At 41.0% G+C, this 72,089-nt stretch overlaps 1 protein-coding gene across 4 annotated transcripts; it reads left to right on the top strand.

The window, feature by feature from the left end:
* Window positions 1-39,838: 39,838 nt before the first annotated feature.
* On the top strand, window positions 39,839-68,780 carry MYB (MYB proto-oncogene, transcription factor). Of its 4 annotated transcripts, none has more exons than XM_082049715.1 (16): window positions 39,839-40,077; window positions 43,943-44,060; window positions 45,645-45,716; window positions 46,380-46,472; window positions 46,870-47,090; window positions 48,623-48,857; window positions 49,681-49,761; window positions 50,160-50,264; window positions 51,574-51,831; window positions 52,883-53,248; window positions 54,844-54,986; window positions 55,387-55,501; window positions 55,588-55,713; window positions 56,393-56,503; window positions 57,138-57,245; window positions 67,318-68,780. In XM_082049715.1, the coding sequence occupies exons 1-16, from the start codon at window positions 40,055-40,057 to the stop codon at window positions 67,432-67,434; spliced, it is 2,292 nt and encodes a 763-aa protein (XP_081905841.1). In that variant the 5' UTR covers window positions 39,839-40,054; the 3' UTR covers window positions 67,435-68,780. The 4 variants fall into 4 exon arrangements, with proteins under 4 accessions (XP_081905841.1, XP_081905843.1, XP_081905840.1 ...); XM_082049714.1 differs by lacking the exon at window positions 39,839-40,077 and adding an exon at window positions 40,093-40,507; XM_082049717.1 differs by lacking the exon at window positions 52,883-53,248 and having other exon boundaries at window positions 39,848-40,077.
* Window positions 68,781-72,089: the final 3,309 nt, after the last annotated feature.

The raw sequence follows: 72,089 nt of genomic DNA, 5'->3' as shown, positions 1-72,089 counted from the left end.
TACCTCATGGGTGATGGCTGGATTTCAGTTTAACTGGAGATATGTTACTTATCTCCCCAGTTTTCATATCCACACTGTTTATAAACACATAGTTTAAGCTTTATGTATCAATTTTAATAGTGGTGTCAAAATCATAACTGATGTAGGTGTTCTGTTTAAACATTGTGCTCCCACCAAAGTATTTCCTTCTGAGAAGATTATTATCTCTACTTGTTAAGCTATCTCTGAGGAAAGGTTAACTATATAAAGTTTCGCTTAATAAGCTTAAAATTGTAATTGCTTTCTGTGATTTTGCTGCTGATTGGAGATGAGGTCAACTTTCATCTTTGCATTGCAGTCCTTGTATTTTTTATGTTTGTATCCATGCAATGAATTCCCTGAAAGATACAAAAATGTTTCAGTATAAGCCAAATTCAGTTAGCATTAAATTAATTTTTCTTAAATCATGCATTGACACAGTGGAAAGAAATGGCTCTTTCTGTCCTTCTGCTATGCATAAAATAATTTCCCACAATAATTCATGCTGAATCAAGTGTACCTTGCACCAGTTGTTCCACAGAAAACCTCTAACACATCTGGCTTACAATAACAGCTACATCATCTTTGAATGGATTGGATTCCTAAAGCAACAAAGTCTCTCTTTGCTCAACACTCATGGAAGCACAGAATTACGTTCATTTTCCTTTAATGTCAGTAATCTGGGTGGGGTTTTCACACACTTATAGAGAAGCAAGGCTTATAGAAAAAGTTTTCATATATTCCTTCAATCTTCATATATTCAGTGGTGAGATACAACAGAGGAGCTCAAATTAGTGCTCCCTCAGACAGAAAAAACTTTTAAAATTGAACTGTTACATGTTCCGTGTGTACGCAGAATTTCACATTAGCCATAGGCCTGATGGTGTCACAAAGTGTCACAGCTCTGCTTACTGCTGTGAAAGGTAGTCGAGGGACAACAGATACAGTGCAGAATAATCCAGGTTTCACCCCTTTGCTCTTTGTGGAACAGCTTCTATTTGGCAGAAACTATTCCTGGAGTCTGAAGTATTTAATAGAAATAGTCACAGTCTGTCCACATTACTTAGGTTGATAGTAGGATATTCAAGACTAAATGAAATTACTTCTATTCGGTGTTTAATAATTGATACTCAGTAGTATTAAGAGTGGATGAACTAAATCAGTATAATTTCTTTGGCAAGGCACGTAAAGTGACTTCAATGAAATTTAAGCAGGAATGAATTTAACCCCATAGCAATAAATTTTAGCATCTACTTGCCATTCAGAAACCTTATTCTGGGAGAACAGTGCTTTGCTGAATTTCATAAATTTGAGATCAGAATTTACTGCTATGATGCAATGCCAGCACTCTGTATTGTTCACTTTGTTAAAAGTTTTGAATGATTGGAAGTGCGGCATCAGTAAGAGCATTATTAGCAATAGAAACAAAATTCTTCAATTATTCCTACTTGGTTTTCATTCAGCTGTGCTCATACGGAAATCCACATTTCGTTCTCAAGAAATGCCACAGCAGAATTCTACTGATACTCTCCATCTAAATAATTCTGGTCATTTTTTTATAGAAATTAGTTTGGGGCCTGGTCCAAACCTCATGAAAGTTAATAGAGATAATTGCATTGGCTTTCATCAATTTGACATTAACCAGACCAACAAAACATATAAAGGAGAGGATTTTGTTAGAACAAAACTGCAAAATTGTACATCAAGTTCCAGTGGAGTAAATTGTTTTAGAGAGACACCCTATTACTGCTAGAGGAACCATGATCTAAGCAACAAAAGATAATAATAGGTATAGGAAATTTCTTATCTATGTTCTCAGGCAGTGAGAAAATGTCTATGGATGTTATCTGTGAAAACACAAGATTGAGTAAAAAAAAAAGTGAAACATAGAGTAGAGGAAGCAAATAATGGAAGCTGCCCCTTTGAGCCTGAGGAGGTGGGAGAGGAGCACTGGAACCGGCCCATCCTGAGCCATTATCTGAGCAAAAGGGAAGGCATCAAGTGAGTCCTGCTGAAGACCAAGACACTCAACTGCATTTGTTGGCTCCTGGTTGCAGGGGCCCTTGGGGGCAGCTTTAGTCAGGGGAAATAACCTTGTGCTGTGCTGCTTGGTAAAGTTTGCATTTCAAACAATGAACTGTGCCTGAGGAAAGGGCCTTAAAGAGGCTTGGGTGCGGTATCGGCCTTTTTTTCCCTGGCTGCTGAGGGAGCCTGCCAGTATACAAAAATACAGAGGCTTAGCAAATACTGTGTGCTTGTACAAGACTTCTTTCACCTTGGAATAAAGACATGACATTTTCCAGTATTTTGAAACAGACTTGACACATTATCTTTGAGTGCATATAAAAAAAATTGTCACCTATCAAAAAGAAGAGGAAAGACTCATTGTGATCCATTGATTTGAATTTTTTTAAAAAAACTTCTTGCATGTTGAAAGGTAGCTACTCCTCAAACAGAAAAAAAAAATGCTTGTCTCAGGTTATAAGTTCTTTGGAAAAAGCATCATCTTTGTTTTTTCTGTATTTGTACTCTACTGAGTACTGCACTGTTCTTCTCCCAGACTATCACACAACAGCAATAGTGGTAAAACAGTGGAATCTCAAATATGAATATAAACACATGTATATTTGTGACCAACTAAAAGATTGTCAATGTATTGAAAGTCCAGTTTTAACCTTACAGCAGTTTTGCATTTTTCTGAGTTATATGACTTCTGTAGGTTCATTAAATAAATTAACTTACTTTGTTTGAAAGAGAAATAATTTCCTGAATCTGCAGACACTTTTAATTTAGCTGCACATTAAATTAGCAGGATTTAAAACTTCCAATTCATAAACTGGATTCAGGTAGTATATTTTTTTAAAGTAAATTCTGTCCAGATATAGACTCAGAGGAATAGATTTTCCTGTTTTTTTACATCAAAACGATTTTCCTGTCTTTTACATTATGAACACATTCTGAGAAGAATCCAAGACTATGTGTGAAATAGTAGAAAACTGTGTTACTCACCAATGTAAGTTAGAAGCCTTAATTAGTCACATGGTTATGAAGTATTCAAAGACACAAAATGAGCTCTTGAAATCATTTTTGGATGTTTTTATGTGGAAATAGCCAGAGGAAAATCAAACAAATGAGAATGGAGGTCAAAATTGTAGCCATGAAAAAGATACATACAGGAAGAAAGGAAAATAATAATAGAAGGAAGTCAAAATGCTTGCATATATTTCTGTCAGAAAGGGCAAAATCTCTAAAACTAGGTCTACATTGAATTTTACCCATACATATTGCTAGTCTTTATGCTGTCCTGTCTCTGACTGAAAGCTAAACTTGTCTCTTACAGCCCTTTATATCAGTAGTAAAAGGTAAAACAGACAGATTTTCAATATAGTTTAAATAGTTTTGTCTGGTGAATGAATGAATCTGTTGCCTCAGTGTAACAAATTTTATTCCATGAAAATGCTCAAACAATCTGTTCAAGGTATAAGCAGTGTGATTATTTTTAGTGTGAGCCTAATACAGACTGAACACTCTAAACTGTGTGAACAGAAAATACTTTGTGAGGGTAAGAAAGTGAAAAAAGTGCTGTTTGCAAGCACTGCCACATTGTGTAAAACGTTTGCTGCGAATGATAATGCAACATCTCCTCCAGATCCCCACAGGATATGTATTCTTGTTATCTCAGGGTCTCTTCCCAATTTATTTGATGTTATTCTAAGGCTCACATAAAATTCAATGGATTTTGGTCCTTAGCTTGTCATGTAAAATACTCGCTCAATATACAGTTTATATTCAGAAAGGTGAAATAAAACCTTCCTATTTCCACACCCTGAATAAGCACTTTCACCCTGTTTAAGATCATTCCAAAACTAACAGGAAGCAGGTAGATAATAGGTACTATCTGGTCTAACATTATAATTGCAGCCCCAGGGAAGGAGGGAATAATGGGTTCTTCTATACTCATTTCCCCCATGACTGAATCTTCAAGGAAAAGGGACATTTGTAATAATAAGATTCCGAATCTCTAAATAATCACCTTTTAAAAGCCAATTGATTTAATAATTCCTTAAAAATCAATCATTTCTGCAAGTTCTATGCAGTATATGCATAGTTATTTACGATTTCCCTTCTTGACTTGAGGGATAAATGTCTAATTAAAAACAAAGTCCAGAGACTTGTATAAGCACAGCTCAGCAGTCGAGTGCACAAAAGTGAGCAGGTGCTTCAAAATGTAGATCTCAGTTGTCAGAGTGTGCAGATATTAGCTTATTAGGCTTTCTGCTGGTAGGAGTTCAGGGTCCTCTGCAGGTGGTGGGAAGGCAGGAGCAGCAATGGAACCTGGACTGCCATGCTCATTCTGGGGAACACATTGTACATCCATCCATCCATCCATCCATCCATCCATCCATCCATCCATCCATCCATCTTCTGTGAGTATAAACAGCTACAGGTACATTTCCAAATATTGCAGAGCTCTTACATTAACAGAGTTTGTGCCTTCGGCTGGTGATTTCCTGCTGTTTGTCAGTGACCCCGGCTTCACTCATAGCAACTGCGGTGAGCACCAGCTCCATCTTACCTGTTTGTAGTACAGCAGCCTCTCGCATACTAAACTTAGCCAGGAAGACCAGGAAGTGAAGCCAGCACCAGGCTTTCAAGTGGTGAGGTGGTTGGAGGTAGAAAGACAATGTTGCTGTCACTCACTGGCATGTGAGTCAGACAGGATCACAGGAAGAAGCAAGGGTCAGACACTGGCCTTCAACTGCCTGGCTGGCTGTGAGGTGGGCGAAAGACATGGGTGGTCTGCAGGCAGCTGTGTAAGACCATCGGCTTAACAGTGCAATCATGACATATGACAGTCCCATCTGATAAAGGAGTGTAGCTAAGCCACCATCAATCAAAAAAAATTAGCTATATACAAGCCACTTTTTTTTTTCACTGTTTGATTCATGTACGTGAGAATTCACATAACATTTCTTAAGGAGTGTCCCCATTCACTAGTGCAATTTTGTTCTACTGAACATCAAGTGGTTGGTTATGCAATTTTAGTGTGACAGTTTCTGGGGGATTTGTACACCATCAACAATAAGGGCTCTATGCTCATCAAATACATGGCCTGCAGATGATCAGAGAATATGTTTCAGCCCTCACCTCACATTATCTTGCTAAACTTGTCTGGACTGAGGAAACTTGTTTTTGCTCTTCCCTGTGGGCCTCCCACTAAGAAACAAAAATGAGGTGATTTCAGTATTTCCAGCTCTGCTCTCACAACCCACCTGATTCTGAAAAATGAAAATGGCTCCCTTCAAAAAATAGCAAAATGAAACAGTGATCTCCACAAAAGCAAGAAAAAAAATACAAAAAGATGAACAAAAACTCTGGTCTGTGTGCAAAAGACAAAAAGTAATCTATCAAGAATAATATGTGTGATTTGTTTCACTAGAAATATTGCACTTCTTTATGTTTCATTCAACATCCAGTGAAGACTGCAAGACTTTGCCTGGTAACACCAGTGAGAGCTGGAAGACAGTATTTCACATTCATTTATGACCCACACACAGGTTCCTTCTGATTTTCTACTTAGCTCCCATATTCAGTAATAATGGAACTACCGGTAACCTTGAGGCAGCCATTATCTTCTCGCTAGTTAAACTTACCTGTGCATGGTTTCTCTGCAAGTTTATGATTCCTTTCTGACAAACTTTCTTTTCTGTCTTGTCCAGGAATACTGATCATATTACAGATTATAAATGAAGACTAATGTTACCACATAATCTGACCTTCTACATAAACCATCCAAATCAGTTCTTGTTTGAATTGGTGCATAACTTTCACATGTATTGTTTTATCCTGATCTCACAAGTAAATGCTTCAAAGCCAGAAAAAAAAAAAAAAAGGTTGAGGCTTAGATCCAAAACCTCTGACCACTCTGTTCTGTCTCCCTTTCTACAACAGGTATTCTGGGCTACGTCTGTACTACCAAGTAAAACAGACTGGAGACTCTGCTTTGGCCCAGAAGACAAAAGACATGACCTAAATCCAGGTCCAAAAACTCCCACCACCCCATCCCAAAGAGGTTCAATTTATCCATACCTCCTAATGGGAAAGGTTCATGAGACATGCTGTCTACTGAGCAATGCCCACATGTTTTCCATGGAGGTAGCGCTAGCTGGCAGGGGCCAGAGCCGTGCTGGGAAGAATGCTAAAACTGTAAAAGTATCAGCAACTGCAGGAGGGTGCACGAGTAGAGGCTCTGACCCTGTTTTATTTGCAAGTGTAAGAAAAGCTCAATGACCTTTATCTAAGCTTGCAGTCATTCTCTTAGGTTTTTCCATCTGCAGTTTGCTTCTCTTTCACTTATGCCATGCTCCCTGTGTACATACTCCCCTCACTTCTCCCTTCTATTTGTCTTGACTACCGGGTGTCAAATGGACTTATCTAGTATACCCTACCACAGCCTGGGGGCCTCAGGATTTCTGAGACCTGTGGTCTAACAATTTCAACCTGCATCCCAGTTCTTCTATACTCTCTTTCCTGTTTGTGCCACCAAGTAAATATGTGATGTGGTAGCTATCCTTAAAAGCAGGCTGAGCTGACTGCCCATGCTGAGAAAATGGATAAATGGTGGCCATCCTGACTGCCAGTGGGTTGGCTTTACTCCAAATAAAGACAGTTTGGGAGAGGACAGTAATGGCATTGGTGCACATGATTGTGAGATCATGGTAAATGTAATAACATGACAAAGTAACAATTTGAGAATTGGGAATCCTGAGCATTTGCAGGAAGATGACTGATTCTGATGGAGACAAACTAGTTGCAACTCTATGCAGCTGTCTCCTGAAGCTGTCTTAAAATCTACATTATTTCTGGACTGTGAGGGTGCAAAATCAAGATTTCTTATGTAGGTGACCTTTCAGTATGAAATCGAGCATATTGTTAATTTTTATGGCATTGAATTTTCTCCACAGATTCAAGTGGTCAGAGGGGACCATCCATTGTTCCCATTCATTTGAGGGTGATAGAAAGTATTCAAAATCTGTATTTAATCATCTGAGCACCTTTTGGGTTTTGTCAGTGTTTCTCATGGTCTGGGAGTCTTTTTGGCAATACCTTTCTTTCAAAAAGCATCATATCTAGTAAAAAAGTAATCATGTAAAAAGTAATCATGTGAGAAGACCCAGCTGTTCAAGGTGCAGGATTACACTTGAACATTGAGAGACACCTGCTGATACCATCCTATTTTTATCTGACTGGCTGAGGGGAAAGGAGGGAGTTTTTGACTGTTGCTGCCCAATCATAATTCTGTCATGATGGTGGTGAGTTTTCTTCTCAGGTAGGCAGGAGATGTCACTTTCTTCTTCACTCAATATGTCTGAAGGCAGGGAATAAGGCCCTAGGAAAGAAGGTGTTCACAGTACTCGAAGGAGGGGAAGGTTCAAACAATAAGACCTTCTGTGGACACAGCTTCTACTTGGATCCCAAGGCAGGATGGGAATGTGGTAGGTACACAGTTTGGGGCTGTAGTTTTTGGGAAAGAGTTAAGGAATAGGGGTCACAGCATATGAGGATATGGCTAGGGCCTCAAATTTCCTTAGTGAAGGTAGTTGACTTCAGTGGTTAAAATGTGTTCCTTTTGCTAGCTAGTACGTAACTGCTTGAAAGCCTACTAATTTTCTTCTCAAGATCCTACACTGGACCTCTGACACTTATACAAAGTCAGACATGATTCACGTTACTTTTGAGACTACTACAAACATAGGTGCAGGTGGCATCATGATAGTGTTGGATGTCACCCTCTGCAAGATGTGCCTTTCTCAAAACCACAGTCTGCCTTTGTGGTTGTTGTTTTAGAAGAAGCTCTTCAGCTGGTATTATCACATGATAACACAAAGTGTGGGAAATGAGACAGTCAACAGGTGCTAAGAGACATTGAATACTAGAAGCAAAAAAAAAAATAAAAAGAAAAAAAAAGAGAAAGAAAGAAACAAGACTAAAGTTAGGCCAAGGAGATACAAAAGCACCAAAAGTTTTGAAAATTGTTTTCAGGGTAAAAAGAACCCACGCCAAGAGAATTATAGGTCATTCAGGCTAGGCCAGAGGAAACACTATGTGAGAACAATGTATTTATAACCCATGTCTTCATGTGGTTGTAAGATTTCCCTACTCTATTACATCAGACTTTCTCTAGGACTAAGTAGAAAAAAAAAAACTTCATTTACTGCTCTGCATTTGGAAGGTTTTGCTTGCAACAGTAGGGCCATGCAATACTTCATCTTTGTTGTTTTAGTTGTTGCTTTTTCACTGAAAACTTGTTTTCAGGTCATAGGTTCCAGGGCAACTATAGGGTCTGTGGCAAACTCAGTCCTAGAGTTGTTGAAAAGTTGGAATAGATACTGTAAATCAAATGTAAATTTTCTCTTTATTTCTTAGCTTGATTTCCTAAGGAAATGATTTGATTGTGCTATGATCTGTCCAGAGGTCTGTCTATCTCTTCCTTTTTATGTCTCCTGCCCCATACCTTCTCATTTCACTGGCCAGTTCATAGAAATTTCAAAGTGTGGAAAGCATCTCAATGGTAATTACGATCCCAAGTGTTTCTTGGAATTCAACTCCTAGGTGGAATACTGGTGACGTTAATATCACATTCGAGCAAAAGGAAGGAGAACTCAGCAGTTACAAAAAGTATTTGCCTTGTTGGTCAATGAACCCGCACATGTTGGCTGGCCACCAAGCACATCAACATCTCCAGGTCAGCCACGATATCAACATGTCCTTTGCATTGGAGGTGTTGAGGGAATTATTGATGAGCAGGGGCAATTGTGGTGGAAATGGTTAAGGGGCAAGGGATTCAAATGTGTAGGAAGCCAGCAATTCTTCTGCTTAAGTAACCACCTATTAATTACACCTACAAAACCTCTCTGCAATCAGAAATATTCAGCATTCAGTAGGTTATTCAATAAGCATATGCATGAAGAAGTACCCCAAATGCATCTTTAAATGCAATTAAATATGTGCACGAAATAGCTAAAGAATATGTTGATATGTTTATGCATCAATTCCAAACATTCAAATGTTTACTTGCATACACAAATACAATGTACAATTACAGCACTTGTAATGTAGGCTCCCAGAAAATTTGATTACTATTTCATTTTGATTAGTGTTAACAATTTTCTCAAGACTACTGACAAAAACCTCAAGTCCAATTTAAAAAGAATAACTGTCCCACAAGTATTTTAATATATTGTATATATATATATTTACCAAAGTAACACTCCCAAAATTAGTATAAGACCAAAACTGAAAATAATTAATTGTAAGAATATATGTTTCTTAGCAAAGACTGATAATGAAAGGTATCTTCTGAAACAAAGGCTGAAACAACCTTTCAGTCCAAGACATTGTTTTTTCATTGCTATCACCAGTGAGGCACACAGTCCATCGTGGCTTCTCTGCCAGTTCTTTTTTTTATGAGTCAGCAGGGGATCAGAAGTCTGTCAAACAACAGAAAAGAGATAACACATCCGTAGACCACACAGTTTCGTACATGCCTCCACAGCTTCATTCTAATATGCCAGAAGAGGAGAATCAAAATGACTGCTCCCTCAAATCCAGCCATTTGCCACTCTGTGCAAACCTTGTTGAGCCTGGCAAAAGGGCAAAACAGTCTGTAAATGAGACTGGGATTGACAGGGGCAGTGGGGAGCCAGTTTGGTCGCTGTTGTAGATCAGCCCCTGCTCCCAGCAGAGACGCTGTGGTGCCACAGGAGCTGTTCTTCAAGACGTGCTTGATCCATCTCCAGCAAACCCTTGGATTTCACTCCAAAAACAGAAGAAGGAAGTGTGGAGGCAGCTAGTGGAAAAACTGCGTTACAGCCTTAGTCTTACTGATTTTAAATTGAATCTGCATGAAGGATCAGGCCCTATATGCAAAAGACTGTATTGTACTGGTGAAGAACATTTCTCTCCCTACCAACAAACCAGCAATTAATTACTCTGAAATGAAGTCATTACCTTAAAATTAACCAATAATTAATTTCTTTAAAAATCTCTACAGCAACTTAAAAAAAAAAAAATGTGCTTTTTAAACGTATGTTTTAATTCCTAAAGAAATAAATGTTCAGAGAAACTCTCTGGTTCCTTTATTGTATATGTTCACATCTTCCAGATGTGATTGCAAATATAAGGAATAGCATTGATAGATCACATTTATTAGGTACAATTCTGCACTAATATTGAAAATAATGAAAAATTCTAAAGGTAAGCATGTCATGTGCAATATAGAAAGGAAGATTAAAAAACAAGCCAACTGGAAAATCTTCTTTAAAATCAGTAGCAAGATTCTTCCCCAGAGACTGACTGCAGTCAAAATAAAAAAAATTATACCAAATAATTAAGAGGTGTTACTGAAAACGGGGTGGAGTGGTTTTAGGCTTATATCCTGAAGGAAGTAGCATGGTACCACACTAAATCATGCATTACTTGAAAATTAAGTCCTACCCACCTAGCTGCTGTTGAACCTCTAAGAACTGTCATTGCACAAGTAGTTAATAAGGCAGGAGCTAAAAAGGAAATCTGGAGCACAACTGCATCCCTCTACTTAAAAGAGTTTTAGCACCACTCCAGCAGACAGCTAAAATAATCCTGGCAGTGTTATAGGGGGTAATGTCAACAAACAATATTGCTGCTACATGCTACATGAGAGTCCAGATCCAAAGCTCAATGAAGTCCAACATGAGTGGGCTTCAGTGGGTGTTGGGTTAGGTCCTGGTGGCACGAGGGAGAGAAACTGCACTCAGAGCCTGGGAAGGAAAGAAGCCCACACAACCCATATTATAGCAATCAGCAAGAGAGTACTTCTTGGGTAACCTACACATAGATTTCTCTCTCAAAACACTGTAATCCAAAGGTTAATTCAGCCCTCTTTGTTTTGACTATTCAAAGGTTCTAACAGCTGAACTGAAAGGGGTACAGAACATAGTGTTGCACAATTAGCTAGTCTGACAGACTAGGCTATATATACTTGTAGTATGGACTGCTGTAGAAGGCTAAATACAGAGTAATATCCTGAATAAGTGAAAATTAAAAAAAAAAAAGAAAGACAGACCAGAAGGTGTTATCTGAAAAAACTACCTGCTTGACATATGAGAACTCTGACCACAGTATGAGTCACTGCAAGTGACTTCTGATGATTCACTGCCATTTTTAACACTCTGATAACAATCTCTAGTTGTTTCCAAAATCTCTTTTTTTTTTTTTCTTTTTTTTTTTTTCCCCAAACAAATGGCTTGGGCAGCTTTTCATATCAAAAGCCTGTAATTTAGTTTTCTTCTTTTTGAGCCTTAAAACAGCCATATTAGTGGGCTGTAGTACGTTAAGGTTGCTTACATTTCTTGCTCCTTGTACCTTGGAAGGCCATTTCTAGTCTGGAGCATCAAGACCTTAGCTGCTCCAACTCAGACTTTAACTTATGTGGAATTTTGGTGTTGATGGTGGACTAAGGGAATAGAGCTCATGCTCATAGACCACTGGAATGCCATCAGGTTATATCTTTCAGTTACTAACGTGGTCTCTGTTTGAGTAGTGACTTGTACCTTACTTGTGCAGGAATATTTAGTCACTTGCTTACACCAGTATCATTGCACAGATAAAAATAGCTCTGTGGACGTCCTGTCAGGTATGAGAACGTTCCTCCCAGTCAAGCATGAATCCCTTTCCAAATTACATAATATAAACTGAAAAAAAGAAAAGTTTTTCCATAGCAGAAAGAGACAGTTATAGGTTGTTTGAACCTAGCAAAATTGAAGTCAGTTGGCACATTCAGCCATGCTCATGAGGACAGGGTTTAGCAGTAAAAGAAGAATTTCCCCAGTCTGATAATCCTGCATCTTATTACACATAGGTAATATGAAAATTTTGGATGGGAAACACCAATAATTCTTTCAGTAATTCTGCTCTGAATTTTTATTTGACTCCAAGGCCCACACCAGTCATTGAAACCACAAGGAAAAAAGCTGGTCTTGGGTTGCTTACACCATTGCTGACCACGTGAACACTCCTAGTCCATTTCAGTGCAGCATAGAAGAGGTTGACTACCAACCGAACCACTCTGAGCTTCCTTTGAGCAAATCTGTTTGACTTCATAACAATATGCTTACATATTTAGTTACCAAGTCTCAGCTGGGAATAGCAGCAAAGGATAAATTTTATTTAAGTTGTTTGTTAGAAAAATATGGCAGAAATATGATCAGGTCATAGGAATGAAAGAACTGACTTCAAGAATATTCATACTGGATCAGGCCTAAGACTGATCTAGCTCAGTATTCAGCATTTGCATTGACCACCAGCAAAGAAGCCAAGGGAAGGACACAAGGAACAAGGCCAAGTACTGAGCAATGCTGGTATCTGTCAGCCATCAGTAATCAGCAGTTTAGGGGTCTCTCAGTCTGAAATCTGCTGGTGGTTACATCCTGTGCTGATTTGATGGATCTTAATTCAACTGTATTCTGGCCTTCTTGCTATCTGATGGCCCTGGTTTACCACAGTGTATTTGAGCATCACGTGGCAAAAATATTCTCCTTCTCTTAAGCCTTCTGTCTGGTCATTTGATGGAGTGGCTCAAGTCCTTATGTTGTAAGAAACAGATGCAGAAGGTGAGAAAAGCTTTTACTAAATGTAAATCAGTTTACTGTGTCATATTTAGTGTATTAGGCATTATCATTTACTTATAGATCAATATAATTGTTCAAGTCCTTACTGAATTATCCATTTGTTTTTAATGCATGTAGACCTGGCAGTTTATGCCATTTCATTTACAGTACGAAGATCAACGCTTTTCTGATTGCTATGGGGACATCTGTTCATTAGCACGCAGGGTGGCCAATATTGCTTTAGGTAAAGATCAGCTAGTTCCTCTGTTCTACACACTTGGGAAGAATAGTGTTGCTTATAAAATGTAGCAAATGTTTCCTGGAGTCTAGCCAATATATTTTTGATCCTTTCTTGATCTTCATTTTCACTAATCCCTTTCTTTTTGTGTTCTTGCCTTTTGTTGACATGCCAAAATTCTGTCAGTCTTGTTTCCTCTTTCAAAAAAATGTGGTTTTGTTAAGTTGAATTAAGCATTCTACCCTCTTGCCAAGAGCAAATTAAGTTCCCCCCACACTGAAATCAAATTTCGTAAAGTGTCCGGGCAATTAGCTCTAATATGTGGTTGCTCTCTCTTAATTTTCCCCTTTCAAGGGTTTTCCTTTTTCTCTGTCTTTGTTTCTGAATAGAAGACGTGAGATTGTTTCTCTTCCCTCTGGTTCTGGCCCTTTAGTTCCCCGGCATCCCGTAACTATCAACTGATATGTAGCCAAACCTCACTTTTAATCTACAACCCAAAGGTATTTGAAATAACAAATTGTTCATTCTCCAAACAGAAGGCTGAGCTGGTGGACCAGCCTGCTGGAACTGGAACAAAACTTGAAGAACTGACTTCTGAAGAGCTCTCCCAAGTACCACTTTCAAGCACATCATACGCACACCGAGAGATTTCCCAGGATGATTGAAAACTGGGACAGCTCATCCACATATCTCAACAACAGAAGTCTTTCACATCAGAAGTTATCTTCTATGCCTTTGTTGTCAAGAGTTTGATTCCAACAGCTTCAAGGAAGACACAATATGAGCACATAATTATTCCTAGTAGACAGGAAAGGAAATGCTCCATTTCAGAAAGAGCACAACAAAATGCTGCCTGGTGTTGCATGGTGGAATGGCCCATCTCTAGCTTAGCCTTGTAGCAGTGCTTCAGCACTCTCACATCTATGTCAGCCTACAGCAGGCTTTCCCCTCTGGGCTGCCTTCAGCAAAGAGGTTCTCCTTATCCCCTTTCCCAAGCCCTTTGTATTGATGCACAGGCAGGATGTGTAAGACAAGTTAAAAGACTTCTCTCTGCTAGCAATACCAAGCACTCTGTGGTGAGGAAGGATGTAATCAGAGCCAAGGAAGCAGTTGTTTCAGTTCCAATAAGAAGTCATATCCAAAAAAAAATCCTGGATGATTTCCCAATGTCAACTAGATTAGGATCAGCTAATTTGTTCATAAAGAATTTGACAGTTTGAACATTACTCAGTCAGCCACCGTCCCCCTATTTCCTTTACATTCCCATTTACTTTGGCAGACTTAAATAGTGCACATGATAAAGCTGTATTATAGTAACAGCTATTGTGCTATTTTAAACATATCACTAGAAGTTGGAAAAAAGCTCCTTGGACTCCAAAGGATAGCTATATATATATATATATATATATGTATATCTACAAATTGACCAGCTACACTGCAAACACTCTAGTGAAGAAACAACTGATTTTAGGACGTGAAACTGGCAATTATATTAAATACTCTTTTGGTTAAAAAAATTACTTCTGTTCACAGATGCATGCAGAAATGTTTTCCTGCCTCCCATACCTCTCATTGCCAATAGCCAATCTCTGTCAACATGCTACTCCTTTAAGCCCAATATCTGGGTACATTTTGCTGTTCCTGTCCTTCCCTTTTTTATTCCTACTCACCCCAACAACACTCCTCAGTCTACCTCTTCCCTAATTTAATTTTCTGTCAACCCTGGCAGTGATTCAGAAGGGACATGAAGCTAAAAGTCAGGTGCCTAGTCCTCATTGATGTTCACTTGGGATTAGGCAGCAATTGCCCTTCAGTGTTTTGAAAATTCCTTTATGAATAGCAATATGCTGGTAACTTTGTTTCAAGTTAATGTGGCCACAGCAACATCCAGCAATCAATTGCTAGTCTTCAGCCTGGCTTTTCTGATACCCATCTGTTGCAGCCAATTCTCCCGCTCCTTCAGGACACTTAAAATAACCTGCATGTGGCCAAGGGCAAGAAGCGAAGTACGTATCTCCAGAGAGCAGGCAGAGGGATCCTGGGGGAGGATGTGGTGACAGGTGGGAAGCGAAGCATCTTTTCCTTCAGCGGTCCCACCTCCGCCCCGCGGAATGGATGGGAAAGAGTTTGGAGCTAGGTCATGAAGCAGCCCACATCTGAACCTGCTCTCCTTTTTACTCAAAGCATCCTGAAGTACTTTGCAATTCAAACCCCAGCACAGACTCATATCACATGATCTCACCATAGCAGCCACATGTGACCTGCTCCCAATCTCATGCAGTACCGTAAGGACGTTAGCCACCTTTCTCTATTGTAATCAGTAACAGAACTGCAGTGCCTATACTCATAGTGCCTCTAAGAAAAGGCTGGAATGTTTGAAGGCAAGCTTGTGAATTCCCACAAAGCCTGAAGTTTCCCAGTGGCACTCTGCTCCCCAATTTCATCCTCCTCTTTTTCATGAGCCACCCCCTGCTCCTCTCTCTCCATCTTTTCATTTTCCATCTGGCAGACCTGATTCATGCTCTATCTATCCCATGTGCTTCAGTTTCTTAATCTTCCTTGATCCTCACCCCTGATAAGACTGACTTCTTTATTATTAATGTTATCAAAAGGATGATTTAAAATTAATGCAAGACTTGTAATTCAGCTGCATTGTTGAAGTGAGAAGTCAAGCCAGTCAAAACAGCAAATGAAATATGCTCAAAGGCATATCACAGCAGCTTTTAAAAGAAAACACAGCCTCTTTAGAAAAGCCTGGGCTTGTAAACAGAAGAGAGAAAGGTGCATGATCACACAAGGGACAATAAGTATTCACAGAAGCTATTTGTGAAGTACATACGATACTTTTCAAAATTTTAGGTCAGTTACATGATCAGCACAACACATCTCACGCTACAGCTATGATATTCCTATGTCAAACCTGCAATTTAATCTTCTATAGAAAAAAAATTGTAATCTTAACACTATTTTCCTAATAACATCAGACACTATATTTTCTATAATTTCCTTATATTAAAAGACAAAGGCTAAAAATAGAAGTATTCTATCTAATATATTTGAATTAGTTCATAAAGCTACTGGTTTTCAGCTTTGGGTGACATGAAGAGGTCACTTTCTTTTTGAACAATGATTGCAGTCTGTTTCCCATTCTCATTGCTTTTGAAACTTTGTTTTGCAAGTTAAGTAGTACTTAAACTTTTACTTCCTGTTGGAAATAAAAGGTTGGTTAGGATTTCCACTGCTACAGCAAGCACTCTTGCAAGGCATATTACTTTATGAGCATTATTTCCAAGCATTATTAAGTGGGGAAAAATCTGAAAGCCTCAGATGGAAAAGAGATTTAAATTATCATGAGGCATAAAAGGCAAGAAAAACCTAGCTATGAATGCATTAGAAAGAAGAAGATAACAACATATAGATCCATTGCATAGTGTAGGAGAAAATCAAGCATGGCTTGGCACACACACAAACACAGAAGACAAATTACAGTCAGCCACTTGGAAGACAATATCAAGGACAGAAGAGTACCAGTCAAATCACAGAAAGAGCAGGTTAAGGAACATATTTAGATAAGTGAGTTATGTTCTAGCCAGCAGAGCTAGGTGAAAATTACTCTAGATAAAACTAGCAACACTTGGAAGTAGCCAAACTAGCTGATTTTGGAAATAAACAAGATACTTTCCCAAAAATTAGTGATTACCTGTGGGAACCTGGGGAGGACAAAGGAGACTTCAGAAAATGAGAAATGGCAGAAGCCTTTTAAAGAGGGAGAAAGGAAGATGTGAAGATGCCGAGCATCATAAACTAATCAACCTATAAAAATCCTGGAACAAATTACTAAACAATGCATGTCAAGTGCCTTAAAGATAATAAAGCAATAAAAAAAAGGCAATAAGGGTGTGTCAAGAACAGCTCTCTTCAAAACAAACGGATTTATTTCTTTGATAGGTAATAGATGTATCACAGAAGGAAGAAGCAGAAGATAGGCCATATTTCAACTGCAGTAAAGCTTTGTCATTGTCCACATGGCATTCTCAGAGGGAAGCAGAATCTTGACATAGTCACCATCAGGTAGATAAGGTAGGCTGAAAAAATTGGTTTCAGATGTACTCATCAGTGATTCCCCACCAAAGTATCTCAAGTGAATGTGGTTCTGCCATGGGTCTTTTGAATCCAGTTATGTTTGATGTTTCCATGATGACTTGCACAGTACAGTAGAAATCATACTATAAAAATTTGTGGGCAGCCACAAATACTTTGGTGAAAAGGATCATGGTTCATACTAATTTTTTTAAATGGGAAGAATGGTCAAAATTTAGTGCGCTGAAAATCAGAGAAGAAACCTGCACAATGCTGTGCAGGAGTAGAACGTTACAAACACAAAAGGAGGAAAGATCTTGGCAGTGTGGTGGACCAATAACTGGAGTGCCTCACAAACTGGGTGAGAGACAACAATATCAAATGACTAGGAAAAAAAACATATTGGATTTTCCCTGTTTTTTCCCCATATTCCATGCTGGGGAAAGTTCTAGTGGTGCCCTCCCTATCTGTGTTGATATTATGGGCCCCCAAAAGTATCCTATTCACATCTGTATTGCATACTAGATATATTCTGCTTCTCTTGCAAACCCTGAAAGCCATCCTGGTTCTCCTGTTAAGTAAGAGGTTAAAGGATATTACTTGTGCTGGGGAGTTTCAAAGAGGCACATTGTGTTGTGAAGCTGATAAATGGATCTATGGATCTGACTCAAAGATCACTTCAGTGATAAATGGTATGCAGATGATTGATAAAGTCTTTTGGACATATTCTGGAAGAATATTCTTCCCTAGCAGAGTGCCTAAAGTATTTCAAGAACAGATTGGACAATAATCTGACAATTACACTTGTTTTTACTTCAGTGCCAATAGTCTTTGGGGATGGATCCACATTTCCGTCATTAATTTCCACTCAGGTAATTTAAAAACGGTAGTCCAGATGCTCAGTGAGGGAAAACTGGCTATTGCTCTGCTTGGAAAAAGTAAGTTTGCCCCATCTATAAGATGTCCTGAATCTGGTCCCAACTATTCAAATGTTAATATGTCAGTCTGTATTATGTGAACAATTTGGTGCTATTTTATTTGGGAATATATTTGAGTTTTATAGCCACCTCTTCAAAAAAGAAAAATATATATACATTTCTGGTTTATATGGCATTTTTTATTAAAAACAAATAATCAATAGAGCTGGGTTTGCTTTTGTTTTTACTGAGCATTGGAACAGATCACATACTTAGGCCCTTATATCATAGGCCAACAGCCACTCAAGTCAAGCTTAGAGACAGTATTTCTTTTAGTCACTGAATCATACCTATTCTTTTCGTTAACTTCATAGTCAAATCCACTTTAGTTCTCCATCTGTTTCTTTTACTATCACAGACTGCACAAAGACTAGCCTTATTCACAGGCACCAAGGCACAAGAAGGTTTGATCCAACATAGTGAACTAAAATGGCAAGTACAAAGACTCAAAAGCAGGCTCAGCCAAAACACCACCCCAATACATTAGCTGAGCACAAGAGCTTCCCAAACAGCAGGATACTGGCTTGAAGTACAAGGGCAGTTCAGCTGGATCATGAAAGTTAGTCTCATGCTATTTGGCTCAAAACCTAGACAATCGAACAAAATAAGGGAACCCTAGATTAACTTCCAGGTTAGCTTGCTGAGTGTTGTGGGGACTTTGCCTCTGTGGCTATCACTTCAGAAAATGTAATTTGTTTTTCATAGCAACCACAGCCTGTAGGTGCAAGAACAGGATAAAAGGGAGGAAAAATAAAGCAATATTTACAGTTGATCTTTTTTTCACTTACTTCTCACACACAGAAATGATTCATTTTTACCAATAGGGAAAGTAAGGGCATCCCTTTCATGAGTCAGATTTTTTTTTTTTTCTTGTGGATTTCTCTGTTTTCAATGTCTTGTTTCTTGATTTTGCTTTTAATTTCCTGCCACAGAGATAAACTTAGCAGTAAAAAGGTGACCATGAAATGTGCTTTCTCCTCATCCCATCTTAGTATTTTTTAACTAAGTTACAATTCAGGACTTCTTGTTGCTAATAACGGTCTGAAGCAAGTGGTTCAGGTCAGTCTTAAGTGCCTAAACTTATGGAAGCTAACAAATACACATCTTTTTCATCTTTGGTCAAGAGACACAAAACCTCATGAAAACAGGCCATATTTCATAAATAGATACACAAGCAGATTGAGGACTTACCTTCAGTCCTCACAGTTTGAAGACCTTAATGAGCTTTTCTGAAAAAAAAAAAAAAAAAAAAAAAAAATCAATAGATTTTATACATACAAACCTAAATTTCACAATTTAGCCCTGATGTAAGTCATCTGGGCCTCACAAGTCACATCAGAAATTAATCAGCCGTATAGAGGTAATGCTGAAAGGGCTGAAATGTATCCACTGACTTTGCATGCCTCTGTTTACGGTTGTCTGGCTTTAAACACTTACCAGCAGGTGTCTAAATTAGGCAATCTAAAAAAAGAAGAACCCAAAATCTGGGGGACTTTTCAGAAAATATTTCCCCAAGTGACTTGTTCAAGGATTTTGAGTGTGCCAGTGCTCAATTCGGAAAAGGCAACCAAGGGCTCAATCCAAAACTGACTGAAGAACACAGTTGGTTTGTGTGACTCTCACATCTCTGGAAGCAACAATCACAATGTATGCCAGATTGTGTAGTATAATGTGTATGTTACAGGGGTCTGAGGCAGAGAGGTGGTCATTTTCATATTGAAACTATATACTGCTTTTCTATGCACCTGGCTAGATACTTGGTATACAGACCTTGTCTTCTCTAAAAAGGAGAAGGAAAAAAAAAGTAAGTAAAGGCTGATTTTAATCCTGTTCATTCATGATCTATACTACAATCCTGAAACCGAAGAAAAACCAATCCTTAATCTTTTTTGGCTAGTCAAGGAGTGCCCAAGGAACCTACTATAATAATTTCGACTGGTATTTAGAAAGTGTACCTTGCTTTTTTAAGTTTTCTTGGACTTTCTGGAGCTAAAAATGAATCTGGAAAATCAGTGTCACTTGGATACCAGACATTCAAGTATTCTGATGCCAGACTTCTACCACAGTTTTTATCTTTCTCAAAGATTTGTTTCATGAGATTTAAGAACTGAAAACATCTTAACTTTTTTTTTTTTTATATTAACAGCTCTGTCAAAATACTGAGCTCCCCCTCACTGGCTAACAGGACTTGAAAACTCCTTGTCTTCCTCAAGATCTTATCAAAGATTAATTCACATAACTAGAAATGCATCCCTTTTCTTAATAAAAGAAAGGCTGCACTTATTTTTCTTTAAAGTTACCACCAGGAGAGTCAGGATATGAAAATAAAAGGTTTTAACAATATAGGCAGAAAGACAGTTTTGGAGGTTAGACTAACCACCCGACAGTGACAGAGTGCAAACAGAGGTGAGAAAGGAGGTCAAACTATTCATCAGATAAATACACCTGTGAGAAACCAGGTGTGGAGAAGAGTTCACTTAAGAAAAAACAGGGAAATGTAAAGGCCCATAAGACACTGAAAACAAATTGTTGAGGTCCCATCCATCTGCAGCTGTCTTGTTGGAAAAGATAAAGGACAGTATTTTCCTACTATTTAGTAAAGGAAATTGGGACAGATTAACAGGTTTTCTGATTCTTTTTATGAAAGTTTAAGTAAAGGAAGAAAATTCCAAGATCTTGGTTATTGCATGTATTTAACTAAGCACAGAATTTGGCCTAACATACATTTTTGTAAGAGAGAATTTTTTTTCTTTTCATGACATCTTTACTCAAGCAACACAAAACCTGACTTACAACCACAGGGTAAAATCCAGCAACTACGGATGGGATGGGTAGAAGAGCACTGACAGCATCGTTCCTGGGTGGGGACCTGAGCTACAGAGCCATTGAAGGTTAGGTACAACAGGGCCACAGTTGAGCATGTCCACATGTAATTCCTACTCTGTGTCAATGGGCATAGATTCGCTGCATGACTTGGTTGATGTTGAGGACCACATGTCCCCCTGCTGAGCATTTCAAAAGGTTTTAACTGTGAGTAGCTGCAGTCTGGAAGCAGACACTGGAAGCCAAGGAGCACAGGAGGGCCCCAGGTGTGGTCCCGCCTTGCTCTCCCAGCTCACTTCCACCTAGAGTACATCCCACCAGTACGGTCCTCGGGCAGGATGACTGGGGGATCTGCTTCAAAGATGCCACCGTAATCTACAGAGGAGACATCGACTGTCCCCTCACCTGGGCTGGCAACAGGTGAGCCCTGTCCCTGGTGGGAGGTAGGTGGAGAACTGCCAAGGTTTTCTGTCTGGGCAAGCTCAGGCATGAGCCAAGTTCTGAGCAGTTCAGTTATGTCCACACTGAAGCATTTCTTAGAGGGACAGAGAGAAGCAAAAGCTTAGGGACCTGATGAATTTCAGGCCATGATCAGCAGTAGGTTCAGGGCAGCGTTTTTTAAAGTATTATTTTGCTACCTGAGTAACACTTCAGGGACCTGCATAGCACTTAGAATAATTTGCCTGAGGCCACCACAGCCATTTGTGGCAGAACAGGAAAATGCACCTTGATCCCCAGAGGCTCTGGCTAACACCATAACCACACCAGCGTCCTTCCTCTTTTCTCCTTCCTGCTGGCTGGTCAGAATCAGCTTAAATTCATGTAACAGGAACACATTTTGATCACAGAGAGATGGGCCCTTGAAAGACATTGCCATAAGACATTTCTTACCGAAAGAGGGACACTTTGATTACAAAAGAAAAATCCACATGGAACGTAAGAAGCTGTGCAGAGCCCACAATGGTCTATCAAGTGTGGTCACAGTAGTATGAAATGAAAGGTGGCTGTGGAGATGCAAGAGGAAGGGAGGTCGTGAGGTAAAAGGAAAAGCTACAAAAGATATGTATTTATTCAAAAGAAAATAAAGTTCTTAGCTATCATCCTACTTCATTCAATGGCAAAATTTCTGCCAACTTCAGCGAGACAACAGACTGACAAGCCACGCTCATGAGTAAAGAAGGTGAGTCACTGATGTGCAACCTGGAACCGTCACTCCTCATGAGACACAGAGATGCCAACACTTTGTTTCATCCCATATAGGCAGGAAAATTTAAATACTAGATTTATTATTTTCAGATTGAAATATGCTGTGAATATCTGTTTTCATTAAGTCACAAAATTTATATTAGGCCTTGAGGTTTTGCCTAATGCTATGAAAGGAAAAGCTAAAATATTAAGTACGGAACACTCTGTATATTTAGTACATCAATATATATAATATGAAAATGGAAATGATATCTCATTTTGGTAATTTCTTGCAAAATGTTTACAAAAATCAGTACATTCACCTGAAAATATTTTTTTATTTAATTGAGCAAGCAGTTCAAGATTTCCAACCAATTTTATGTTCATTGTCTTTTACAGGGTGTACTTGTATGAACAGGAATTTTAACATAAAGCTTAAATTTGAAAAACTCAGGCAAGTTACTACGCTCAAAATCTTGCTCCTCTTCATGGAGAAGCCTTGCTAATTAGTTTTAATGAAGCTGTGATAGCACCTATTACCTTTCACAGCTTTGGATCAGCCTTTGGTGAAGAATCTTTAATTATATCTTTCATCACAGTAAAAATCTAAAGAGATGGAAATTAATCAAAGTTAATAGATTTTTTATCAAGGCTTGTCTTAATTGGTTTAGTTCACTTTAGTCAAATATTTCATTTGTGATATTTTGTTTACTGGGTGTAAAAAAACAGTGAAAAACAATAATAATGAAAAATGAGTTTAAATTAATCCACTATTTTTCTCTGTGTTTACAATAAGCTCTTCTACAATTCACATTTTCTAATCATAGTGCTGGAGGAACACGTATGTTTTCCTTGCATGTGCACAAGTAGCAATGTATATGTGAACTGCTACCAAATGTTATGATGTGTACATTTTTTTGTGGTATGCTTGCAGTCTTAATACAAGATCTCATTGAATTATTCATCTCCCATTCTGTCCATTATACTAATAAATCATGAAAAAAATAGACAGTATCTATCTGACCAAAATGAATAGAGTAAGATGTGGCAGTGTTTTTTTTCCAACTATCTAGGGTTTTTTTCAGTTTCCCAACAGCCTGAGCTCCTACAGGAGGGGAAAATTGTCTCAAATCTAATGGCAGGCAGTTGGGTGAGCGCACAGGGAAGAAGACTAGTGTTGGTTTTATGGCTGTAGCATTAGGATGGGAATGAATGGCTTATGAGGGATGAAAACAAGAGGCAAGAAGAATGAATGTCTGATCTCATATGCACCCCATGAAAACTGAGAAGAAAATAGTGCTGATTGTCAGCTTAATGCCAGGTAAGAAGAAATTGCATTTCCAAATTTGGGGCAAAGAGTCAAAATATTGACATTTGCTGTGTAAAACAAATTCCAAAAGGTTTCTGGGGAAACATCAAAACAATTATATCAAAGCTCTAAATATTGGAATGTTTCCACTACATTATGTCACTTTGGCAATACAAACAGTTATAATTCTTTTTAAGTTAAACAGAAAACAGACATCACATTATCATTAATGTAAAGGTCTAATAAAAATATGAATGAAATATAAATTGAATGGTACAAGAAAACTAAAATAACACACAGAAGCTGTCATTGCCAGTAAGATTCAAAATATTTTAAAATTAAATACATTGTAATATATTTGCATTTTGACAGCAAAATGGTATTTTCTGATTTTAAAAAATCCAGTATTTTGAAATAATCTGATCATTCAGATCATAAGCAAAATATACCTTAGTGTCATTCTTGTTCTTTCCGTTTTTTGGGGTCATTTTGATCTTTGGACAATAAAATGTGCAACTGGAGATACGAGCATCTAGTTCTGTTTGTATAATGGATAAAAGATACAGTTTTAAAGGCATTTTTCTCTGTGAACCATCTTTAGTCTAAAATAATATAAAACAAATGCCCATTCCACTTACAGTCAGCACTTCCCTAGTTAAATGCAACACTATGTAACATGGTTCTTACTTTAAGAGTAAAGCAAGCTTTTTTGAGAAGTGTGGGAGAAAGTATTCAGAGGAAGACAAAGCCACAGCGACAAGCTTAGACTGGACCCTGCTTTGCTAGACGTTTCCTTACACAGGGCTACCGGCATCCTTCCGGAACCCCCTTGTCAGTGATGCTGTGCAAACTGACACAGTTCCATCCATTTGATGCAACCTGCAGGGTCTTAATTCCTGTTCCCTCGCTGTGGCTTGAAAAGCAGAAGAAAAAGACACTGGGTAGGAAGTTGCTTACAATCTTCCTGCTACATTTTATGAGATTAAATGAGGGGATTTCCCATCAAGGTGAAGGAGAAAGCACACCTGTAAAGACTGAACATCAGCAATAATTTGGCATAGCTTCCTTCCTGCTCCAAGACTTGCTGGCATGTTTCTCACTTTTTTCAAACTCTCTTTTGTGTTACAGCTGAAAAATGCTATAGAATTTGAAAGCTGCAAAGCTGTACTTTCCCACCTGCTCACGTCTTAACATGACTGGACTATTTTTGGTTTAGAAAAACTGAAGAACTGCTTTTATACCTCTCTGCCTCTTTACCTTCCAGTTTTGCTCTGTGATTTATTTTTCCTTATTCTGTCTTTTGCTCCCTTGTGTCATTGTGTTGAGACTTTAAAAACTACCACACTCTCCGTCCTCCACCATTGGGACAGGCTGGGCTTTTCTTGTGTTTGGATCACTCATTTGGATGTCACTCTGCTGATAGAAGCCTGGAGTGCAGAAGGCAGATAAACCCCATTTCTTCTGTATAAAATAACGGTTGGACAAGAGCTGACCAAAATATGTTCTGAAAGTGCCTGATCTAATATCCCTTGCAATCAATGGAAGGCCTTTAACTGACTTCAGCAGGTCTTAGATAAGGACCCACATTAATATTATTACCATTATCATTTGTAACTGAGGCTCTGAGCATTGCTGTACAGTATCTTTTGTAAGAATAAGAAAAAAATATGAGATGGTATGTTTCTCTCTGTTGTTTTAAAAGAATATTAATTTCATGCAAATTATTGCTTGCTTTGTTTTCTTTGCTGATTTTATATATCAGATGTTCCTTTGTTAGAGGTCCTCCATGTTTTTTGAGATCTCTCAAGCCTCAACAGAAAGACAAGAATATTAAAAATCAACAAGTTCTTCTCCTAGATAATTTAGGCATTTGTGGTGATTAAGTGCTAAATAAAAAGATTTTGGAATAGTTCAGATGAAAGAAGTCCCACCTTATTGAATCATGTTTCACTTGGGTGACCTTGATACCATTGTCCTTCATGTTGCATTGTGTTCCAGGAAGAAAATGCCTTAGATATCTGATATAAAAGCCCAAGCTGAACTTTCTCAGGCCAGAGATGTTGAAGGCTTAAAAAAAGCCATAAATTCTGCTCCCCTTTTATAAAATTGCTTAAATAATATGTAATAAAAATCTGTAGAGATCAGAAAAATTAATAAGTCTGTCTCTGCCACTGTTGACCTTCACTGTTTGGAAAGAAGGAAGTAGAGCAGGAGAAACTTTCCTAAAAGAAAGATATCTCTCAGAGAGATTTTTACTTCAGTAACTTTCCATTTGATTTATATCACAATTGTTTCAGTGACTCTCTTAAATGGATTAACTTTTGCAATGTACTCTAAGAAATGAAAATGTTATTACCACTTGCAACAGTCCTTAAGCTGGACCTGCTGAAGCTAGATGATATACTTTGGCAAGAGATATACTCAGGCAAGAGATATCTAACAGCATGCAGCCATCTTCTCTTAAGCTCTTAGTCTGAAAAGTGAGCTCAGCAACTCCAAGATCACACTTGAGCACTTGTGCAAATTGTACCAATGTGATTTGTTGCTGGCCATTGCTCTGGAAGTCATCACAATGAGAACTGAGCTTCATGTGTTGTGTGTTCTGGGCTTTGTCCTACTCTCATTTAGATGATAAGAAAAATCCTTTTAACTCCGCTACAAACAGAAGCAGGCAGAAGATGTGCAAGGAGCCTGTTAAAGAACTAGCAACTAGATTCAGGGTTGCTTCTGAGTCTGAATTTTGTCTAAACTGACATATATACATACACAAAAATGTACACATTTTTTTTATCTAAAAAGTATCTAAAAAGCTGTTTCTTACACCACTTTACTCTTTTTACATTCTTTCCCTGAGTTGTCACATATCTTCATCCACTTTTAAAATTGTAGTTTGTATGCCCAAACCTCAATACAGGAATTAATCAGCTCATCAATAAACACTTAGGTCATTCATTTCGTATCTCTAAGAGGTATCTGGTAACTTCTCCTAGTACTTTGGCTTGTATGTTTTACTAACTCAGTACATTGAAAAATGTATGTAACTATGGAGTTTAAATGAGTACAAATAATGTTATTTATATATCAACAATGAGGTTTGTCTGTGTTTAAAGTTATATAGTTTTTAAATTGCATTTTCAGTTAAACTGATACAGTAAAATTAATTCAAACCATGTGTGATTCATATAAATTCTTTATCTCAAATAGCTAGTTAATCTGAATTAATACGAGTCAGACTGAGCAAAAATAATAGCATTTATACCATATTTTCACTATTTTTACAAATTTGCTTTCCATTGTGATTTCAAACTGAACAATTATAATTTTGGTAAAGACAAAAACCTAGATCTGGTCTTAGCACTCCAAAGCACTGGACCACTGACGAAGTTACAGAATAGCCAGAATAGAAGGAATTCTCACAAGTGGGTACCAAGTTTTAGCACAAGGACAGTTAAACACAGGGGAAGGAGCTCTCAGTTTGCAGTAGGGTAGGAAAGAAAGAACATTGGTTTGCCAATCACAGCTTTGCTAATCAAGGCACGGAGAGTGGAGGAGGGAGGAGTGGGAAGTGGAAGCACTGAAAGTCTCAGGAAACTTAACTATAACTTTATGTCTACGTAAAGCTCTGTGAGGTGGTAATACAGCCAAAGGGAGACTCTGCAAAATATTTGCTAAGGTGCAACTCCACGAGAATAACTAAATTTGAGACAACGTGATAATTGTTATTTCTGCAAAGGATTGATGCGTGGCTTTCTAGTCATATACCATTGACACTTGAAAGAACATCACTGAGATGACCTGAAGAAAGAAGAAGCCAGCCATTTAACTAAATATTTGAGACAGACATTAAAAAAGTGTTTCTAGCTAATGAAAGGACACAGAAAAGCATAGCAAGCCTATGTAATCAAAGCAGTAGGCAGTACTTAAAGACTGATCTTGATCACTGACATCCTAGAAATACAAAGTATAAGAAATGCCAGAGGAAGGATCATTTCTCAGTCGTGTGCTGAACAGAAGGCACCAGGAGCATGCAGAGCCATTCTTCTCAGGCTCTATTACTCATGGCAGTAAGTCAGATGAACCCTGGGAAGTGGATTTCCTACTTCACGGTAAGCATAGAAGCTTTAAATCAGGCCTGGTGTCTCTATTATCACAGCTAGTATACAACGATCTTCATTACAAATCCAAACTAAAATAAACCAGTGTTGTCCCCAGGAGCTCAGTGGCAGAACTGGACTTGAAAAGGCAGTTTGCAGAGGAGACAACAAACAGCAGCTGTTCATTGAGACCCAGGGTATAGGAAAGGTATATGTTAATGGTCTGTTGGGCTGTAGTGTCATACCAATGCAGCCAACGCAGAAGTTCTGAAGAATGTCTCTTGACATGTGAGGCAAGGATGAAAAGCTGGAGAGGCAACTCCATTGTAGCAGTGATGCAGAGCATCAAATCTCATTTCTTGACAAGGTCTGGAAGATCTGGCCGAGAGATCCAAGTGCCACAGAAACAGATCCTGCAGGATGAAACATGGTCTAAGTCTCGACCAAAAGCAAAGTGACAAAATCCTGGTATGACAGCAATGTATTCAGGTTATCGCTCTCCCAAAGGCATCAGGCAGGCAGTTATGTTCCCCTAAGATATGGTATTTCACATGGGCTTAGGCATAGTTTCATTTGTGCAAATAGTGCTTATTTTTAGAGTTCTCCACTTAGCCAATGCTTTTAATTTTGAAATTAATCTTTTGGCACTGTCAATATTTCCCCCATTTGGACACAAGAGGCTAACTGAGGAAGGCCTGAACCTTTTGTACATCTGTACTCAGTACACGTGCTTAATCAAAAGGAGGTCAAGAAGGTTTGAGCGCTTCCTTAAAGGTTTGTAAGTGCACAAGTATTTCCCTGAATCAGGGCCTACATCACCATTACTAATTAAGAGAGCGCAGGAGACAACTGCAAGTGGAGAGCACCTTCCTCAGTCAAAGGGAAATAGCTGGTGTGTGTCATGCTGCTCTCCTGTAAAATGAGACCAGTGGAAGACACTTATTCTACAAATGAATCTTTTGTGAGTTTCACTGTTGCCTACAGTAACCCTGAGGTCATTCTCTGCAGTCAACTCATCTGTATCGGAAAGGAAAGGAATACAGATTGATGACACGGCCTTTCCAACACCCATATTAAAAAAAAAAAAAATATTGTGTAGTGTACCAAATCGCCTGAAAATGTTTCTTGTGAAACAAAGAATATTCTTGGTGTTGCTACTTTCCGCCTAAGAGTAAACCAGTCCTCTTTCTTTATTTTCTTATATAAAACCATGTGAAGCTTTTATGAATCATTCCTTACACAAGATTTCTGCTAATAGAGTATTGGGGTAAACTGCTCCAAAGCCAGGCATGACCTTGTCCAGTGGGAAGTCTTTATAACAATGGATATCCTGACCTGTCATCCAGTTACAGAAACAAAAATCTCAATTTATTAATCCTGTGAAAGAAAGCACAAACACCACAGGGTAAGGGAACCCTACAGGCCATTGATCTTTGGGAAAGTCAAAGCCAATAAAACTACATTTGCCTGATCAGAACCTTACAGAGTAGAGTAAATAGTCACAAAATAGCCCCTGCCTTTTCAAACAGTGCTGAATCGCTAGCTACAAGCAAAAAAAAAAGTATATTCTTTTGTAGACTTATGGTAATCCCTAAAACCTGGAGAGGAAACTGAAAACAGAAGACAGGATGGCCCTGAGGCTTTTAGAAACAGCTGAAAAAGCCCACACTATTTCTAGAGCAGCCTGCAGCATATAAAAAATATGAGGAATCTCTGAATTCTGACACTTTAGCAATGTCATAAAAAGAAAGAATAAAAGGTGGTTTTCTGATAATACCAGCTTTGTCTGAGGAAGACCAGAAGAGTGGATATCAATCTTCATGCACCAGAGGGAGAGAAATAGCCAGCTGGGCTAGAATATTAGCCAAAATACTTACGAACTGTGTGGTTGCCAAGTACAACTAAAATGTCACTGGGAAGGCAAAGAGTATGTTTTCTTACTGGGGAATTCCAGAGGAACTATTATGAAAAAAAAAAAAAAAAAAAGGAGCACGGTTTCTAGGGCAAGGTTTCAAAGCTTTTTTGGCAAGATATAATTTCTACTGCATTATCACCAGCCCTCAATATCCTCAAGCAAAGGCAGAGACTTGAAGAAATGTGCAGACAAGATGATCCTTCCTTGGCACAGTTGCGTACAGATCAGCTCCTGTTATGTCAGCTAGGTAAAATACACTTTGCAGAGAAGTACTTGCCATCTCGGTGACTGACGCTTGAAGAAACTCTATCTATGCATGCATCTATCTATCTTACTATCTATTTATAGAAGATAGAGGTTGTACAGACTATATTATGGCAATGTTCAGCTGTCTTTGAACCATTTAGATTTAGATGAGAATTTACATGAAGAGCAAAAGTGAACACTGTCTGCAAAATCACAAGAAAATTTTTCTCAGCAAAATCATGTGAGTAATTTTCTACAAAAGATGCTGAAGTATTATCAGGAGTACCAAAACCAGAGCATTTAAACAGAAACAATGTTGTCTCTATTTCTTACAAAGCTGAGATGTTAAAAAATCAAATTATTTGCCACAGAAGCAACATCTGCTAGTGTGAAAATAGGTTTAATACATTTCAACTCAGTTGAATGGTTTTATCCCCTGCAGTTGCATAGTCAAAGGAACTTGTGCAGTATGAACCTGTACGGGATTTATGGCAGTGCAGTATGAACCAGTACAGGATTTATGTTTAAAGCAGCCTGAAGGACCAGCTCCTGTAATCAGGTCATGACATTCATTTGGCTAAGTCTGAAAACTAGAGATGGACCATTTAGACATTGTCATTGGCTACTTCATAATTGGTATAGAAACATTCAAAATGATTCTCAGTTCTGTCCAAACTCCTCCAGAATTGCATTTCTTCTAACCCAGAGTAAATGCCTTCAGCTTCATTCTTGACCTCTAGAAGGCACTGGCACCTCAGAGGAGAGAGTTTGTGTGTATGTTTTAACTTACTACATTGAGATTTAGGGCATTTGAGGTTAATTTTAATGCCCCTTCCTGTGTGATTGCATAGCTCCTACATGTCTGTCAAGAGTCATTTGTCACAGCTCCATAATGGCACTTGGCTGGTGTTTTGCCACTATTGACTTCTGGTACCTCACCCCAGGAGCTGAGTCCTTCTCTCTAGTTACATTTGGGCAGAGAGTGGGAATATAAGCAGACATCAACCTCCTCATCAGATTAAAACAACATCTGACAAGTGATAGATCAGTAAAGATGGATGCTTTACTTATTCATATGCACCCCCTAGCAATTTAGCCTGTTCCCTAATTACGTTGTTAAGAAAAACAATTGCGTCTATTTGTCTTCAATTTCTATCCACTAAACAGTAAGGATCCACTTAATTTTATCATTTTCAGAGCTACTGAAGCTACTTTCACCTACTTTTCTTTTGCACAGGAATCACACCCAGTGCAAGACTGCCTCTCTGTTAGTGACCAGTTTAAAGAGCCAGAAATTCAAGATGGAATTGTTCTGTAATTTTGCTTAAGTAAAGTAGGTGTATTTGTAAAAATCACTCCTCAAAAGAACTATGATCATACCTGTATTTCTAATTGAGGAAAGGGAATAGGCCTGAAAATTGCAATTTACCTAAAACTGGAATAAAAAAATTAAAGTTCCATGTGAAAACATAGAGGCAAAGCATATATGATTGCAAGTGAACAAAAGATGAACTGAGTATAATAAAATTATTATACTTATGCTTTATTTTTAATGAACCAAGTAGTAAATATTTTATTATAGACTTAAGACTAATAGGTGACTAAGTAAAAGCAATTTTTTCCAGTAATAATGTTGCAGCCATTTTTCACAGGAAGGAAAAGATATCCAACTTTGACCTGAAAGTACAGACCAGAAAAATCTGTATTTGGCTGCAGCTGATTCTTATGTAGCAATAATATCCCCATCAAACTGATGTCCTAACAATTGCCCCCACTGCAAGTTCACCTCTGACAAGAAGTTAAGCACCCTTGATTATCAGTTTCTTTAGCATCTCCAAAAATAACTGAGGAATCAGAACTCAACTGCTGTCCTGGTGGTACCACAGGCAGATGATGGGCCAGCTCCCTTTTCATGTGTCTTTGTGTTTTACAGTGCTGACAACACTAGAGCTTGTTTTCGTCAGTATACTATCCAGATATGACTCAGAAGACATATGGAGAATAGATATGCGTACTAGCAAGGTTCAATTTTTAAAGTCACTTTTCTGTTCATAACCACACTGCAAAAAAAACCCTGAAAAACAAACCAACAACCACGCTACAACAAAGATGTGCTAAACTGACAAAAACTGTCACTAATTGTTGTCTAAATCATTAGCTGGTCATCTCCTGCCCTCTAACTTCAGTGAGGATGGGAAAGGAGAAAGTGCTTGATGTATAACTGTGAAAAACATTGATTTGGGGAAAAGTTTCAGATTAACAAACCTGAACACTAAACAATGTCTATTTTACAAAATAAAAAAACTCTAAGTTTATGGCAGACAAACATATGACCCAAATATATTGGTTAGTATTCAAAAGAAGGGGGAAAAAAAAATCATTTTGGTATGGAGACTTTCACATCACAATATTCACACAAAATAAGAAGTGCCTACAAACAGGAGAACAGGCACTTGTGAGTTCCATGTTTGAACCTGTATGCATAATATGGCCATTTGCAGGGTGATCTGTAATCCATACTAGAAAGCAACAGTAGATGGCCTACTTTTCACAAAAAGTGAGAGGTAGAGAAAACCACATTATGCCATAGGGAGGGGAAGCACAGGCATAGCCTTCATTATTAATTGGCACACACAAAAAGAGCAAGCAGAAACAAGACTAGTAAAAGAAAGAAGGGAATTCTCCCCAGAAACATATGGGAAGCACAAACCAGAAGTAATAAAACATTGAAGAATAGGGATACAAACCCAGCATGTCCAGAAAATGTAATCATTAGTAACGAATGCAATGAAAGCACTGGAAGTGTGAATGCAAAAGTTAATGGCTACTTTTACACATGTGAGAGAGCGCACAGCAAAAAATCAGGGTATCTAAATAAGAAAGGTATGAAAAAGTCTTCCAAGTATCATTTTCTATATAACTCACCAGCCTTCACTAAAGGGAGAAGTAAAGGAAAGCACAGAAAATTCCACTTTGACACCTGTCTTTTCAAGCTGTTTTCATTTTCACTGTTTATCTTTGTAGTTCCCATACGACAGAGCTCCCAAAGCCCAGCACTGTCAGCAAGTCACTCTGGCTGCAGACCTGGTTTCCTACTCACTTATGTCACCAGTCCACTAGACTGACTCCTTTTTAGAGTTAGCCACCAACGCTAATTTTCAGGCTAACCTTGCCACATAAACCCAGTGCAGGTTCAAATTGCTAAAGAAAACTAAGCTCCCAGCCACCATGTAGGTGCTCTCTGCTCAGGAAGCTGCGTGTAAGCCTCTTCAGTACTTTTGACTGTCCTTTTCCTATCTGGTTGAACTCTCAAACCACAAGTTTCTGAATGTTGAAAATTCACATTTTCAGGGTACCTCGGGAAAAATTTTTGCAGGTCCCCAGAGCATTTCCAACCCCGGAAAAGCAGTGTGACTAAATGAATGCAGATGCAATGTTACACACAATTTGAAGAGTTATTGCTAAAAAACATTTGGTGAATATGTTTTCAAATAGGATACAAAAAGTTTGTTGGACACAAATACTCAGTAATAACGTAATGATTGGTTCAAAGTTGTCTAAGCAATAGCAATCACCTATTTAGCTACTTTCTCTTGCTTCTAGTCAGGATCCAGCAAACTTGTTTCAAAACTAATGGTGTGATGTAGGAGTAGTTGAATTGAATTAAACGGCAGCACTTATCGGCACAAGAAAGAGAGGAAGGAGCATGGTGTTACTTTTATGCACAGCCTTACTGCAAACATAATTTGACGAGCCCTTGAACAGCAGTGGGTAAGAAGGGTATCGGGGTATAAAATAGAGGTGATTAATTCTGTCTTGGCCTGAAAAAATTACTTTTCTTGCCAATCTTTTGGCACCTCCTACTGACTAATACAGAAAGGAGTGACATAGGCCTGAGGATGTAAAGCAACTATAGTGAGAAATGAAAGGCTTTACCATCTAACCTATATTAGGCTACCACAACATTACAGTAAGCATGAAGGAAAATGAAAAAAAGAAGGGAGGGACTGATTCCACTTCACAACATTCAGTTAGTCCAATGCTGGGAGAAGGTTTGAGAGGGAGAGTATTAAAAGCAAATAAAATATTGGAGTTTAATCAGATTATAATGGACTTAGTGGGAAATAGGGGGTTTATGTGTGAAGTGTAAGTCTCCATGACAAATGTAAGAGATGGGATTAATAACAAGTTAACATATGAAAGGAAACCTGTAGGAAAAGACTGCAACCAGTGAGTTAGGACCACAGAAGGAGACCCATCTCCTTTACATATCTTCCTGTACAAGGACAAATTAGTGAATTTCATAGACAATGGGCTTGACAAGATGAGAGTCTGGCCACTCTTTTATTTAAACCAGTGTCAATCAAATGTATTTCCTTCCAACGTACCAAGTCAATAGAACAAGAGGGAAGAAAGACTCCTGTGAGGGGGAACCAGGCCTCCTCCGTGGCATGACAGTGAAAAAAGGGTAAACATAAGCAGTTGGTGTCTATGGGACGTTGCTATGTTCTGCATCACACAAGTAAGTGGCTAGACTCATTTACATGTGTTTACCCTCAACTACACTATTACGGTTTATAGATTAAGCTCAGCTTTCAGGTACAGCTGGGTATATCTAGAGTACCTCAAGAAACATCACCTGAGTCGCTTTGTCTTTACAAGAGCAAAAATGGAATAGAAGCAGCAGGCTGAATTCTCTGTTAAACCAGTGCAAAGGTGCACCTCTGTCAGAAGACACTTTTAAAAGCAGCTACAGAACAAAAGCCTCTCTGCTTGCCAGACGGGCATACACTATAGTAACCACACCCTTCTAGGTAAACCAAGTACATAGAGCAAATCACTTCTTTTGTGAATAGGGTTTACTTTATCATTTTGAAAGGCATATAGCTATTTCTTGACATATTAGTATGCTTAAATGAATCACTTAAGAAAATAAACTTATTTGCCTGTGTTTACATTCATTTGTCCTATCCTCTGTTATTAATCAAATTTGTCTAATATTTTTATCACATTGTGTTTTAGACAAATAAATAAACAACATGATTGCCTTTGAAATACTACATGCTAGCAATAAAATAAAGTCAAGAAATCAGTCTCCTGTGTGTTGGGAATAGGTGGAAAGGATGTATTATTACTCTAGGTACGCTGATAACATACAATGTCAATACCCCACCATATTGTTAATTTTCTGTTGCTTTTAATGCAGTGCCCTGCTACAGGTTAAAAAGATGGATCTGCATATGCAATGAATGCATCTTATTGTTAGTACGGTGTTTTAAAAAGATAAAAAAAAAAAAAAGAAAAATAAATTAGACAAGTCTGTGTGATGATGTAGGCTTTTACATGGAAAGGGGCTAGTTTGCACAGAGGGCACCGCACCTGGAGCATCACCAAGCCCACCACGCTTGGGTACCTCACTTGACATGTGGTTCTGCTGGTGTCCAAGGAACTGGTGCCACTCGCCCCAAGCCTCATTTTGCACCTACTATACTGTGTCATTTCAGAACAAATGAAATAACAGCTATTGTACAACATATGTTCAGCTCCTATAGTACTTTATTTTTGCAGTTGGAAGGCCTCAGGCACTGCTCTCCTTCCAAGCCATACACAAACAAAGAGGGTTTACCACAATAAAGAGCCTCTGCTGAAGACTGTAAGGTTTACCTTTTCTCCCTCACTCAAGATCCTAATTTCACAAAGTTATATTCCTTCCTTTCATTCTGTATTATGTAGCTATAACTTACAGGTTTTTTTCCCAGTAGTAGCACAGGTCCCTCTTGATTTTCCCTTACCTTTTAAACCAATAGGATTGTCCAAGACTTTGGCATCAGGAAAATCTAGATGTAATATCAGAAAGGAAACAGACCTCTTATTCTGTTGGTAATCTCTTTCATATAAAATTTCAATTGATTCAGTCTAACCTCATCACTGGATTCTTACTGCTACCAGATCTGGGCTAAGGCAAACTATACTTTGAATAAACAAAAAGAAATAATGCAGTCAACTGGTAAGCCTGAATCATTGCTGTCTTATTCCAGTTCTGTACCAGAACACACTGCAGATGTTTGGTGTAGGGGCTCTGGTATAATTACAAGGTAACAGTGGTCTAGCAAGCTCTAGAAGGGCATGTGCTGAAACCACATGTGCAAACCTGAAGATCTAGGCTATGCCATCTACACAGCTGGAGTAGGAGCCAGCAGAGCACCTCCTTCTTTCTTTAAGCACATGGGTGCATAGCCCAGGGGGGATCTTGTTTCCAGCTACTGAAACAGCTTCCTCTCAGCTCACTACCCTTTCTCTGGCTTTTCAGCCCAGATGCAAGAAAACATGGGTATGATGGTGTAGAGGTAGCCACATGTCCTGCTGGTCCACAGTTTGCTGTTTGTTTTGGCCCTATCCAGGTCCACACAATGTCCCTTCCCAGCAGGGCAGGTGGTTGCCACTCACACCTATGTGTTTGCTGTTCTCAGAGTCCTGGCGCACATGCAAATCTGGGTGGCGACACATCCAGCTACCTTTGAGGCAGGTCCCCCTCAGGCAGCCAGCAGTGCAGCCACCAGGCTGGTGCTCACACACACCTTTTGCCAGAACAAAAACGTTAACGCACATTGTTGGACATAATTTATATCCATGGGTAAGGGAACCTGGCTAAATACAGGCCTCTGAGTGACTTGGTATGTGATACAAGCAGAATTAAACCCCAGTCTCCTGCCTGCTTCCCCAGAGTTTTTAATCAACCTTCTTATCTTCTTTTACGAGGAACTTAAGTTAGGAAGTCTACGTTAAGGGAAAACATACATTTTTACTTTGCTTCAAATGTGTTAACAATATTTATTGAAAATATTTCTGCCCAAAATATCAAAAACCATGCAATTTTCAATGATAAAAATACCACAACTGCATTTGAAACTTTACAGTAACTTCAGTCTAAAAGTGAAACTAAAAAAGTGAAAGTTGCTTTTTTTTTTTTCAATGCACAAGCTGAAAGAAATGCAGAAAGTAAACAAAAAAGCATATATTAACATGCATTTATAAAAATTCTTCTGGCATTCTAAGATGGCTTCAGACCAGAGGGAAAGAAAGGAGGCTATTTATAACACTGTCATAGAAAAAAACCCTATGTGTGTGTGATCACTTTAAGTAGTTAGACACTGATTTCACAGTATTCCTTGCAGATTCTGTGACAAACTCAGCAAAAGTAGGAACAACACATAGGCAGAGTTTGCTGCTGGGATTTTCTGAAGTCTAAAAAGAATTTATGCAGCTATCTCCTATTCATTTGGAAAATCCTGGTGTTTGGGCTTATTACTTTTCTTCTACTAGCTAAATTTCCTTTAAAATGCCTTTTCTTTTTGGTTATGCCTACTTAACTGACATTGGCAATGCTCAGCCCAAGTTACAGCAGCTGAACAGCAGATTGCAACAGGAAAACATTAAGGATGAAGACAACACATCTTGGGTTTGATGTTTAACTAGGATTCTTAAAACTTTCTTCACATACTTTAAACTCCATTTTGAGGTTTGTGTTTGTAGTAGAGGTGCAGGAAATCAAGTAATTCAATGTGTATTTACCATATATATATAATTACTTTTATTAAATTACTTATATAATTTGTGTAGGTAAAAGATCACCAGAACATGCAGTTACACTGTTTACAATTACTCTCTCAGTTTATGCAATTACTATAAATAGCCTCAGAGACATCACTAATTAATGAAGTTGGAAGAATAATACAATAAGATGTCTGCTATTGCACATCTAGGGCATATGATCTCTTAGTTCAGACACAGAAGTGATTTTTTTTTTTTTTTTTGGGGGGGGGAGGCTTTGGCAAGGATATATTACAAAGAACCCTCACACCCCAAATGGCCTGAGGCTACAGATGCTTTGGAAAGAAGATGAAATAGTAGAGTCGTGGCTCATTTTTACCTAAATTGTAAACATTAGGAAAAACCAACAGCATTGGAGTATATGTGCACACCTTACTGATTTTAGTGGGGTTTATATACACAGATTTGGGGAAGACTGATCTTTAAACCCAGAGTGGAGGTAATCCAGATGTGGAGGCGGGGGTCAGTCTGGGAAGAAAAGAATAAGTATTTATTCAGAATCACTGGAGAAGAAATGTCTTCCACAGAACCTTCAGAAGAAAATTGTGCATATTAACAGTTCTCTTGAGAGCAATAATAGACATTCTTTGCATTTATTCAGCAAATTTACATCCAAATCGGGAGCATGTTGGATTTGTCTCAGTTAACACTGAAATATTTGCAAAAATCAACAGGAGAAAATGTTTCCCACAGAAGCAGGAAGAGATAACCTTGCAGAGTTTTGTTTGTACCTCTCTGGTAAACTGTAGGCAACATGACCGCACTGTTTCAGTGAAATGTACATTTTCAGACACAAAGTAGTAGCTACCCTTAACAGCAGATCCAGTGAATCCTGTGATAGCCTTACAGCTGCATTGAATATGGGTCCAACTTCAGGCCTCATGTGTACATAAGCAATACTCACCAGCAGAGCAGCATTCACAAGTCTGTCTTATTTTTAAATAACTTTCTGTAAAGGATTCAGGACTGGATCCTAAGAGAGCTGAAGTATTATTCCCTTTATCCCTAATAAAAGCAACATTTTATATACACACACACAAAATTTATACTCTTGTGGATTATTATCAGCTTTGATTCTGGATCAGTTACTTTCCTTTCTGAAGGAATAAAATGAAACATCTTCAACGCCTGGCAACAGTGGCTAGCTACAATGTGAGTACTGAGGCATATTCCCAAATTTTCTCTGACCTTCTGATTTCCTTCATTCACCAAATACATCTTTACCAGGAAAAAAAAAAAAAGCCACTAAAATCTGGTGGATCAGAGTAGCTTTGTTCTCTCCTGATGACAGTAGGCACTTTATAAATTGAATAGGTGTAGAACAGAGTTGAATTAGTCTTTGTTTTTCCAGTTCTCCCACTGCCACTAGCATTAAAGCCCACCCTTCCTAGCAGGGAAACGCTTTGCAAAAAATGCCAAGAAATCACCTCCATTCTGCACCAGTGCTGGTCCCTCGGTGCAGCAGACCCATTTTACAGGTAGGCAAATGGAGGCTGGGAGCGACAGCAGCTCCTGTCTAAGATGTGGGCAAAGCACGTGAACCCTCGGGCTAATGTGGGACAAGGTGTGATCCCAAGAAGCGCTGCGTCCGCAGAGCTCGGGAAGGCAGCCCCGGCTGGCTGCCCACTCCTGCGCTGTCAGCGTCGGTGAATCCCGTTACAGGACATACGGAGTCTAAGGGACATGAGGGACCCGGCGAGGCGGCGTGGGGAGCTGCCCGTGGGCTGCACTGTGCCCCACGCACGGACCCGGCCCCGCGGGACGCTCCGCCTCGGGGGATAGCGGGCCCTGAGCCCGCCCCGGCCCTTCGGGAGCGGCGCCCCGGGCCCGGGAGTGGCCCCGTGGCTCCGCCCCGGCCCGGCCCGCCCCGTCGGCGGCTCATTGATGAGCCGCGGGCCTTTGAGGAAAAGGCGAGTGCGCCGAAACCGCTGCACAGCCCCGATCTTTCAAACGGCAGCGCAGCCTGGGAACTTTGCATGTTTCGCCATTTTTCACATCCTGACTCATTTCTGTATCAAAAAACGTGTTCTCTGGAGCTCATCGGACACCCACCGCCCCTCCCGCCGCGGCGGCAGGCACCATCCACCGCCTGGCAGCAGCAAGGGGAACTATAGCGAAAATCCCCCGCGGCGCGGCAGCCGCAGTCAAACAGCGGGCAGCTCCAATCCCCGGTCACCCCCGGAGTCCCTCTGGCCCCGCAAGAGTCCCCCCAGATCCCCCGGTGTCGCTTTTATTTTGTATTTCCTGCGGCGGTTGCTCGCCCCCCGAGGGCTGCTCTGGCCCGCACACCACGGAGGGAGTGGAGCAGGTGCACCTGCCAGCAGCGAGCCCCCGTCCGCGGGAGGCACATACGTGGCCCGGGGGTTGTCGCCGATACACCGGGGGGGGCCGCGCCGCCCCACGGAGCGACTCTTCTTCCCCACTCGCTGTGTACAGCCCGGGAGGGGTAGGGGGGGCTGCCCCCCCGGACCCCGACGGCTTCATCAATGAAAGCGTCCCGCCGCCGGGATGGAGGCTCCGGGCGCGCCGTCGAGGGGCTGCGGCGGTGGCGCTGGGGGGGGCCCTGTGCGGCGGGGCGGGGCGGGGCGGGAGGGCCCCGTCGGGCGCGCTGCCCCTGTCCGCCCGCCCCACGCCCCGCCGCCGCGGCACGGGCCCGCCGCGCGGCGCCAGGCGCCTGCGCACTGCAGGGGCGCCAGATTTGGCGGGAGGGGGAGTGTCCAAGGGCCCTTTGTTTGATGGCATCTCTGTTTACAGAGTTTACTCTTTAATCTCAACCTGTTTCCTCCTCCTCCTCCCGCGGCTCCTCGGCACTCCCGTGCGCGGCGGCGGAGCGCCTGGGCACAGCCCGGCAGCAGGGCGCGGCGGCGGGCGCGGGCTCCCCCGTCCTCCTCCCCCAGCGGCCGGTGCGAGCATGGCCCGGAGACCCCGGCACAGGTAACCCGCTGTCTGCGGGCGGGGGGCGGCCGGCCCCGCTGCACTCCGCTCCGCGCCTGTCAGACGGGACGCGAGGCGGGAGAGAGGGAAGGCAGCGGCGGGAGAAGGGCTTTCCCGGTGGACGGGGCGGTGCGCGGGCGGGCAGCCTCCTGTCCTCCGCGCACCTGGGCTACTCCGCCCCCGACCCCCAAGCGCAGTGCGAAGCACCCTCCTCCCCGGCGGCTCCGGTGCAGCGGCATCCCAGAGGGACGCGCCGCAGAACCGCCGCTGAGCGGGCGTCCGGGCCCCGCGCCCCACGGCTGCCGGACGCCGAGGTGGGGCCGCGGGGTGCCGGGGCGCGCAGCCCGCAGGGGCCACCGCGGAGCCCGGCGGGGCTGCGCGCCCTGCAGCTGAACGGCAGGACAATGTCGGGTTGGCTCGGCGGCAGCAGGTAGCGCGTCCAGTCTCATTCATTCATTCATTCCCGGCGGGATGGGACGGCAGGTGGGCGGCGGGCACGGGGCTGAGCTCCCTTCCTCGTCTTTTTTTTTTTTTTTTTTTAATTTATTCTTACAGTGGAGGCCCTTTTGCCCTGGGGAGAGCGGCTTTCTGTCGCGGGGGTAGTTGCGCCCAGCGGAGCTTGGCTTTTTTCCCGCACACGCCGTTCGTCACATGCCGGAGCGCGGTTGCATGTGCAGGCAGCTGCGGGGGCTGCGGGTCCGACGGGGCGCTCGGCCGGAGCTGTCAGCCGTGCCCACCTGCCTGCCGCTCTCCCGGGCGAGGGCGACTCCCGCCCCGCCGCGCCGCGCCAGGGGCCGGGGGCGACGGTGCCCCAGGAGCATCGGGCTGCACGGGTCGGGACGGGACGAGTCGGGACGGGACGAGACGGGACGGGGGGGCAGCGCCGCGTGGCTGCGTCCGTGCCGCCGCTGGCGGGCGGGCGCACAGAGCGGGGTTGTTGTCTAATTAGCCGCGGACGGCGGGTCGGACACGTGGAGGCTTTTTTCTCTTTCTCTTTGCAGTACGGCATCCTCCCCTCTTCCCCTCCCCTTTGGCTGGCCGTGGCAGAGGAGAAGGTCTCAGCCCTGCCTTTCCCTGCCCGGCTATCGGCCCCGTCCGGAGGGATTTGGGACGCGGAGTGCTTTTTTTAAGGAAGAAGGGCTTACGGCAGCGGGCCGCTGGGCGAGCGCTGGGCTGTACTTTCAGTGTCAGAGCCGAGGTGTCGCTGGGGCTGGCGGTGAATCACCCGGCCCGTCTCTCCCGCAAGAGAGGGACAGTCGCCGCCTGCCTCGCGGGCGCCTCCCGCAGGGACACGGCGCTCCGCCGCCCCGGGCTTGGCCGGCAGCCCCGCCGCGGCGGCGCGGGCTGCAGGGGCGGCACGGCGCGGTGTCTGCCTGCCCCGCGGGGCGCGGAGCGGAGCTGAGCGGAGACAGCGGGGCCGCCTCGGCGGGAGCGGGCGCGGGCTCTGCCCCGTGGGGCTGGTGTCCGAATTCCTTCAATCACGGTAGCAGCAGCGAGTCATTTCCTCTCCGCCCCCTCCTTTTCTTTCTTTCTTTCCCTCTCCCTTTTTATTTATTTTTTTTTTTTCTTTCCCCGTGGATCGTTGCACAAGTCGGTTGTCCGGACAAAAAGCGCCGCCGCTGCTGCTGGGGGAGCGCCGGGGGAGCGGCGCCAGCAGGCGGGGGCTCTAGCCCTCTTCCCAGGCCGGGCGGAGCGCTGCGCCGTGCCGCTCGGGGGGGGAGGCTTCGGGGCTGGGGCTGGAAGTGAATAATAATAAAAAAGGTTTAGAGCAGCGCTGAGGGCCCGGTTGGCTGAAGCAGCTACCGGGCGTCCCGAAGTCCCAGGGACCTTTTCTCCTGCCGGGGAACCCAGGTAGTACAGCGGCTTTGGCTCAGTGCTGCAGTGCCGGCAAGGCCCCGGTTATTTAGATAAACCGGTTACATTATTGGCACCACACTAAAATAGTTTTAACCTGTTTGCCACTGATGTTCTGCTGCAGCTGCAGAGCAGTGTTTCTCTGCTGTGTCTGAAACACATTGCTGTGCAGGAAGCATCACTGATGGATGCATACCTGGTGCTTTTACAATCTGTGAAACTCATTTTCAAAATGATACTTGGAAACTGAGCCACAAAACTTCCTTTGGCATATGGGCAGTCGCACAGCTGTCTCTGTGTCACTTAGAAAAGTGAATCTCCTTTGAGCAGTGGCGGAGGAAAGAGCTGTGTTTGTTGCAGCTGGAGCGTGTGAGCTTTGCTCAAGTGCGCTGCCCTGCTGAAGCCCAGGAGGCTCCAGCTGCCAACGAGATGTTCGCCTTGGCGTGCAGAGTTGGAGCTGCAGTCAGCACTTCCCCCAAATGGTTACGTGGGCCGGGGAGTAGGGAGTGAACCGCGGGGCCAGGCAGGCTGGAGGGCCACAGCACCATGGGGGTGAGTTGAGAGTGGTAGCGATGGGCTTGGTGGGTGAGTCAGGGGCCACCCGGCAGAGGCTCTGGGAAGGCCACACACATCACAGCAGGCTGTGGAAAACTTCCTACCTACGTGTAGCATAGTTCTCATGTCACATGCCACAGGCCAGAAAACAGGGTGGAAGATGTAAGGTGTGATTAACCCAGTGTACTTTAAAAGAATATATGTTTAACAGCTTGCATTTTGGAGGTGTTTGCATCTTGAGTAACAGCCTCCGTGCTTCACTGCAGCTTAATTTTAAAAGTGATTACCTGAAAACAAGCTAACGGGATGAACAATGCCTGATAATTTTATTACAAAATAACTTTATTTTTATGTCTTAGTCATACCTTAATGTATCACAGCATATCATACTATCAGATATATCACAGTTTTTAGTCTCGCAGCATGGCATTGTCTCCTTTCTAGCACTTGTGGTTATCATCTCTAAGCTGAAGTGTCAGAACTGCTGCTCATATCTTAAAAGTTGGAAATAAAATATTGCCCACCAGAAAGACAGCTCTTGTTGCAAAACTCTTTTAAAATTTTTGTTAACTGAGTAGGGCAAGTGCTGTTTGTGAAAAGAGTAACAGAGTCCTTTTTACCTGTAGATAGCCTCTGGGGAAATCCCTTAGTCATGAACTAGGTGAGAAGCAGAGTATTTCAAAAACAGTATGAGGTATGTAGAAATGGAATAGAGGTGATGAAGTCTTAAGTTAAAGAAACCGACAGTATAAAAAGGTTCAATCATTCAGTTGTTGGTGGCAGGATATTGAATATACTTGTCCTCAACCCTTGTCTGTCTAGACCCATAAATGGCAGGTACATTTTATATTAGAGCCTATTGCATTTTAATGCCATCGCTTACTGGCTTTACTTAATTACAGAAACTTTTACCTTCACATATAGGGTCCATAACCATATTCTCAAACAAAATTATTATTGATAAACTTTTTGTATTTATACATAGTCTGTTTTACTTGGGAATGATACAACTATCCTTTATTAAGCACACAAAAATGCTAATATTTTTCAGAATGTATGGCACGAGTTAAAGATTTTGAACATGTGCTTGTGTAATGGACACAGCCTCTAGTTCTCTTTATTGTCCCAAACATTGTATTTTAATTTGAAACCTTCATTGGTTGAAAGTTTGCCAAATGTGTAATTCACCACTGATCCAACAGTAAGAGCAGGTCTAAACATGCACAGTAACACGAAGGTTGCCAGCCCTTTGCTTGTATCTGTGGATACCAAAAACAGCAGAACCAGTTCAGAACACTAGAACAACAGAATGCAGAACAAAATCTTGTTGTGCAAGTTTTAAAACTTTTATCTATGTAACCTTTGTAAGGATTGTAGTGGGTTTTTTTGTGCTTTGTAATTAAGTAGCTCAAGTCCTCATGTTCCTCTCTGTGTTTCACTGTGTTTCCTTCTGCAGTATATACAGTAGTGATGATGATGAAGATGATGTTGAGACGTATGATCATGATTATGATGGTCTGCTTCCCAAGACCGGAAAACGTCATCTAGGAAAAACCAGATGGACCCGCGAAGAGGTAAATTCGAGTTCATTCATATCCTGCCTGTAAAAAGATGGAGAGAGCATGGATCACATTCTTATCTGAGTTGCTTACCTGCAAACTAACTTCAGCACCAGTCCCACGTGCATGAATGAAGAAAGTTCCAACCCATTAGCTACATTCAGTGTTTTATTTAACTTTAAGGGTTGTTCTTCTCTTTTAAATAAATATATAAACACATTTTTTAATATCCACCAAGGTCTGTGTTACAGGTATGTGAGTCTCTGTGTAATCCCTGTTGGAGAAACAGATTAAGAGTTACCTGCAGCAGTGCTTGATTGTCACTGCTGCCCCTTTTTGTTTGAAAACAGTTGCTATGCAAGAACTGGTGTGTGTTCAGTGTCCCACAGCAGCAAACAACTGTGGCAGAAACTGCTGCAGTCCTTTTGTGCTGTTTGAAATTTGCACTTTAATTGCAGGAGTGTGATTCTGAGTGGAAATAAGTTGAAAACTGGAAGAAATAAATCTAGCAGTACCAAAATTGAGCATTGAAGATGTATTTTGTATTTGAAGGTCAGGATGTGTTTTAGCCACAGTAACCTTGCGCTGACTTTCTGATTAAATTGTGGTATCAAACTCTGTTGCCAGGTGGCTATCCTCTGGCCATTTAACTGGTTTGAGTTTATTATGAAATACATTAATACAGTTCTTAAGTTATGTTTTGACTTTCTCCTCTCTAACAATGTTTGTTGATATATAAACAATTGCAGGTCACCTCTTGCAAGCATTTTTAATTTCTTTTTTTAAATGGTGGATGTCGTTGTGATGTGGCCTAGGAGGAAGGGATGGCCAATGGCCACTTTTCTTCCACATGAACTGGGAGCGTACTGGTAGGCACTAATCAGGGAAGGGGAGGGTTGTTCCTCTCCTCTTATCTCTAGGGGCAGTTCTCACTCATCTTACACTATCTTGATCTTTCCCAGTACATGAGATTAGGTTTTTTTTGTCTTTAGGTTCTGTATTTCTGGCCTTATCTTTAAAAATACTGGACCAAATTTTTTGCTGTTGCGAGTATGCAAAATTCCCTCATAGTGATCAAGAGCAAGAAAGGAGCCATTAGTTTTATTGTGCATTCATTTTACATGGATAGGCAATGAGCAAATTACTGGAACACCCATTACTTGCAAGACATATAAAAACTTAATACTGTGATTTTCAGAGGTCCCAGACAGCTGGGTGCCAGAGTGTTCCTGAATTTCAATGTTATTCTGATACCTGTCATCTAAGTGTCCATGCCCTTCTGTAAATCCAGTGCAAGAATAACAGTTACATTGCTTTGAGCAGTAAAATGGGAATGTATAATGTGAGTCAAAGAACAGCAAAGAAGTCAAGTATTTTTTCCTGCAGCACAGTAAAGAACCTACCAAAATCTCCAAGAGTAGAAAAGACTCATTTAGACAATTAAAGGTATGAGAAGACTACAGACCACCACCACTTGCACTCAGGAAGCAGAAATATGTGCATAAAAAGCTAGAAGGACACAACTTTAAAAAATGTATATTTCATTTGCATTATAAGATATTGTGATATTAATGATGTCTGTTTCTTTTATTGATTCAGGATGAGAAGCTGAAGAAGCTTGTGGAGCAGAATGGCACTGAAGACTGGAAAGTCATTGCCAATTTCCTTCCTGTAGGTGGATATTGGTTTCTGTTTCCAGTTCTAGTGACAACCCTTTATCAGAGGTTTCTAAGTAAGGGAAAGGGGAGTGGTTACTTTATAGTTACATTTTTGCAGGAGATATAAAACCTCCACAGATGAAGACCTCAGAAATCTAGTTAGAATATTGTGGAAAACCTTACTTTCAATTTTCCTTTCATTTCTCAGAAAAGGCTGGAAAAAATCAAGCAAGCAAAAATGGGGAGGGTGGCAGGGTGTTGCACAGTAAATGGTCAATGCAATGCTGGAACATAATGTCTAATCACAGAGAAAAAATAGCTTTGGTGAATTGTAAGTATGCTTTAGAACATAATTGCTTTGTGAACACTTTGTTGTAGAAATACTGCATGTGAAAGTATGACAGCTATTCTGCAGAAGGTGAAGATTCAGTTTGTGTAGTTTTGGTGTGATACAGTCCTAACTGCAGAAATGGTGGAAATCTTATCTGGTTCTGTGAGCAAATTGAGAGTTGAGCACCTTCTTCTCAGACCTACTATTGTATCACTCCATGTTGTTTAGTAATAGTAGTTATCAATTAAATACGTTGGGAACAAGTGCGCCTACATAGGAGCATTCTCATTCTACATTCATCTTGTCTAATGAATGATCTACTTTGCGCATTTTGCATTTCACTAGAATCGGACAGATGTTCAGTGCCAGCACCGATGGCAGAAGGTACTAAACCCAGAACTTATCAAAGGTCCGTGGACTAAAGAGGAGGATCAAAGGGTAATCAATTTTCCTTTCCATGTGATTAATGCCTTACTAGCAGATTTCATGTGTTTGGGCAAAACTCCTAGAGCCTTTGGTGGTCTTAACACTAATATGGCCAGAGACAATGCTTAGTAGTTGCATAGTGCTTTCTATACAAACTACTTAATCTTGCTTTACAGCATTGAAATGTAGAATTATATGTAGTCTAGAAATACTTTAACTATTCCCAGATTTTTCCTCTTGGTTAAAAGTATAAATGGGAAGTGGGGAACCTTAAATATGTGTTGGGTTTACCGTGGCAATTTTGAGAAATGTTGTTGAAAATATTGCTCCACCACAGAAAAAAAAAATAAAAATCATTGATTCATGATGCATTGTTAAATACAGGCAGTTTTTATGTCCTTCTTTGAAGGTAATAGAACTCGTGCAGAAATACGGTCCAAAGCGCTGGTCTGTCATTGCTAAGCATTTGAAGGGAAGGATTGGAAAACAGTGCAGGGAGAGGTGGCACAACCATTTGAATCCAGAAGTGAAGAAAACCTCCTGGACAGAAGAGGAAGATAGAATTATTTACCAGGCACACAAGAGGCTGGGAAACAGATGGGCAGAAATTGCAAAGTTGCTGCCTGGACGGTAATGACATATACCTTTAGCTCTTAAATAGGAAACAAGGAAAAAGCTGCAGGTCTGAGCAGCCTGTTTCAGTTACCTTGGGCTGCACATTATAAATAAAAAAATCTTGGACTCAAAACCTGGAAAGCCAATGACATCGATGTGTATTTTTCTCAGTGTGGAACTGTGCTATTTGAACAGTACATGGAACAGTATGCTCTTTTTACATGCTTTTAGTATTTGCCGTAAGTTAAAAATCCCAGTAACTAGAGCAAGCCAGAAACAGTGTCCTAAATGTCTGAGCAATTTTATTTGTGCTTGCAGTAACTGTCAAAATTTAAATTGGTTTAACAGTGAAGGATCAGGCTCTACAAGTGGATCATAATTTACATTCAAGTAAGGGTATGCTTTCAACATGAAATCCAGTCTGTTTATTCAAAGTGATTTAAGAGAAGGCTGCTTGAAAATATGTAATTGCTCCTGAATCATCCAGATGGTTTTGACCTGTAAAAAATCCACGTATAAAATAGGAGAAACTGACTTCTTCAAACTCTGGTCCTGGAAATACCTGTCTCGCTGAAAACTTATGCACAGCTTGCATATAATTTCAGATATTTAGTGTCTTACTTGCCCTGTAGTAAAAGTGACTTAACATAAAGTGTAGCCAAACATACAATGTAAGCAAGGGGCAGGTTTACCTTCCCATTTTTTTGGCCAAGCATCTTCAAGATCTAAATATAATGCCTAAGATGATGATACCCTTTTAAGCAGGCATTCCCTAGACTGCTTTCACCTTCTAGAGGAAAACAAGAAAGGAATTAACTCTTGGAAAGTTTTTCTGTAGCTTTCACACACCACAGATACGGCTTTCAATGATACTATGTGGCAATGTTTTTCAAATAGAGGAGCTTTTTTCTAAGTGTACTCTTGAAGTCTCACAGACTTGATAAGCTTGCTTTTTCTAACTCATTTATGTGAGAATTTGAATCTCAGTTTTTCTGCTGCCATGAAAAAATCACAACAGCTTTGTTTACTGAATTTGTGTGTATAGCTTGATGTTGTCATTGTCTAGGTGGCCAGTTGGAAAATTGCTTGAAGGTTAGTCTTTTCACAGCTGTTCTCTGCAGTCTTTCTTTCCATCAGTAAGATAAAATAAAACTCCATTGCAATATTAAGACTTAGGAAGATGATGTTGGCAGCCCTTTAGGGTAACCTCAAAGGGGTTAGCCTTTGCTGTCACCTCACCTCACCTCATGGGAATGAGGTGAAGCTGAAGTTAATAATTTCTTAGAGTTTGAGGACCTCAGGCTTAGAGATTGCTTTAAAAAGTACATAAACAACCATAGGCCCTATGTCTTTTTCCCTACCTTTTATACTGAGCATCTTTCCTGAGAAGTTGAGAGTAGCATTTGTAAAGGTGGGAGCAGGAGAAAGGTCAGAGAACAGCTTGAGGTTTAAACAGAAATGCCAACAGCAGTTTCCTGTCCATTAATCTGTCTGAACTGGAAACGCTCATTTTTAAAACTCCTCAAATGTATGTGTTTCTGTTGTAGAACTGATAATGCCATCAAGAACCATTGGAATTCCACCATGCGCAGAAAGGTTGAGCAGGAGGGCTACCTGCAGGAGTCCTCCAAAGCCTGTCACACCTCAGCAGCCACCGGCTTTCAGAAGAACAACCACTTGATGGCTTTTGCTCACAACCCACCTTCTGCACAGCTGCCAGTAGCTGGCCAGCCCCCACTGAGCAGTGACTACCCCTACTACCACATCTCTGAGCCACAAAACGTAAGCGCCTGAAAATGTCTGTGTGGGGGGATTGTTTTGATTTGTTGAATAGGTGGGTGCAATTTAGCCATAGCTGGTTGCAGGAAGCATGGAGTGTTTTTTCCCAGACTTGATGGACTTGTGTGTGTTTGATGTCAGGCAAGGACTTCTTTGACTTTGGCTTCACTCAGGGATGAAAATAAGTATATTTCAAATTGATTGCCAGCACTCAGGTAGTGGAATCAGGTTTGGTGTTCTTAGTGTCTTGTAAGCTTGTATGCTTCCAGTACTGTTTCTTATGGTGGTGAATATTACATTTCTTGAAAATCAGTTGAATCTGGTTAATTCTGTGTTCTATGTCAAAATATCCCACGTGCCCTTCAGTAATATTCTGTTTGGGGGTCACCTGTTGGAACCAAGTATACAAGTATTGTTTTTAATAGGATTCCTTTTCTATTAGTGATTAATAATGAAACAGGCTGCTGCTTCAGACTGCTATATTGTAGAGTTTTAGATGATAATAAATTGCATCTTTTGTATTTTCACTTCAATTTAGAAAAAATCTTACAAAAACATCTATAAATTATTCATCTTTTCTCATTCAGGAAGTATAGATATTTCATATATGAATTTTCTTTCTTCCTCTGTAGTGCTTACTGTCATTTTCATAAAAAACTGTTCACTTTTCTTGTAAACGTTGAGTGGGGTTTTTTTTTCTATTTCATCTCTCTAGATTATAAATATTAAGTACCTAAAACCAAAGTATGTTTAACACGAATTCATAATGCAGGCAGACAGTATGATAGAAATAATAACTTTTAGTGTCTTTTGTTTTTTGGTCTAGGTCCATGGTCAGATCCCATATCCAGTAGCACTGCATGTAAATATTGTCAATGTTCCTCAGCCAGCTGCTGCAGCTATTCAGGTAGATAACTTGAACCTCATTTCAAGAGCCAATTTGTTAAACATTTGATAAGTCAAAATGGAGATATTGTATATTAAGAAAACATTTTAGTGTAATAAGTGTGGTGAAGAGAGAAAATGGGGAAGGTGGGGGAGTTCTAACATAGCTAATAATTGCTTTTTCTGAAGTGGATTTAAAACACAGTAGTTGGCATCTGGCGTGGTGGCTTTCACTCTCCATTTCAAATGTCTATACTGAAATTCAGCAGCGACATTGGTAGTGGAAAACACAATTGGTGTTTGTTTCATCTTTGAGTCTAATTTGGCTGTTACAACCACAGGACGGCAAACCACGAGCGTGTTAGTTGCTACATCCTATCAGACCTTTATCTTTTCTTTTCCCTTAACTCTTAATTTCAGAGACACTATAATGATGAAGACCCTGAGAAAGAAAAACGAATAAAGGAATTAGAGTTGCTACTAATGTCGACTGAGAATGAACTGAAAGGGCAGCAGGCATTACCAGTAAGATTGTCACTGTGTGCTTGGACGGAGGGATAGCAGCATTACCCCAGTGCTTGTCTTTTTAACTTTTTACTCCCCTTCTGCCTTCGATACTAATCAAGGCTCTATATTTCCGTTTTGAAAGGATGAAACATAGCACATATGTGATCTGTATTTGCTTCATAAATTCTTTCATTGGAAAAAGCAAACAATTTGCAGGTATTGTACTTTGCAAAGTGGGAGCAGGGCTGGACTCCGTAATGTGATGTAATATTGGAAACATGATGATTGTACAAAAAGGAAAAATCCCACTTCTTAAACCAATGGGATCTGCATTTCTGAAAGTGTGCAATGGTTCATGTGATGAAAATGTAGTGCCTGTACCTTAGATCTTTCTCCTCTGTTGTATTCTTTCCTTCAGCTGTGTTTTATACACTTTGTACGCTTCAGACTTGGTGCATGTTTGACAGTTTGTTTTACTTCTCCATATAATGTTAGATTCTTCATAACTGCATGTGTGGAGCAAATGCTGGCTATCACACTTTGCTGTATATGCCATTGGATGTTACTGTGTGAAAACCCTTACGTAATTCTTTAACACCATCACCAAAGCCAAGAATCCTCAATTCATTTTTGAAGACAGGTGATAGCCAGCAGAGTCTTTTTTTGGGTAATATTTAAATTAATAGTAAAACAACTGCATGCATGATACGTTAGTTTGGCCACTTTTTAACTTTAGTTAATGTTTTGCAATTTCTTCTGTTGCATGATCACACTGGAAAGAAACTTCTGTTAATTTGTTCTTCTGCTTTCCTAACCACATTGATTTGACAGCCTCTTCATTGCATTGGTGTAAGCTGTAGTATTAGACAGGGATAGAAGAAGAAAAGGAGATAAGCAAACAAAAGCAACTCTAACTCTTAAACCTTTTAGCCTTCTACAGTGCTGAACGCTCAGTAGGGAAATCCTGCCATTTCTTGCTTCTCACAGAAAATGACTTGCAGATACTTTTTGAGCTTTTGGAGTAACACAGTATGAATTGATAATGTGTTAGTAATGATAAATGCTCATAATCCTGGAAGTAAATTATGAGGTAACTTTGGGATAACAAGAACAACGCCGATATTACTTAAAAACGAGATCTTGCACTGATGAAAGGAAACATCTTGACAATAATTTCGTAGGCATAAGCTTTTAGATGATGATGCAACTACTTTTATCTTTCCTCCAGTGGTATCTGGCACTTTGTGCAATTTCATTGCTAAGTTCCTTCTGCCTTTTTTCCCTCCACTTTTCTTTCCTTTTTTTTTTTTTTTTCTTCTTCCTTTAGACACAGAACCACACATCAAACTACCCCAGCTGGCACAGCACCACGATTGCTGACAGTACCAGGAGCAGTGGTGACAATGCACCTGTTTCCTGTTTGGGGGAACATCAGCACTGTACTCCATCTCCACCAGTGGATCACGGTTCCTTACCTGAGGAAAGTGCATCCCCTGCACGGTGCATGATTGTTCACCAGAGCAACATCCTGGATAATGTTAAGAATCTCTTAGAATTTGCAGAAACACTCCAGTTAATAGACTCCGTAAGTAGACTTGCTGCCTCAGGTGGATTTGTGTGTGGTCAAGGAGTAAGGGGAGAGGAACTGGGAGAATCCTAAATGTGTTTCTTTTTTTTTTTTCCGAGTAACTTCTAGTTGCTACAAGATCTGAAGCTTAGCTTCTGACATAACAAAATGTGGCTGCTTATAAATTAAGCCTTCAAGTGTGGATGCGTATGCTTTTTGTGGGTGTATCCCTTTCCTGCTGCATCTTGGTATGGGAGTGTGATTTTTAGCAATCTTCATGATAGGAGCTTGAAACAATCTCTCAATATTGTCTCCTTAAAATAAAATCAGAGACACCATGAAAGATTTTAAACAATGAAATGATACTTATTTATATTTGAAGTGACACATGCCGTAGGTTTATGTGTGGCTGCTCACATATCTGCATCATTTTCAAAAGGGTTTTGTTGCAGCTTCAATATCTGCTTCTCGAAGTTTAAGGAGCTTGCCCTGGCATATGTGAGGAACTGGAAACATGCATTTTAAATGCCAGGTAGCTGATTGACATTGACACGGGCCTTTTGTCACTGAGGTCTCTGAGATACTATGTGTAACAGAAGTGGCAGGTTGAAATACGCTTGCTGATGGCACCCTGCTTCAGCAGCAGAGGTGTCTGCTTCACGCAGTGTCACGTCGCATTCAGCACTTCCAGAGCAGATGTGTGGGTTAAGGGGAGACCAGTCTTGGTTTCGAGCCCAAGGCACTCATTTTTTGCTAGCAAAAGGCACTGTCTTCATACCAAGCAGAAAAACTCTGGGCAAGTAGATAGTAAGGACGTCATCTGACTCATTGTTTCTTCAGGGACTCAGTTGCCAACAACACTACTAAGATGTTAGACAGTTCAATGTGATCACAGTAAATATTGAAAACATAAATAAGCATTCAGTGTTACTACTCAAATAAACAGGGTCAAGCTGAACTGAACTGGGAAAGACTGTTGTTGTTGGTTACGGGCATATCCTAGCACTGTATTTTCATGAGGTGGCACCATACACTGTCTCATAGCTCCGTGCCTCCCACATTGTTTCAGGATCCTTCATCACGGGGTGATCTCAGCCGTTTTGAATTCTTTGAAGACACAGACACTTCGGCTAGCAAAGCTCCCTCTGGCAAAGTCACACAGCTTCAGCAAAGAGGGGCCAGTGCTTGTAGCCCTCAAGGACAGCCCATCACAAACTTGAGTGAAATCATGTCGAGTCAGGGTTCTCCTGGCTCACCAAAGTCCTTATCTGCCTCACAGGGCAGCGCGGCTCCATGGGTCCTTCTTCGCAAAAGGAGAGGGCACTCCAGCCCCTTAGCCAGTGGCCACGGTAGCACCTTGGTCCTAGCTGACGTCAGCAGCTCAACTCCTCCTAAGCGCTCCCCTGTCAAAAGCCTGCCCTTCTCTCCCTCGCAGGTAGATCAAGACTTCTGCACAGATGTTACTAATTCTCAAAAGTCACCCCAGCCTTAACAATTTAGAAACTAATCCTTTGGAACAAATGACTAATTACCGTTGTGCTTGTTGATTTCGCTCCATATTTGAATCTTCTCACTGCTCTTAGTTTTTCCTGCTGGGTTTAGATTATCAGCAAGCTAACTGTCGATTCTTTTATTTTAAATACATCTGTGGGGCTTGGGTTGTTTGGTTGTTTGGTTGGTTTGTTTGTAGGGGAATCATTTTTGCAGGGGAATATGATTGCTTGCTTTGCTCTTGCTGTTAACTCCTTCAACTACTAGAGTTTAACATTTCTGATCATTTGTAATACTTTCCATCTCTGTCCACTTACAGTATGATTCATTGACCTAGAAAACCCCAAACTGCATTTAAATAGCATTCAGGTTGTGAGACAAACTGACAACAACCAGAAAATTCAAATCACGGCTCACCATCCTCAACCTGGGCCATGTGGTGTGGAACGGAATAGGAATGAGGAGGAAAATGGCCTGTTAAAATGGCCTGGTGTGCACTTCCAATTTTGTGTTGATGGTTGCTTTGTTTCACAGCTGTAGCACTATTTAAAACTGTTTTGGTTTTTTTTTGTTTGTTTGTCTGTTTGTGTTGGTTTTGCCTTGATTTGGCTTTAGTCCTTGAAGTCAGAGAAGGACTATTTCATGAAGTATAGTAAAAGATCGCATGTAATGATCTCCCATTAGATTTGGGGTTTTAATCATATATATCGTTTATCCTGGGAAATCTAAATTTTCTTACATGGCATGTTTTTATAAAGTGTATTTTAATCCCATGCAAGTTGAGTCTAGAAGGGAGTGTGGTGAATAAAAGATATCACTGCATTAGAGATTTGTTGACACTAGAAATGGAAACAATATTCTAGGTTACTAGGTAGAAATAATGCAAAAAAAAAAAAAGCAATTTTCTCCAAACTAATACTGCCACCTCCTTTTCAGTCAGCTGTTTCCATTCCAAAACACTCCACGCACCCTTCACAGGTGGCAGTTTTCATTTTACACTGTGAAAACAGAGTATTTTGTTTTGAGAGAGATGATAAGAAATTTATTTTCCTGTGACACACACTTTATTTACTGCCTTAAAAGCACCTAGATTCCCCATATAAATATTTTTGAGTTTAGCCCCATTTCCTATGGGTTTATTCCTGAAACATCCCTTATTCATTTTCACCCAGTTTTCCTTGGGCACACTGCTTTTAATATTAAGTAAAATTTATTTGCAGAAAATCCAAATCTGGCTTTTAAGTTTTGGCTCTTAAATTGGTGAAGAGTGTTTCTCATTGAGACAGAATATCACTTTATAATTTCCCCCTCTAGAAATGCTCCTTTTGGCTTCCTGAGTGCTCCAGCCAAACCGCTGGTTATTGTTTTGCCACGTATTCAGGTACCCCACATACACCTATCCGCACTGTAGGGTCAGGAGGATCACTTATGTCAATCAGAAGGAAATAATTTATTTTTCTTTTGTTTGGTAATGTCAACTTAAGAAGTCAGCCTTGTAATCTGGATGCTCCTGTTGATATTCCCTTTCCCTACCTGCAGTTCTTAAACACCTCATCCAGTCATGAAAACTTGAACCTGGACAACCCTGCGCTAACTTCCACGCCGGTGTGTGGCCATAAGATGGCTGTTACCATGCCGTTCCACAGGGACCAGACTTTCAAAGCTCAGAAAGAAAACCATGTGTAAGTCTGTTATTATGTTGTCTTGTTGGATTCATGAGGGTTCATTTCTTCAGACTTGCACGCAACTGAAGTCCTGGGTCACTGCATGCTTCCTGCAGAGTTGTTTGCTAACATATTCAGATTTTTCTTAGTTTGGAGTAAAACTTGCACTTTATAATTGTGGAGGTAGGTTATTAGTACAGAACAATCATGTATATAGACTCACCAGGCTTTTAAATGAAGCCATTCCACCTTATCACAGTTAAATAAATGTTCTGCCAGGAAAGCAAAATGGATTATAGGACTGCAAGAAAATATTTGTGTGAGTCTTACAGCAGCCATAGACTGTATGCATGTATTTCTGTAAAGAGGTAATATTTCCAAGCCTGTTCCTTTGAAGTTTTTCTCTCTCTTTTTAAAGTTTCAGAACTCCAGCAATCAAGAGGTCGATATTAGAGAGCTCCCCAAGAACACCCACACCATTCAAAAACGCACTTGCAGCTCAGGAAATCAAATATGGTCCTTTGAAGATGCTGGTAAGAAGGAAACAATGATAAAAGTTGCTTTGATATTAGTGCTGAGGGATGTTCTGGGACTTGGATGTAACGTTTCTTCCTTTCAGCCTCAAACTCCGACTCATCTTGTAGAAGATCTGCAGGATGTTATCAAGCAGGAGTCGGAGGAATCTGCAATAGTGGCTGGGCTACATGAAAGTGGACCCCCTTTGCTGAAGAAAATCAAACAAGAGGTAAATCTCAAACTTACCTGAGGCAATTTAATTCAGTACTCTTTGCTGAGAAACTTATACAAATACCTTTTCTGTTAAATAGCTGTGTCTGTTTTACTTTCATGTGAGCCCCAAGATCTTAGTGTTGGTTCTTTACAGTGTACTAGGCATGCCTAATTCATCTCCCAGTGACTTCCATAGAAGTCTTTCTGCTGTTTTCAGCAGGGGTTTGCTTGGGCTGTTCTAATGCCGTTTTCATTTGAAACTTAAAAAGAAAAAAAATTAGACAGGAATTTGGATTGAATCTTTCTAATATTGGTGAAGACTATAGAAGAACCCCACAGAGACCAAGCTCCATGGAGTGATTTAGAAACCTGAACATTTGAGGACATTGCATTATGTTACTTTGTCACTAAAGTTCTAAAAATACATATATTCTCAATCCTTTCTAGGGGATTAAACACCTGAATACTGACAGAGTGCTGAGTGCAAGTATTCAAAGTTTTATTAGGTGTGGATTTTTTTGAGAATCTTGAACTTTTTTCTTCTGCAAAGAGCAAGGGTGCTGCAAAAGACAGTACTGTAAACATGCATTATGCACAGCTGTGAAGAATATTTCAATTTATTAAGCAACTGACAGATAAATCTGCTTTTGGTCAGTTAGGTACTGGTTTTTATCATCATGATTTCCTGCTTTCAGGTGGAGTCTCCAACAGATAAAGCTGGAAATTTTTTTTGCTCAAATCACTGGGAAGGAGAAAACCTGAACGCTCAGCTCTTTACACATACGTCCACTATGGAAGAAGTGCCTGTAAGTGCAAGTTTTCACACCACCAAATGGTTTTTCTGTTTTACATCCCTGTTCAGTTCATAAATGCGAGAGAGAAAATATTTTGTCCGACCCCTCACAAGTAGGCATTATTCATTATTTCCATATAATTTTCCTTTCTAAAGTGTAAGAAGCAATCCTGCTCCTAATTAAATCACTGTAATGCCTATAGAAAGCAGCAGAAGCTGCAGTCATTGTGCAGCCCACAGTCTTTGTGAAGAGCTTGCGCTTGGAGACTGTCTGCACCTGTGTATAGAAATGACTGGGTCACAGAGTTAAAACTGGTACAAGAAAGAGTTTGGTCTGTTTTGTGCAAAGGAGACCTTGCATGAGCATGGTTCCCTTTGCTTTGCTGGCACTATTCAATGTCACTGTTATTCTTGCACTTGGGAATTTCACTGGATGAAAAACCTTTGCACCTGACAATGCTCCTACAAAGCCAAGTCCCAGGAACCCCAGGTTTAGGTCTGCTCCCAGGCTGAGCACTCTGTCTGTGACATGCCCAGTGTTGCACTCTCTGCAGTCAGGCTGAGTTTGCTTTTAGTACATTTGAATTCAGGTTATTCTCTTGAGTAACTGAAAACTGTTGTGTTTTGTTTTGGTTTTTTCCTGTCAGAATCTTCTTACCAGCTCCATTTTAAAGATGCCCGTGTCCGAAGAGGATGGTAGTTTTCACAAAACATTTGCAGTACCTAGGAACAGGCCACTAGCTAGTCCTCTGCAGGTAACTATTCCTTGATAAAAATACCCTTTGTATATAAATATATATATTGCTTTCTCACAAACTGATTTTAAGTTTTGAATATGGAAGAATGAAACATTCAGATGAATGTGGTTGAGGATCTCACTACCTGTGGAGTGTGAGGACACAGTGGCTACAGCTGTGCCAGGAAACTAAACAGGGCAAAGCCCCATACATGAGTCATTGTAACTCGGCTGGTTCCACTGTTAAACTGATAGGATGGAGAGTTAACGTGGGTCAGAGGCTTTTCCCTATAGACTTCTTGTAGGTGGCTCTGCTGTTCTGGAGAGCAGGAGAGTTGAGTGGCATGCTGGTGGCCAGAAAGTTGTCACTGGCCTCGAGGAGAGAGGACACAGCCTGACACTGCCTGGCTGCCCAGCACAGATGTAGCCACTGTTGCCCGTCCAGCCAAACATCAGGATGTCCTTTCCAGAGCGCAGGCTGAGGTTGCACCAGATATGTGGTTGTGGTGTGGTCTGAAGGGGCCTCATAACCCTTACATCTTGGGATCTTGTACATCTTGGGGTTTCTGAACTGAATTAAATGTGTGATTGTTGCCATGTAAGTCAAATGTTAGGCTGGGTTTTACCTATTTATGCTTTTTCTAGTTTTTAACAAACATATAATTTTTCTATACTTAAAAATATAGCTGAACCAAATATAGCTGATCCAAAGCTCACCAAAGTCATTAGCAGCCTCTTTTGTCAGATCCTGTGGACTTTAGATCAGGCCCACAGCAAGTCATTCAGAGAACGAAATGCAGTGTAGATAATGATCAATTATCCTTCCACCACAGTCCGTATTTTTGAGGCAGATGAATAAGTAATTTTATATCTCTTCTCCACATGGGCAAATTGAGGGAAAGTGTATCAGTCCCCAGGGTGAGTCACTGTCAGAAAGGAAATTATAACTCCATAGCTCCTGACTTTCAGACATATAGTCTACATGGCTAATTCTTTCTTTCCTCCCTATTTCCAGAACTTACATTAGGAGTTATTTACAGTAGGAAGGAATGAACAAGACCTGGTTTTGATTAAGCATCTTTAGCTGGGCATTATAAAGCGAGATATTAAAATTTCACACGTCCTCATTTGGCACAGTTTGCCATGGAGTATGTTTGTATGTTGTGCTACAGAATCACTTGATGAAAAGCAGCTTTGGAGAGCAGGGACTGTGCCCCCCCTCTGCATGGGTGTGTCTGTAGGGGCCAAGGACTCCCTTTCCCTAATGCTTATTTTCTCTTTTCTCACAAACTGTGTTTCTCAGCTGCACCACGGTAGATGGTTAAAAGGAGGGTTTGAAGATCCCCACTCTCCCCAGTGCCCCTGGGTTAGGGCAGTTATTTGGGGACTGAATTTGGACTGTCTTGTGGTGAAGGAGCCCAGGGCTCCAGCTTTGCAGGGAATTGCTGGAGCTCCCTAGCTGGCACATGGGAGGAGGCTGCTGGTCCCAGGAGCTCAGCCCCGCTGCCTTGCCAGCACACTGACACCTGGCTGTGTCTCCTGGCCAAACTCTGGGCTCCTCTGTAGGTTTAAGGCAACATTTTCAGGTAGCTGAACAGAGTATGCTGTGGGTTGTCCTGTTAGTGGTAAGTGCCTGAACTCTGCCTGTAATAAAAACGGAGCATCTGAGGTGCCTGTAAAGCAGGATCTTTTGATCTTTGGCGCAACAATCTTATGTTTCCTGCTGTCTAAAAATAATTTCTTTACAAGCTGCTGTAAATGAAAGGGCTTGTTTAACCTTCTCACTCACTCTGATTTTGTTCAGGAAGTTTACACGAGTCAATTTGTGGGCCATACTGGATCCCGTTCTTCAGTCCTTACTCAGGAAAAGCCTTTAATTTTGCATGTTAAAAGCCAGGTATTCTCATTGTTTGGATAAAGAGGACTTTCTCTTAAGTAGGAACTGAGTTAAATATTACTTGCCAGCTCATCTCAGTGTTTAAAACATGTCGAACTGAAAGAAAAAGCAGTTGTAAAAAGCCCCAAAATGAATATTTAATATGCAGCTTCTTAGTGAACCAGTGTGAAGGTAAAATTATTCTCTCTGCTGATGAAGCAGCATTGACTGTTTCAGCTGAAATGTGACCATAAATGAAGAACGAGGGTAGAGGTGTCTGTGATGGTGGCATAGACAACTTTTTCCAAATGAAATACAGACCTTTTGTAACAATGCAGAATTGTCTGATGATTGCTGCGCTCTCTGAATTGGATTTAGTGTCATGGCTAAAGGGGGGAATCTGCTTCACCCCTGGTCAGGCTGCCTGGGCTCACACGAGAGAGGACTTTGGCCCCGTGCAGCTCAGAAAGGACACGCAGTGTCTCTCTTTTGTGCCAGAAACTGCTGCTGCTGCTCTGCCCTAACGCTTCTTCCCCTCCCTCCCGGTGGAGCTGGACGTCTGTGATGAGGACACAGCACCTCTAAAGGGTGCAAAGCAATTGAAAATGTTAGTGTTTGCACTGGATTTTGACTGGTAGCATTTTTTACACAACTACTACTATATTACTATTACTATATTCTTACGCTTTCTAGTTTATAATTTGGCATATTGCCCACATACATGTGCACACCCAGAGATGCACACACAAACGCTGGACTATATCCATTGATCGCATGCAGGTAGACATGAAACACCAGGCAATGCATCTAGGTGAGATTTAATTGTGTCTGCATATATTTACATTGTTGCTGTTAATATTTTGGGCCTGATCCAACTTACGCAAATTCTCATTGACTTCAGTCCAAGTAAGAATTATAGTGCTCTCTGCACCTTAGGATGTGTGTACGGAAAGGGAAGAGATAAAGAAAAAGAGCACTAAACTTTTTTTTTCAATATGCTTTGTTCTTAAAATTCCATTTTCTTTTAAATTTGAACTTACGTAAGAGGGAGGTAGTATGTTTACCAGCCCACAATATTTTTCATTGCTTTAATAACTTTTACTGCATTTACATAAAGAAAAAGATATTTACCCAGCAATAAACTCACCAAAATGCCTGATTACTTATTGTTTTGCTGTTGAATTCCAAAGAAGCCAAGAGTAACTAATGTTCTAAGCAATCTCTAAGGATATTTTTTACTGCATTTTGGGTACACAACTGATCATATGCAACTTATTAACCAATAGTTGATGACCATATGAGATAGCATGATATGATTCACCCTCCCTTAGGAGGAACATCATGTTGCATCATTTGGCATGTGAGGTCAAGCAGCTGCATATAAGTGCACTGGGAATGTGGTGGTACCAGTGTTGCACTAGAGCAATGGGAGAAAAAGCCTCCTTAGACCCAAGAAGAGTTTGGGCTTCATCCTCATCTGATCCCCTAGTTAAATCTCTGTAAAACATCATTGGATTTGAAGTCAGCTGTGTGTAGGATCTTTCTGGTGAAGTGTGAAGGTTCAGCCAGCTTTTTTGTCCTGCATGGCAAATCTTGTGGTTGTGCATTGGGTATTCTCTCCTGGCAGGAATAAGAGATGTCTCAGCAAACCCACGTGTTGCCTGGGGTGGAATTACTCTTGCACTCCATCGCATGGATCCCAAGTACTTCTGCTTTATATTGGTGGAGTTAGTTACAACCTAGATTTTTGCGCCCTATGTTCTTGTCACTCAAGCAATACTCAGTTGCATGGCAGGAGATTTTGGCCTCTCTAGGAACTTCTCCAAGGGTTAAGATTCTGGCATAATGTACAAAGCCCTTATTGAGATAAACTAATAATCTATACTGAGCATTTGCTTGACTGGTGTCTTCTAAGAGGTTATGTAAAAAACTCTGTTTCTGGCCCTTCCTCTGTAAAAGTTATGTTTTATTTCACATTATGTTCAGTAGCAATACATAATACAAACTATCCACACATAGAAATTTTAACAGAAAAGTAGGTTACATCATAGGCCATCCACCTAACCCTGCAGGCTATCAAAAGACACCATGAAATGGAACCTTTTAAGAAATATTGCTGCTTTGATATCTTCTTCCCCCAGTAGCAAAGGAAACAACACAAGGTAGAAGCCCTGCAAGCTAAAGAGAAAGTTCTTCAACCCCGAGCTCCTGTCACTTTCCATTTTTTAACCACAGACTGACACATTTCAGCTCGAATTTCCTGACTTTCAGTGGTTTATGTAACCATTTTCTTTAAAGAGTAGGTTTAAAGGATTTTAAAACAGTTACTTGGTTAACCTTTTCAAGCGTGCAAGCTGTCATTAACCTTAATTTTCTCCATTTAAAAAGTGAAATGTGCAACCTCATTTGCAGCCAGTTGTCAGACAAAATGTACAGGCGAGGCAACATGCTCCCCTACAGCAGCAGACTTTCTCTGTTTTTTCTCCGTGGCTTTTTTGGGGCAAGAAGATCCCAAAATCTCATACTCCGGGAGAGGGGACAGCATGCTGTGTTCAAGCCCTTGGGAGGTTTAAGATTTGCATGGCAAGGGCAGGTTGCCCTGCGGGTTTCCCCACTTGTGTTGTCCCTTCTCTCGCCAGTGGCTGATGTGTGTGGGAGCCCCAGTGGCTGATGTGTGTGGGAGCTGTGCTTGGCACAACTGAGGGAAGCACATGGAGGTTGAAAATTACAGGTCAGTCACTGCTTGTTTTCCTCCCAGGGCAGCAGAATTTAGGTTGTGAATGGATCAGGAGTTACAGCTGCCCTAGGCAGGTGATGGCCTCTCAAAAAAGAAGAAAAGTGACAGCTTGACTGTCAGCCATTTGCAGCAATGTGTTCTGATCTGTGAATAAAAATAAGTACTTAAGGACAAAAGTTAGAAAGGGACTGAATATCCTAATGTGAATTGCAGATGCTTAGCCCATTTCTGTATCTCCCCCATTAATCCTACTTGGAAAGCTCATACATCTCAAACAGGAGTTTTGTCCAAGTAATGTCTTTAGGGTTAAGCTTTTATAAGCACCATCAAATAACTCTTTCTAGCACTTGTGTCAGGCTTATAGTAAAAGCTGCGAAGTTGGATCACCTTACACTCATATTTAGCAAGCTGTATTTCTGAGCTACTTAGGAAGCCCTAGAGTTTAGGAGAAGGCCGTCCCATGCCCCAGAGAAGAAATAGCAACATAAGCAGTAATAGCGCTCTGCCATAACAAATGAAATAGGATTCAGTTATGGTCACTTGATTTTTTAATTAGTGTTTATTTTCTGGTCTTGATAAGTAAAAGGGCTTCTCTTGATTCTGCATCCTTATAGAAGAGAAAGCCAAACCATTGTACATTATATGCATCATATTCTGCTAGGAAATTGCTTTGTTTAGTGTGTTGATTGTTCTGTTACAGAAGGAGTACTGCATTTCTGTTGCAAACCTTCTTTTTCGTGGCTTGTGCTGTGAATCCACACTGTGTAATCTAAGGGAAAACTGGCAAGAAACTGAATTTTTTGCAGGAAGGCAACAGAGTTGGATACCTTCTAAGAGTCTGAGCCTTCTAAATATTTTAAATATTTTGGGGGTTTTTTTTGGTTTTAAATACCAGCACAATTTGGATAAATCAATAGGACTGTATGTAACACCAATAACTTTGCTGGAATTGCTGAAGATACCTGCCAGTGTAGCGGAGATTTAAAATCCGTCTTCTAAACACAGTTCTTTGCCTGAGGATTTCTACTACACTTCCATCAGTTTGGGAGCTCGGTACTGCAAGACTGCAGCAGTGTTTGGTTTTGGCATCCACTCCTAACACACAAGGTGTCGTAATGCAAGAGCGCTCTTGAGCTGTGCAGACAGCACATGAAGAGACAGTCCAGGTTCTGAGTGCAGAAGGACTAGTTGTGTTAGAAATGCACCTTTCCACAGTCTTCTCTATCCTTGCTCTGGTTTGTTTTCTCTAGATGGTCCAAGTTTTTATTTAAAGTGCTTTAACTGGATATCCCAGTTAACAACTTTGACAGTTTGTTTACAGTTTGCATCTGCCTGAGGGCAGCTGAAGGCACGTTACAGGATAAATGAGGTAGTTTTGCTGCCAGCAGAAGGATGTGCTGGTAGGATTACTGAGGTTAAAAAATGAGCCAGGGAGAATGACATAGCTGGAATTGTACCATGGGTCTGTAATTTTATCCTGTGGGAACTCATAGCAGTATACCTTCTTGTCCCCCCCCATCTCCTATTTTAACTTAAAGAGAGAAAAATGCTGTGTGTAGAAGAGAAAAATACAGCTGGAAGTGCTGGCTGAAAAGGCTTACATGATTTTAATTGACAGCAAAACTAAGAGTAGCCTCACACTCTTTGAGGCAATAAAATATATACGTGGAACCAATTGTACTGCAGAAATCTGTTCCTTTCCCCACTGGCTAGGGATTTAGATGCCAAAACGAACACCTCGCCCTTAACGTAGCTGAATTTAAGTGGGATGAATCAATGAAAACATGCTTATCAGTGTCAGTGGGCTTTGGGTCAGGCCTTTTGGCTTCTAATTACAAAGCTTTTGTGTTTCCATCGGTTGACTTGCAGAGTTGGACCTTTAAATGTGATAGAGGAGCCCCAATGAGTGTTCTTCAAAAGGAACGGTCTGACTTGGGTTTCTGCGCTGTTTTCCTGCAATGCCTCTAGCTTTCAGCCCAGGTCTCTTCTCTTTTGAGATATTTGCTGCTTTCTGCCGGGTGCTGCCACTTTCCCGTAACAGAGCCCTCTCAACACTGGCTGTGGTGCTGGCTTGGAAAGAGGTGGTGTGCTTTTCCCTTTTTACTAAGTGCTGTTATAGCTGTGTGTGCCCAGAGCCGGCACGGAGTTCTGCTGGGGTCAGGGGGCCCAGCGGTCTCTGCCAAGCAGGGAAGTAAAACTTCTGTCACTGGGATGACTTCCACACGTGCCTCTGGCACTGCGGGGCTGGCAAGGCAAAGGCATTGTGCTTTGTTTGGGGTTGGCTGCTGACAGCCAAGGCTTCAGACAGAAAATGTTTATTAAAAATATCCACTTTAAAATGTTACCTGAGTTCCCTGGGATAGAACTGAAAACTGCCTTAGTAAATATACTACTTCAGTAAGTATACTACTTTGGGTCTAATTGTACATTCTTTACTGGAGCAAAGTTCTCACCATCATCAGTGAGAGTACAAAGTTATTCTCTTCTTATAAGTTGTCCTAGGAAGAACAAAATAGCGTCACGTCTTTCTGGGAAAACCATACAAGGGTCAAAACTTCTTGGAGCAGATTCCAAGCAGGCTCAAGTCAGGGCTGCAGACGGTCCTCCTGCCGCTGGCCCTGGCTGCTCCCCGCTGCTGCTCTGTGGCTCCCGAGCAGCCGACAGCAGCAGGAGGGCAGGGGGTTGCTGCCTGCCCCAGCGGCTGCTGCTGCGCTGACATCGGCTTAAACCAAGACCAGGCTTTCAGTGGAATGAGTGACATGTAGCAGCCTGCTGAGATGTTGGAGATATCAGGATGCAGATTTGTTATTTTTTTTTTCTCTTTTCTAAGCACATGGCTGTTAATACAAAGAGCTCAGTGTAGATACTAACGATTAAGCATAATTTATGAAATCAGGACACTCCTTGCCTGAAGTTACTTCTGTTTTTTAAAAATTGACACACTGTGACAGATGGACTTTTCCATATGTGTTTTCAGTTACTTAAGGGACTGCTGATCTCTCATTTCAAGACCAGTGTATTGAAGTTTTGGGGGATCACAGGGAAATACTAGTTGGACACGTATTTTTTTCCTTTGAAATGACAGATATTCTGGAACTACCAACTGCTTTTGAGATGTAAAGACCAAATCTGACTTCTCAATAAAACCACCAGCATTGTACCAGGCATTAATTTGGTCCCTGGTGCAAATACCTGTAAAACAATCAAGTAAAATACTCACAGGTGCCTGAGTCCGTCCCACTGAAGATCAACAGGAGGCTGTAGGTTCCCAGCTGATGTAAGTGCCTTTGAAAAAGTTACCCTGGAAGCTGTTTAATCAAAACATAAAAGAAGCTGTGGCATGTCACATGTGTGTCTGTGGCATGCAGAAAGTATGTCACACCTGCTTTTTGGCTGTGACGTGTGCCCTAGGCTGAGCCACAGCACAAGGTATACAACCAGACCAGGTTGAACCACTCTAGAAGAAGGTGTGCAGCATGTTTGTTCGCTTCACAGATGCGCTTTCCCACAAAAAGCTGCAGAAGCTTAATGATTTGAGGCCTCACCTGGTTCTCCTTCACATGGGAAGCTCTCACTGAAGCTCAGCAGGAGTTTTGCCTGCAAAAAGGTGTCAGAAGCAGAGACAATATTTGAAACTTGAGGAGAGGAGAGGGAAGAAGGAATGGAAAGCCGTGTCTAGGGAAGCCCAGCAGTAGTTCACAGAGAACTAACATGCTTTCCCTCATCTTGGCCACGCTGCTTACTTATTCGTTGTTTTTGTCCCTTTTAGGCTGTAAGCCCCACAAGGAAGAGAACCTCAGTCCTTGTGTTTGTATAACACCAGTGCCCTGATTAAGGCATGTTATGAGAAATTATCTGTATTTCATATGTTGCCCAGTCTCTTGCTAAACATATGTCTCAGATAACACTGTTTACAGTCAGAAGAGTATTCTCTAAACCAGGGGTGCTAAACTCATTTTCACCGGGGGCCACATCCGCCTCATGGTTGCATTCAAAGGGCCAAATGTAATTTCAGGACTGTATAAACGTAACTACTCCTACAGTCCTAAAATTACATTCAGCCCTTTGAAGGCAACTGTGAGGCTGATGTAGCCCCTGGTGAAAATGAGTTTGACAGCTCTGCTCTAAACAGTTAGGCCAGTGAAAAATTTAAGGATCCTTTTACACAGTTAGCAAGTAGAAGAAGCAGCATAAAGAGCCATTGGCATGCCAGGACAGTTCTGCTCTTAGCAGGTGGTTTGCAGTCCACTAATTATGCTTCGACCCAATGTCCTAAATGTTGAGAAGGCTCTGGTCATCTTGTTGAGCAATGTAGATCTTGAACTACAAAAATGATCCTTGCTGAAAACAGAAGAAGATAGAGAAGGGTTTCTCCTAACTTGTCTTTGTTAGTGTATCTTGGGTGTAAATGTTATCAGTCTTCAACAGTACTGGGATCCCACTGTTGGCAGGCAGTTTTCCATTGAGCACATTGTTTGAATGCAGGGTATTCATACAACTAGCTCCATATAATAATAGAGTTTTTATTTAGGGCTTAGGGAGTATCTTGATGTGGAAAAGCAGACTAAGTGAAGGAGTTCAACAGAAAAAAAGATGTGTATAAATGTGTGTGTATACTTGTAAATTCCAGGAGCTTTGAAATTTCATTACTGTTTATAGCTCAAGGCAATGAGAAACATCTCACATGTGTAGTGAGTAAATAAATACTGTGCACACAGCCCTCTGCAGATATGTTTATCTCACTTTAACATTATACTAAATGGTGTCTGTAACCTCCATAAATACCACAAGAAGTGAAATGGCTTACGCGATAATTAAAATGCTGTTTCTGCTGAGAGTCACCCCCCCCCGCACACCCTCTCTTTCCCGCTGCCGGAGGAGCTCTGCTCATGGGCACGTGCCCTTCGCTGTGCGCAGGTGAAAGCAGCTTTGAGCACGGGACTTCGTGTTAGCTGCGGTTGGGCTGTCGAGGTCGTCAGGTTCATTTAGGGAACACAGGGGCAGAGCAGCTCTATCTCTAGAACGGAGGTTTGGCAGGAATTCGTGTGTGAGTACTGAGCATTATTAACTGTGGGCTTTAGCCTGGCTGTGGCCTGTTCACTGTAAAGTCCACCTACAAGTAAGTTATCTTTTCAGACCTTTAACGGGAAGGAAGGATTAAAAGCAAGGCTTTAGATATTGTCTCGTAGAGAAGACACTGTTTGAGAGAGGAGTGGGGGGTTTGGGTCCTGGTTCTTGCAGTGTGCCTCTCTGTGGGTCTTCTTCTCTACCCGCCCCATCCAGTCACTAACTCAGAAGTGGGGGTGATGTTTTTTTATTCTGTTGTGTTGAGATTTCAGTTTCTTTGGAGATTGAACAACATCCTACTGCATGTTCATGCAACACTTAATGAATGGCAAGTGAGCCTGGTTTCGGTTGGGGCTGCAAAAAAAATCACGTGATGTTCATCCCAAATCTCTCTGCCTGCTTCTAATTTAGCACCTGAACAACACCTGGGAGTCTGCATCCTGTGGGAAGATCGAGGACCAGATAGCCCTGACGGATCAGGCACGCAAGTACATGGCCGCCTTCCCCACCCGGACTCTGGTGATGTGAAAGGGTCGACGGACAGAGAAGCATTATGGTTTTGAGAACACTTCACCTCTGCTGGGACGTTCCTGTTCCTCTGCATGAAAACTTTTCATGAATGGGAGAAGAGCCTATCTTTGTTGTGGTACAACAGTTGGGAGCAGCACAAAGTGCATTTAGTCACTCAGCATATATATTCTTGTTGGATTTCACCCAACTTGAGAGGTTTGGTTTTTGTTTTGGTTTTTTTTTTTTAATAAGTGATACTTGCCTAAATTATTAGGTATTAAGATTGAATCAGTAATTAATGATCTTAAGTGCAGACTTATAATAAAGATAATTTTTTTTTGTACTTTTTGAGATCAAGCAGACCTAATACACCAGTATTGTTTTTTTCAGTGATGTGCTATCCAGGGGTGGGGTTTTGTTTGTTTCTTTTTTAATGTTTTTTTTTTTAATAATAATAAAAGAGCAGGTACTCAAACAGATAAATTTTAAATCACTGAACAAAATGCATTGGTGTAAAATACTGAAGTGAAAAGCATTACTACAAACTCCAGTCTGTGCAAAGGGGGAGGACTGATCAAGATTGTGAATGCTCAGACATCTATGCCTCTTGAAATACTCTTTCATTCTGTTATGGTTCTAGATCATGATACATTGTGTGTTTCTGTTTGGGGGGAGTAATTAGCTTGCTTTAAAAATATTACTGTATGAAACATAGATTTATGAGAAAAATTATATTTTTATTCAGTAATTTAATTTTGTAAATGCCAAATGAATACTGTGTTTTGCTGCTACAGACCTTAGCGTGTAGACATGCTGCTAGTGTAAAAGAAGCAGTAGAGCTTTATATGGAAAGAAAACAAATGTTGATGTTAGCAAATTGACTATGCACTAGCATTTCAGACCTTTTTATTTTGATTTTTTTTACATCATTTATATTTTTTCCCCTTTTTTATGAGCAATATTTTTGAACACTGTTCCTGGGAGATTTTTTTTTTTTGTCTGGATGTGTTGTTTTATTTCTCATTGGTTTGCAACAGCATGAATTGCACCTTCACATGTTTGGGAGAACACTGTCTTGTTCATGTTGTCTGTTTTGTTCCATGTCTAGCTAGTTGTTCCCTAACTTGGATCTTGTGTACCGAATCAGGTTCTTAGAAATACATGGTTCTTTGTACTGCCATACCAAATCTTCATCGATATGGCAAAACACTGATTTTATTTTTTTTATTGTTTGTTTTGTTTTTTATAACAGCCTTTGACTTTGCTGCCTTAATACCATTTAGTGCAGCTTCATCTGCACTTAATTTTTTATATGACAATGTACTGCCTTGTAGATAAATAAAGTGTGTTCTTTTGTACTTAAACCCTCATGGTCTCCTAATCTTGTTTGTCTTCATTGTTTTGGCGGTGTTGTTATAGGCAACAATCAAGACATGAAGATATTTTCCAGCACTCTTAGATAAGTAAGGAATAGAGTTTTGCACACCATAGGTAGCCTCAGCATCCTCGATTCTCATTGATTGTTAAGGAAGTGGAAGGAGCACAGCACAAAGCAGTGAGCATTTAGCATGTCGTAGGCTTGAGGTACAACCCTAGTGACACCAAAGTCCAGGTCAGCTTCAGCCGCTGAGAGGTTTTCTGCACCTTTTCTGCAAAACTGCTCTTCTCCTGAAATACTTCACCTAAGACCATCAGATCAGGAACAAATTGAATAAGAGCAAAAGAGTCTGGAGCTCCTATACTGTACAACAGATTTTTTTTCACGCTTGTTTTAAGAAACCAGAGGTGAGCATATACTTTGAAACCCTAGTGTGTTACACTGCACAGCTAATAATTGGGCAAACCCGCAGACTCCCATGCAGTGTAAGTGCTGAGGATGTTCAGACCCAGGAAAGCTAGAGAGTAAAAGCCGTCGCCAAACAAAAATAAAAACAGAACCTGCCATGAAAAAAGTTGCATTTTATTCAGTAGTTTGAAGACAAATTGCTGAAATTTAAGTTTTGCTACAAGCGCTCCGAAGTCAGACTGATACTCTTGAGAGCAGATTTCAGATTCCTGTTTGCAGGTGTGTCCATCCTGAAGGTGCCTTCCAGTCTTTCTTACTCCTTCCCCACCAGCCTGCCCAGTCTTCCCAGCCCAAGCCACATGCTGGCCTGCAGGCCACACAGTGCACAGAAAAAGAGGAGCAAAACGGCCTTTCACATCCTCTGCAAGGTGCTTTCCCATGTGCTTCTGGCTTTCAGCACCAGAAAGGAACGGTGCTTCCAGCAGCCCCTTCCAGGTTTTGCCTGTGTTTCCCATCTGCCCCCACATGAGGTTCGAGCTCTCATCAAAAGCTGGCAGGCTGGGGGAGAGACAGCAATTTTGCGGTGGTTACTGCAGGCAGGACCCCAGTGCTGGGTATGGATTACGGAGACGGGGAACTCTGCAGCCTGTCCAAAGGCTGTGGGCTCGGGTGGTAAAAACACTTGTGCAAGATGTGAGGGAGGACTGCGGGAGTTGATGGTGTGCAACTTGGGAAGAGGGAAAGGTCTGCCTTTGACGCATGCCACAGCTTAAGCAACACCGTACAGCTTAAAAGAGAAAAAAAAAAAAAAGGAAAAAAAACACCAAGCTTACAATGGGTCTTCGAAGTAAAGCTCTTGCCCTGTAGGGCTCCAGGTGTAACTGCACCAAGCGTGGCTGAGTTTAAACAGATCACTATCTAGTGCACAGTGTGGAGCAGTGCCGGGAACACGAAGGATCACCCTACAGGTGCCCAGCGTAAGGATTAGGGTTTTTTTTCCCCTACACCTTCAATTGCTTTAAAAAACCTTTTTAACATGGAAAACGATTGCAATAGTTGTCTTGTTCATGGGAACACTTCAAGCCAATACAGAGGAAAATGTTTTTTTCTCCCTTTCTTACTTCATTGAAAATGCAAAACACTAAGTAGATTAAGGCTGATTTGCATATGTTTCTGCATGCATGTGGTGCTCAGCATGAGCAAAGGAAGAGGCTTTGTTTGAATGCTGTAGCCCAGGAACCCGATAATTTTTCCCCCACCAATACTCGCCAAGATTTCTTTGCAATAAAGTGCCACCTCCTACATATGTTTCTCACACAGATATCCCCACATGACCGTGCTCTGCTTACTGCCTGAAATACACATCATTCTTTCAGAGGTCTAAGAGAAGTCCTACCTGCCTGTTAAATTCCGTCTTGAGCATCGGTCAGGTGAGACCTATCCAAGACAAGTCCCATGTAAATGGTCTCACCAACGGCTATTTGGCCTTGCAGTGGCCTTTTGCACAGGTGTACAGCCTTCCCGGACCCACAAAAACCTGGAGTAACCTACCAAAATGAAGGGGAAACAGGTTCAGTCAAGTTCTCATTTAATGGAGAGTAGATATTTGGCTCAAATTCCTATTAACCTTTTTCTTCACTGTAATTATAACTTAATAATGTTGTCAGTGGGAATTCTTTTGATTTCTGAAAAGAATTTAAATTATCATTTCAGCATGTGCCACTAATTAAAAATGAAGACGCAAAGGAGCCAGGGCAAAAATAAAGGAAAATACCAGAGCATGAGGTGTTTCCCAGCTAGACCCTGTAATTCTCCAGCTCTCTCTGTAGAGAGTCCCAAGGGGTTCAGCTGCCACAAATGTGACCTGTGTGACAGCTATAAGCCTAAACTGAAAAAGTGCCAGGGCTTGGACTGGTTTGGGAAAAAATCTTTACAGCTTGAATAAAGAGCCACACTTTGTAGTTAGGAGCCAAAAGAACAAGTCTGCTGAGGGTAGAGCACAGAGCGCAGCATTGAGCATTCTGTAGCACAGAGTGATCCTTCAAAAGAGCCAGAAGAAAAGATTTTTTTGTTAATATTTGTGATCTTGATTCTCATCCAGGCCAGCTAAGTCGATGGCTACCAGCCCTCCCTCAAACCCACATAGACAGGCACATAAGCAAAGGGTGTTTCTGTAGGGTTGTGATTGAAGCATTATAATTATCATCTCCTCTTACCCCTGCCATATGCAATTGTATTTCTACCTCAGCCCTGAGACAGGAGCGATGGCAAAGGACAGAGAAAGCCCTTGTTCATAGAAATGTATTAAAAAAAAAACCACGCAAAAATGGAAAACAGCATGTTAAAAAACAGTTCAGGAAAGAATGATTTTGAGGCATTGATCTGCATTTTGCTTGCTTCCTTGTTCACTCGCATGGGTGGATTCAGCCCAGATGTTGCTCAGGAGCAATGATATATTTTGCCTCTGTGGCCAAGGAAAGACACTGGCCACATCTTCCAATCACAGGCTAATGGGCTAATGCCTTAATTCAAACAGAAGTTGTGTTTCCTGGCCAAATGCACTTGTTCCCTTTGTTTGCCTTTTATTTTTTTTAACTTGACTTCAATGTCTCAGCAGTTTTCACTGAAGACCGTGGTACCAGCATAAACTTGTTTGTGACTTTTTTTGCTCTCAGTGACTGATACAGGTAAGATAATGAAAACAGACCATAGAGGTCCAAATTCTGCCTTCAGCCATGCTTGCAAGCTGGCACTGGTTATACAGCTCATTGTTAAGGGCTGTAAAATGTATTAACTCTGCCATTATTTTTCCATAAACTATTTGTTATCAGGTGGTTTTGTTTTGTTTTGGGTTTTTTTTACAATGCCTCTTGATACATGACATTTC

Source organism: Streptopelia decaocto (genome assembly GCF_964273445.1).
Source record: "Streptopelia decaocto genome assembly, chromosome: 3".
Taxonomy (NCBI): domain Eukaryota; kingdom Metazoa; phylum Chordata; class Aves; order Columbiformes; family Columbidae; genus Streptopelia; species Streptopelia decaocto.
Note: the sequence above shows the minus strand (reverse complement) of the source record. Positions and strands in the feature narration are given on the sequence as shown.

Coding starts and splice junctions, on each gene's coding strand:
- MYB (XM_082049714.1), top strand. CDS start 40,482: ATGTCGGGTTGGCTCGGCGGCAGCAG. Junction 40,508..43,942: donor GGTTGGCTCGGCGGCAGCAG/GTAGCGCGTCCA, acceptor TTCCTTCTGCAG/TATATACAGTAGTGATGATG. Junction 44,061..45,644: donor CCAGATGGACCCGCGAAGAG/GTAAATTCGAGT, acceptor TTATTGATTCAG/GATGAGAAGCTGAAGAAGCT.